The 72089-nt window shown below is 42.2% G+C and overlaps 3 protein-coding genes across 7 annotated transcripts; 1 reads left to right on the top strand and 2 right to left on the bottom strand.

Annotated features, from left to right (window-relative positions):
- Nucleotides 1–27058: 27058 nt before the first annotated feature.
- LOC110537512 (CCR4-NOT transcription complex subunit 8) lies at nt 27059–30714 on the bottom strand. The gene is made up of 7 exons (XM_021623610.2): nt 30569–30714; nt 29628–29831; nt 29318–29511; nt 28993–29154; nt 28696–28840; nt 28222–28332; nt 27059–27985 (listed from the first exon to the last, which is right to left on the bottom strand). The coding sequence occupies exons 2-7, from the start codon at nt 29742–29744 to the stop codon at nt 27857–27859; spliced, it is 858 nt and encodes a 285-aa protein (XP_021479285.1). The 5' UTR covers nt 29745–29831; nt 30569–30714; the 3' UTR covers nt 27059–27856.
- A 198-nt stretch (nt 30715–30912) lies between these two features.
- On the bottom strand, nt 30913–42179 carry LOC110537511 (protein FAM114A2). Of its 5 annotated transcripts, none has more exons than XM_021623606.2 (14): nt 42081–42179; nt 40399–40679; nt 40141–40240; nt 39892–39993; nt 38558–38661; nt 38321–38455; nt 38059–38217; nt 37665–37788; nt 37368–37453; nt 36979–37074; nt 36739–36878; nt 33362–33434; nt 31865–31918; nt 30913–31745 (listed from the first exon to the last, which is right to left on the bottom strand). In XM_021623606.2, exons 2-14 carry the CDS (start codon nt 40660–40662, stop codon nt 31644–31646), a joined length of 1539 nt encoding a protein of 512 aa, XP_021479281.2. In that variant the 5' UTR covers nt 40663–40679; nt 42081–42179; the 3' UTR covers nt 30913–31643. The 5 variants fall into 5 exon arrangements, with proteins under 5 accessions (XP_021479281.2, XP_021479284.2, XP_021479279.2 ...); XM_021623609.2 differs by lacking the exon at nt 42081–42179 and adding an exon at nt 41428–41580; XM_021623604.2 differs by lacking the exon at nt 42081–42179 and adding an exon at nt 41171–41319.
- Nucleotides 42180–47788: 5609 nt separating this feature from the next.
- On the top strand, nt 47789–52132 carry LOC110537510 (microfibrillar-associated protein 3-like). The gene is made up of 4 exons (XM_021623603.2): nt 47789–47924; nt 49293–49478; nt 50147–50478; nt 50601–52132. The coding sequence occupies exons 3-4, from the start codon at nt 50199–50201 to the stop codon at nt 51374–51376; spliced, it is 1056 nt and encodes a 351-aa protein (XP_021479278.1). The 5' UTR covers nt 47789–47924; nt 49293–49478; nt 50147–50198; the 3' UTR covers nt 51377–52132.
- The last annotated feature ends 19957 nt before the right edge of the window (nt 52133–72089 follow it).

Raw genomic sequence — 72089 nt, 5'->3', positions numbered from 1 at the left:
TGGTCTTTATTGTGTTGTTCCCAGGCCTCCTCAGGTATCCAGCACTTATCACAAAAAGGCTGTGTACACATTAGCCTGGGAACCCCCAGTCACCCCTCTGTCAATTGGTAAGCTCTTAAGTCTATCTAAGTGTGTGTACTGTATGCTGAGCACTCTCTGACCCAGCAACTTCTGCGAGTGGGCGTTGTGCCAAAGCCATGAGTCAGCAGAAAACATCTCTTGACGCTTTTGTAATATACTCCATAATTGAGTTGAGAAAACGCTTACCTCTCTCCCTGAGCCGTTCATTGGGAAATCAAGATGGTGGAAAGTTAATTTTACCAGCTTCCGGCAGATGACATTTTGATTACCATATCCGTCATTCAGCCTTTTGAAACAGTAAACATAATTGCTGCTGTGTGAAGGATCTGCTGATGGTTTCTAAACCAACAAAGACCATGTTAATTTGTTTAGATACTTTTTGCTGGCGTGGCTCCTCCTCCTGCTGGTGGCCTAGAGTGGCATGTGAACATTGAGACTGAGATGTGACCTCTTGAGGGTTATCGTTGACTGATTAGTGTTGTGTCAGACTTTACCATAATATACGCTGGATGAGTATGATGGTCTGTATGCCTTTGCAAGTGTGTGTGTGTGTGTGTGTGTGTGTGTGTGTGTGTGTGTGTGTGTGTGTGTGTGTGTGTGTGTGTGTGTGTGTGTGTGTGTGTGTGTGTGTGTGCATGAATAAGAGAGACAACAGGGTGCTAAAACAGTGTGTAACAGTCAGTGTGTAATCTCCTGGTGGAGCAGGAGACTGGCTGTCCTACAGCCTGTATAGCTGTGCTGGAGAGGGCCTCATCCTACAGCATAACCCCTGGAAACTGACAGGAGAGGTCACAGACATTGACAGGGTCATCAAGTACACCAACAGCATCATGGTGAGATGGAGAGGCTCTCTACATTTATGTATTTATCTATTACTTTTCAGCAGGACCCTCTACATAACTCCCTAAGTATTTTACCCAGTCACTGCATGTGGCGATGTGCAATTGAATATAATGGTGTTAATTTGAATACATTTTGAAGGTCATGTTCTATTTTCTGCAGCACAAGCTGCCACCCCACACAGATCTCAGCTGGAAACCAGATGGTAAAGTTGTGGCCATTGGCAATGAGGACGGGAGAGTCGTCTTCCCTTAAACTGTGTATAGGCCTGGAGAATTAACTGGAGGCAACTGTCATCTAAAATGATTGATGAGTGCCTGTCTAAAAGGAGACTAGCTGTACTGACGGTTTTACTGTAAAATGTATTACGAAGTTTAAATGCACTTTGGGAAAAAGTGATTTGAATGTGGTCATTTAATTTATGTATCCATTTTAACTAGGTCTCAAAGTGCTTAAAATTATATTGGGGCAGCTATAATTCCTGGTTTTGTCTCTCTCAGGTCCATAGAGGTGTACCAGGTCTGACTCTCAAGCTGCTGGGTATCATCCAGCAGCACCATAAGATCATCAACGTGCTGCGCTGACACCATGACCACAGCTCCCTGCCCAAGCTGTAGAATATCCTGGCTTCTGGATCCAGCAACGCCGTGGTCTAGGTCCACGACCGCCGTCATAGGTGAGGTGAGTTCCCCGGGTGTGTATGCTTTTGCCAAATCATATTTTGAGATCTGAGTGTTTAAATCTCCTGTTGATATGTTGTATGATCTGTGTTAAAGACAAGAGTGCACATCTCAAGGTATGATGCAGAGGGTAAATGGGGTGCAGAGGCAGCAGTGAGCCGGTAAGAGGGCTCTATTTGGAATGGTAGCAATGTAAAACTAATGGTTTTGAGATTTTAAAGAAGGATTTTTAAGCCTTGAGACGTTTGAGACATTGATTGTGTATGTGTGCCATTCAGAGGGTGAATGGACAAGACAAAAGATTTAAGTGCTTTAGAACAGGGTATGGTAGTAGGTGCCAGGCACACCAGTTTGTGTCAAGAACTACAACACTGCTGGGTTTTTCACGCTCAACAGTTTCCCCTGTGTATCAAAAATGGTCCACAACCCAAAGGACATCCACCCAACTTGACACAACTGTGGGAAGCATTGGAGTCAGCATGTGTAATGTTTTTTTCAACACCTTGTAGGGTTTAATACCCTGACAAATTGAGTCTGTTCTTAGGGCAAAAATGGGGGACACCTACTCATTCATAGGTTTTTCTTTATTTTTTATTATTCTACATTGTAGAATAATAGTGAAGACATCAAAATATGAAACAACACATATGCAATCATGTAGTAACCAAAAAACTGTTAAACAAATCAAAATATATTTTATTTGAGATTCTTCAAAGTAGCCACCCTTTGCCTTGATGACAGCTTTGCACAATCTTGACATTCTCTCAACCAGCTTCATGAGGTAGTCACATGGAATGCATTTCAATTAAAAGGTGTGCCTTGTTAAAAGTTAATTTGTGGAATTTATTTTCTTCCTAATGTGTTTGAGCCAATCAGCTGTGTCGTGACAAGGTAGGGTTGGTAAACAGGAGACTGCCCTATTTGGTAAAAGACCAAGTCCATATTATCTCAAGAACAGCTCAAATAAGCAAAGAGAAACGACAGTCCATCATTACATTAAGACATGAAGTTCAGTCAATGTGGTCAATGAGGGCAATTTCAACAAGTTTCTTCAGTTGCAGTCTGAAGAACTAACTATGCCACTTTGTTTACATACTCATCTCATATGTATATACTGCACTCAATACCATCTACTGTATCTTGCCTATGCCGCTCTGTACCATCACTCATTCATATATCTTTATGTACATATTCTTTATCCCCTTACACTTGTGTCTATAAGGTAGTAGTTTGGGAATTGTTAGCTAGATTACTTGTTGGTTATTACTGCATTGTCGGAACTAGAAGCACAAGCATTTCGCTACACTCGCATTAACATCTGCTAACCATGTGTATGTGACAAATACAATTTTATTTGATTTGATTTTGACTTTTTCCACATTTTGTTATGTTACTGCCATATTCTAATATAGATTCAATTGTTTCCCCCCCCCCATACATCTACACACAATACCCCATAATGACGAAGCAAAAACAGGTTTTTAGACATTTTTGCAAATGTCTAAAAATACAAACCTGAAATATCACATTTACATATGTATTCAGACCATTTACTCAGTACTTTGTTGAAGTGCCTTTGGCAACGATTACAGTCTTGAGTTTTTGGGGTACTGTCACATTGTATAAATGATTGGAGACAGGCACAGGAATACGTAATAGGGGGTTTTAATACTCTACCCAAAAACACAACATGCCATGAAAAGCACGAGGACGAAGCCCAAGACAAACACGTATACAAAACACAGGGATGTAAACCCAAACAAAAGAGCGAGGTTAAACCTCTAATAAATACCATAGTAATAATGCACAGGACGAGACCCGTAATAGCGAGTACACAATACAAGCAGCATGAAAGCCGAAACAACAAAGCACAGGTACTCACAAGACCAACGGACATGGGAACAATAACCGACCAAACAATGGTGAACAGAGGGCACATATACATAGAATTACTAATCAAGGGGAACGGGACCATGTGTCCGTAATGAAACAGTTCAGTGACACCTAGATGCCGGTGACGTAGACTCCGGAGCTGGTGTTTGGAATGAGCAACAGTACCGGAGGAATCCGTGACAGGTATGACGCTTAAAGCTTGGCACACCTGTATTTGGGGAGTTCCTTTCATTCTTCTCTGCAGATCCTCTCAAGCTCTGTCAGGTTCGATGGGGAGTGATGCTGCACAGCTATTTTCAGGTCTCTCCAGAGACGTTCGATCGGGTTTAAGTCCAGGCTCTGGCTGGGCCACTCAAGGACATTCAGAGACCTATCCCGAAGCCCCTCCTGCATCCTTTGGGCTGTGTGCTTAGAGTCGTTGTTCTGTTGGAAGGTGAACCTTCACCCCAGTCTGAAGTCCTGAGCGCTCTGGTACAGGTTTTCATCAAGGATCTCTCTGTACTTTGCTTCATTAATCTTTACCTAGATCCTGACTAGTCTTCCAGTCCGTACCGCTGAAAAATGTCCCCACAGCATGATGCTGCCAACCCCATGCTTCACCATAGGGATGGTGCCAGGTTTCCTCCAGACGTGACGCTTGGCATTCAGGCCAAAGGGTTCAATCTTGGTTTCATCAAACCAGAGGATCTGGTTTCTTATGGTCTGAGGCTCTTTAGGTGCCGTTTGTCAAACTCCGAGCGGGATTTGATCTGCCTTTTACTGAGGAGCGGCTTCCGTCTGGCCACTCTACCACAAAGGCCATATTGGTGGAGTGCTGCAGAAATGGTTGTCCTTCTGGAACTTTCTACCATCTCCACAGAGGAACTCTAGAGCTCTGTCAAAGTGATCATCAGGCTCTTGGTCAACTCCCTGACCAAGGCCCTTCTCCCCCTATTGCTAAAGTTTGTCCAGGCGGCCAGCTCTAGAAAGAGTCTTGGTGGTTCCAAACTTCTCCCATTTAAGAATGATGTAGGCCACTGTGTTCTTGGGGACCTTCAATGCCCCAGAAATGTTTTAGTACGCTTCCCCAGATCTGTGCCTCGACACAATCCTGTCTCTGGACTCTACGGACAAATCCTTTCAACCTCATGGCTTGGTTTCTGCTCTGGCATTCCTTGTCAACCGTGGGACCTTATATGGACAGGTGTGTGCCTTTCCAAATCATGTCCAATCAATTGAATTTACCACATTAAGTTGTAGAAACATCTCAAAAAACATCTCAAGGATGATCAATGGAAACAGGATGCACCTGAGCTCAATTTTGAGTTGCTAAGCAAAGGGTCTGAATACTTATGTAAATAAGGTATCTGTTTAAGTTTTAATACATCTGCACAAAAAAAACTGTTTTCGCTTTGTCCTTATGGGTATTGTGTGTAGATTGATGATGACATGTTTTTATTTGATCAATTTTAGAACAAGGCTGTAATAAGGCTGTATATACTGTAGAAGGCTGTAACATAACAAAATGTGGGAAAAGTCAAGAGGTCTGAATACTTTCTGAATGCACTGTATACACTGTGTATACCATTACTGTCCCGTTTGTATATGATATACAGTGAGGGAAAAAAAGTATTTGATCCCCTGCTGATTTTGTACATTTGCCCACTGACAAAGAAATTATCATTCTATCATTTTAATGGTAGGTTTATTTGAACAGTGAGAGACAGAATAACAACAACAAAATCCAGAAAACACATGTCAAAAATGTTATAAATTGATTTGCATTTTAATGAGGGAAATAAGTATTTGACCCCTCTGCAAAACATGACTTAGTACTTGGTGGCAAAACCCTTGTTGGCAATCACAGAGGTCAGATGTTTCTTGTAGTTGGCCACCAGATTTGCACACATCTCAGAAGGGATTTTGTCCCACTCCTCTTTGCAGATCTTCTCCAAGTCATTTAGGTTTCAAGGCTGACGTTTGACAACTTGAACCTTCAGCTCCCTCCACAGATTTTCTATGGGATTAAGGTCTGGAGACTGGCTAGGCCACTCCAGGAACTTAATGTGCTTCTTCTTGAGCCACTCCTTTGTTGCCATGACCGTGTGTTTTGGGTCATTGTCATGCTGGAATACCCATCCGCGACCCATTTTCAATGCCCTGGCTGAGGGAAGGAGGTTCTCACCCAAGATTTGACGTGCATGGCCCCGTCCATCGTCCCTTTGATGCGGTGAAGGTGTCCTGTCCCCTTAGCAGAAAAACACCCCAAAAGCATAATGTTTCCACCTCCATGTTTGATGGTGGGGATGGTGTTCTTGGGGTCATAGGCAACATTCCTCCTCCTCCAAACACGGCGAATTGAGTTGATGCCAAAGAGCTCTCATCTGACCACAACACTTTCACCCAGTTGTCCTCTGAACAATTCAGATGTTCATTGGCAAACTTCGGACGGGCATGTATATGTGCTTTCTTGAGCAGGGGGAGCTTGCGGGCGCTGCAGAATTTCAGTCCTTCACGGCGTAGTGTGTTACCAATTGTTTCTTGGTGACTATAGTTCCAGCTGCACTGAGGTCATTGACAAGATCCTCCCGTGTAGTTCTGGGCTGATTCCTCACCGTTCTCATGATCATTGCAACTCCACAGGGTGAGATCTTGCATGGAGCCCCAGGCAGAGGGAGATTGACAGTTATTTTGTGTTTCTTCCATTTGCGAATAATCGCACCAACTGTTGTCACCTTCTCACCAAGCTGCTTGGCGATGGTCTTGTAGCCCATTCCAGCCTTGTGTAGGTCTACAATCTTGTCCCTGACATCCTTCGAGAGCTCTTTGGTCTTGGCCATGGTGGAGAGTTTGGAATCTGATTGATTGATTGCTTCTGTGGATAGGTGTCCCATTAAGAGTGTGCTCCTAATCTCAGCTCGTTACCTGTATAAAAGACAACTGGGAGCCAGAAATCTTTCTAATTGAGAAGGGGTCAAATACTTATTTCCCTCATTAAAATGCAAATCAATTTATAAAATTTTTGACATGCGTTTTTCTGTTTTTTTTTGTTGTTATTCTGTCTCTCACTGTTCAAATAGATCTACCATTAAAATTATAGACTGATCATTTCTTTGTCAGTGGGCAAACGTACAAAATCAGCAGGGGATCAAATACTTTTCCCCCCTCACTGTATATGCCCCATCACGACAGGCCCCATCACGACAGGCGACTGGTCACGTCTGTCGTGATGGTACAGCACAAGTCAGTCCCAATGCATAAACATTACTGTATATACTGTAGATGGGAATAGGGTTTTGCTGCTACAAATTCCAATCAGCCGCTATTGAATTGCAATGTATTATATTATTATTCTATTAAAACTACTGTTCTATATGTGATCCTCAGTTGTGGGATGTGCAGAAGGAGGAGGGGATTTGTAACTACAGGGCTCACAGGGGCCGGCAGCAGTGTGTGCAGTGGTCTCCTGTGGATCCAGACCAGGTCTGGACGGGAGCAAATTACTTCACTGTGCAGGAGTGGGCCGTGTCCAAGCAGGAGTTCCCAAGCCCCCCAAAGGTAACAAACACAGAGCATCACTGTGGAGTTGACCACTAGTATCTCATCTGTGACAGGTAGCACTGTAGCCATGTCCAGTCCACCATTACATTCAGGCTGTCTCAATCCAGTCATCTTCAATTGCATCTTTAATTGCTGCTGTACAAGTTAAGAATTATCATGTCACACTTACTACTCATTTCCTTTCAGTTTCTTCATCCAGTAATTAAATGGACAGACCAGTGGTGGAGAAAGTACACAAATGGAGGGAAATCCTTATTAACTGTAAAGAAAGAAATGAAAAAAAGTGGAGAAACCAACAAGAACATTATTGTTCATAGAGCCCTGAATTTTTCCTGACCACTGACCTGACCAGGAAAACCACAGCACCCTATGTCAACTAACACACAGTTACAAGTCCTATTCCTTTACTTATCATGACAAGTATAAGTCTGCATGATCAGTCTCCATCCACTGCAACCCCCTTTAGTGTTTGCTGTCTTTTCTTCTTGAGGTGTCTCTAAAGAAGAGGAAGCCTCACTCCATGCTGCCCCTCAGTATGTCCATGGACCACCGGCCCAGGGAAGACCTCCAGCAGGACTGTCTCAACCTGGCCACAGTCAGAAACACATACACACATACTCATTCAAGGGTTTTTCTTTATTTTTACAATTTTCTACATTGCAGAACAATAGTGAAGACATCAAAACTATGAATGACGGTAGGAACAGAAAATCTCTAATTTGGACTCATCAGACCAAAGGACAGATTTCCACTGGTCTAATGTCCATTGTCCGGGTTTCTTGGCCCAAACAAGTCTCTTCTTATTATTGGTGTCCTTTAGTAGTGGTTTCAAATACAAATCAAATTGTATTGGTCAGATACACATGGTTAGCAGATGTTAATGCGAGTGTAGCGAAATGCTTGTGCTTCTAGTTCCGACTATGCAGTAATATAAGTAATCTAACAAATTCACAAACTACCTAAGACACACAAATACACGCAAATGTAAAGGGATGAATACAATATGTACATATAAATTCAGCAGGCTGAAGAAATTTGCCTTGTCATCTAAAACATTTACAAACTTTTACAGATGCACAATCGAGAGCAGCCTGTCGGGCTGTATCACCACCTGGTACGGCAATTGCACCGCCCTCAACCGCAAGGCTTTCCAGAGGATAGTGCGGTCTGCACAACGCATCACCGGGGGCAAAGCTGTCGTCAAGGCAAAGGGTGGCTACTTTGAAGAATCTCAAATATAAAATATATTTTGATTTGTTCAACACTTTTTTGGTTACTATATGATTCTATATGTGTTATTTCCTAGTTTTTATGTCTTCACTATTATTCTACAATGTAGAAAATAGTAAAAATACAGAAAAACCCTTGAATGAGTAGGTACTCTATAGGTGTGTGGAGGCAGGTCACTATGAGTCTGTGGTGTACCCAAGACTGTAGAAAGGTGACATCGCAGGTGCTCTGCAGGAGGCCCCTGGGAAAGGAGAGCTGAGTGATCACCTGCTCTCTGTTGCATGTATGGGTAAAGAGCACTAATTTAAAGTTTAAATGTTTTCCTATTTTTTCCAGTTTAGAATGCATATTCACAATATTGAGCTCTTCTGATTCAGCAACCAACTAGGCAATTAATATAATTTGTTGTTATCTTGCTCCTTGACAAAGTAATGTGTTTCTCTGTGGTACAGTGCTGTACAGTATGTATGCATGCTGGTGTAATAGTATTTGTGAAACCCTCAGCTTGCTACCAGGTGTGGCTGAGTATAGTGGATGCCTATGTGAAGCTGCTGTGTCTTCAGAAACAGTTCCTCAAGGCTGCCTCGCATCTCCTGTCCATCAACAAGGTCTACGAGGCCATAGACCTCCTCATGTCCCACCAGCTCTACAGGTCATTTAGCTCTACAGGTTATTTTACACATAAATTATTGTATAAAGAATATAAAAGTGAGTGTTGCATGAAGATCCAATTGAGTAATTCCCTTCTACTTAGTGGTAGGATTTTAGATTGTTATCTGTGACTGACCTATCAGTGGGAGTGATCATTGGAATCTCTAAGCTGTGAGTGACATGTTTGTGCTGTCTGTCTCTGTGCCGTAGCTAGGCTGCAGCCAGGTGACCCTGTGCTCAACACCACCTGGGAAACCGTGCTGGAGAAAGACAGCCACTTGACTACTGCTGCTAAATGGTAAATAACAGACTAACATTTACCCATCTTCATTAATAAAACTGCATGTCGGTGTAAAATTGCACTGTGTAACGCAGGTAGAGAAAAAGACGGTTCCTCTGAACAGCTGACTTGATGCTAATGGAACACGCTGTGTATTTATCAAATCAAATGTATCACCCTGTTATCTCGCCGTGGACTCCAGCTTCGACGCTGGCAAGGTAATCGCAAAGAAAAACGACCCAGTTTTACTGAAAGACGCCCGCCAGTCTGGCGAAGATCTCTGGTGAAAGTGACCTGTCCCATTCACTCTACCTTAGAGGTGCCAAAGACCTCTACCGTAGAAATGGCTACCCGTACTATTTGGATTGTGTGCCCCCCCAACCCCTCTTTTTACTCTGCTGCTACTCTCTGTTTATCATATATGCATAGTCATTTATGTACATACTACCTCAATTGGGCCGACCAACCAGTGCTCCCTCACATTGGCTAACAGGACTATCTGCATTCTGTCCCTCCACCCACCACCCGCCAACCCCTCTTTTACGCTACTGCTACTCTCTGTTCATCATATATGCATAGTCACTTTAACCATATCTACATGTACATACTACCTAAATCAGCCTGACTAACCTGTGTCTGTAAGTAGCCTCGCTACTTTTATAGCCTCGCTACTGTATATAGCCTGTCTTTTTACTGTTGTTTTATTTCTTTACTTACCTATTGTTCACCTAATACCTTTTTTGCATTATTGGTTAGAGCCTGTAAGTAAACATTTCACTGTTTCAAGTTCTACACCTGTTGTATTCGGTGCACGTGACAAATAAACTTTGATTTGATTTGCATAATTATTCTGTTGATGGGATGGAGAGTGATATTGACTGATACTGACCATATAGTCAGCAAATGTACTTTTGTAGACTTTTTGGGAAATATCTACTCTGTTGAAGACAGTGGTGCCTCTTGTGTCTCATCTGAACCAACTGTAATGGCTCTTGTCCTCTTCCAGCTTCTGACACAACTGTCCCTGTACGTGACCCTGGGCACAGTGCGCTGGTTGTTAGGTGACTGGGGGGTGGCACTAGAAGAGCTGTTGCAGGGCGTGGCCAGATGAAGTGAGACGGGCAGCCTGCTATTTCCTCTAGGTCAGTGGTCACCAACCTTTTTGGAGTCAAGATCACTTTCGCATTTCATAGACTGACCAGGTGAAAGCTATGATCCCTTATTGTCACTTGTTAAATCCACTTCAATCAGTGTAGATGAAGGGGAGGAAACAGGTAAAAGAAGAATTAAATAAATAAAGAATTTTTAAGCCTTGAGATAATTGAGACACGGATTGTCTATGTATGCCATTCAGATGGTGAATGAGCAAGACAATAGATTTAAAGTGCCTTTGAACTGGGTATGGTGCTGTAGTAGGTGCCAGGCACATCTGTTTGTGTCAAGAACAGTTTCCCGTCTGTATCAAGAATGGTCCACCACCCAAAGGACATCCAGCAAACTTGACACAACATTATCCCCAGTGTATTTACACTGTGCCTGCCTGCCGTCTGGTACCGTTGCCCCACCTCTGGTATACTGACCCCTCCCTGCCTTGACCTGTCTATTGCCTGCCCCTGTTGGATTATTAAACCATTGTTTATTCGGCGTTGTCTGCATCTGGGTCTTACCTTCATACCTGATAGTACGAACTAGCCATGACTGACCCAGCAGACCCTGGCCAGCTGTGCAACGCCATCTCCTCCCAAGGAGCCTCCATTGCACAAGGAATTGCTTCGTGGTCTTACGGAGGGGGTCCAAACATTGGCTTAGCACCATGACCGGGCGTTGGACATGCTGCTGGAGCAATTCCGCTGGTTGTCTGGGGGAAGCCTGCCACGGTGGTAACCCCACCACCTCTCAGTAACTCGGCGGTCAGCAGCGCCGCCCCACCGGCCACTCCACCTTCCCGTGAGCCCGGTTTCCCTCCCCGGAATGCTTTAATGGAGAGCCTAGCACCTGTCGCGCTTTCCTATCTCAGTGTGCCCTAATTTTCGAGCTTCAGCCCTCCTCCTTCCCCTCGAATCGCTCCAAGATAGCCTACCTCATCCCGCTGATGTCTGGGAGGGCTCTCACCTGGGATACCGCCGTATGGGAACAACAGCTGGCCATGTGCGTGAGTCTGGAGGGATTCGTGGGAGAGGTGAGGAAGGTTTTTGATGCCCTGTTCTCCAGGAGAGAAACTGCCTGGAAGCTAATCCAGCTCCGGCAGTGCGTGGAACCAGGAAGCACTGTTCAACATGTTCCTGCATGACATCTCGGAGGAGGTTAAGGACGGACTTGCTGCTCAGGAGTTACCCACGGATCTTGACTCCCTCATTGCTTTGAGCATCCGCCTCGATGGCCGATTGCGGGAACGACGGATGGAGAGGAAATTCAATTTTGCTCGCACGTCCAGGGATTCCACCTCACCTCCGAGTCATCCCGGAAGTCCCCAACGTTGCCAAGAGCACCCAAAGTTTTCCAACCTTCCTCGAGAGTCACTGAATATGGCCGAGGCACTGTTTCCCGAACCTACGCAACTAGTCAGAGCTAGTTTATCGCCAGCGGAACAGCAACACAGGATCAACACAAGGAGCAGTCTGTATTGCGATACTTTTGGTCATTTTGTGTCCTCTTGCCCGGTAAAAGACCAGGCTCACCGGTAGGAGCGACTACTTTGGTGGGTCTCATGGAGAACTTTTCTGCTTCCCTTACTCGCACCCCTTTCATGTCATTCTGTTGTGGGGAAGCCAGTCCAAATCTTTTCGGGTCCTCATGGAGTTCCATCGCTCCACCATTCCCTTTCTGGGCTACATCATCTCTGCTGGGAGTGTCCAGATGGATCCCGAGAAGGTGAGAGCGATGGTGGATTGGCCTCAGTCTATGTCCAGGGTGCAGCTGCAACGCTTCCTGGGGTTCGTCAACTTTTATCGCCGCTTTATCCGGGGTTAAAGCACCCTGGCCTCCTCCCTGTCTGCACTCACCTCTTACAAGGTTCCATTCATGTGGTCCTCTGCATGCTGACAGGGCGTTCCAGGATCTTAAACACTGCTTCACCACTGCTCCTATCCTGGTTCATCCTGACCCTTCTAGTCAGTGCGTGGTGGAGTCAGTTCGTGATGGATGTTCCGCCACTTCTAGCCAGTGCCTCCATTCCTCCAACGCCATCTTCACCGCGAGAAGCTCCTGATTCCAGTGAAGGAAGAAGGCACAGGGATGCAGCTTAAGGGGCAGAATGTTGGGACAGGACAGCCCCCACTCCGACACCCAAAGCCTCAGCATCAGATGTCGGAGTGGGGGCTGTCCTGTCCCAACATTTTGCCCTGGCCCTTAAGCTGCATCCCTGCGCCTTCTTCTCCCACCACCTCAATGACACAGAGAGGAACTACGATGTGGGGAATCAGGAGCTTCTCGTGGTGAAGATGGCTTTGGAGGAATGGAGGCACTGGCTAGAAGGGGCGGAACATCCATTCATTGTGTGGACCGACCACAAAAACTTTGAGTATCTCCACACAGCCAAACGCTTCAACTCCAGGCAAGCGAGATGGGCCCTGCTGTTTACCCGGTTAAACTTTTCCCTCTCCTACCGGCCGGGGTACAAGAATGTCAAGCCGGATGCCCTGTCTCGCCGCTATAACCCCACGGTTACTACCTCGGAGCCCGAGACAATCCTTCCCACCTCGTGCCTGGCGACGGCACTCAGCTTGGGTATAGGGAAACAGGTCCGGGAGGCGCAGCAGTCCCAGCTGAACCCTGGGAAGGGCTCAGATAACTGGATGTTTGTGCCTGACGCTGTCCGCTCCGCAGTCCTGGAGTGGGCCCATTCCTCCAGGCTTGCCTGTCACCCGGGCTCTCCTCGGACACTGGCCTTCGTGCGACAACGGTTTTGGTGGCCTGCTATGGTTCCGGATGTTGCCATGTTTATCGCTGCCTGCACGGTCTGAGCACAGAACAAGACTCCTCTGCAAACTCCGGCTGGTCTTCTCCAACCACTTCCTGTCCCTCACTATCCCTGGTCCCATGTATCCCTGGATTTTGTCACGTGTCTCCCCCGTCTGAGGGCAACACTGCCATCCTTACTGTGGTCGCCCGGTTTTCCAAAGCCACCCAATTCATTCCTCTCCCCAAACTACCGTCGGGCAAGGAGACGGCCCAGCTTATGGTGCAGCACATCTTCCGGATCCATGGATTCCCGGTGGACATGGTCTCCAACCGGGGTCCAAAGTTCTCGTCACGGCCTGTCCTCCGGATTCCACCCCCAGAGCCAACCAGGACTTCGAGATGACTCTTCGCTGTCTAGTCTCCGCCTGCCCCTGACCCTGCCTACCGACATGTACCTTTGCCCAACCTCTGGATTATTAACCTCTGCCCACCCTGACCCTGAGCCTGCCTGCCCTCCGGTACCATTGACCCACCTCTGGTTTACAGACCCCTGCCTGCCTTGACCTATCTATTGCCTGCCCCTGTTGGATTATTAAACCATTATTTATTTGACGTTGTCTGCATCTGGGTCTTAACTTCATACCTGATAGTCACCTTATACAAGTAATTGGGAGTATGGCTCGATGGTACACTGTCCATCTCTCAGCACAAATCAAAGCTACAGGCTAAGGCTAAATCTAGAATTGGTTTCCTCTATCATAATCGCTCCTCTTTTACCCCAGCAGACAAACTAACCCTGATTCAGATGACCATCCTACTGATGCTAGATTAGGGAGACGTAATTTATAGATTGTCAGGTAAGGGTGCTCTCGAGCAGCTCGATATTCTTTTCATTTGGCCATCAGATATGCACTCTATACTCCTCTGTAAACTGGTCCTCTCTGTTTACCCCTCGCAAGACCCACTGGTTAATGCTTATTTATAAAACACTCTTAGGCCTCACTCCCCCTTATCTAAGATACCTACTGCAGCCCTCATCCTCCACACACAACACCCATTCTGCCAGTCACATTCTGTTAAAGTTCCCCAAAAGCCCACACATCCCTGGGTAGCTCCTTTTTTCAGTTCGCTGCAACTAGCGACTGGAAGGAGCTGCAACAAACACTCAAACTGGACAGTTATCTCAATCTCTTCATTCAAAGACTCAATCATGGACACTCTCTTACTGACAGTTGTGGCTGCTTTGTGTAAGGTATTATTGTCTCTACCTTCTTGCCCTTTGTGCTGTTGTCTGTGCCCAATAATGTTTGTACCATGTTTTGTCCTGCTATCATGCTGTGCTGCTGCCATGTTGTGTTTTTACCACGTTGTTGTCATGTTGTGTTGCTACCATACTGTGTTATCTGTTGCCAATGTTGTTGTCTTTAGGTCTCTCTTTGTGTAGTGTTGTGATGTGTGTTTTGTCCTCTATTTTAAATATACAGTTGAAGTCGGGAGTTTACATATACCTTAGGCAAATACATTTAAACTCAGTTTAATTTAATCCTAGTAAAAATTCCCTGTCTTAGGTCAATTAGGATCACCACTTTATTTGAAGAATGTGAAATGTAAGAATAATAGTAGAGAGAATCATTTATAATAATCATTCAGCTTTTATTTCTTTCATCACATTCCCAGTGGGTCAGAAGTTTACATACACTTATTTTGGATTTGGTAGCATTGCCTTTAAATTGTTTAACTGGGGGCAAACATTGCGGGTAGCCTTCCACAAGTTCCCCACAATAAATTGGGTGAATTTTGGCCCATTCCCCCTGACAGAGTTGGTGTAACTGAGTCAGGTTTGTAGGCCTTCTTGCTCGCACACGCTTTTTCAGTTCTGCCCACAATTTTTCTATAGGATGGAGGTCAGGGCTTTGTGATGGCCACTCCAATACCTTGACTTTGTTGTCCTTAAGCCATTTCGCCACAACTTTGGAAGTATGCTTGAGGTCATTGTCCATTTGGAAGACCCATTTGCGACCAAGCTTTAACTTCCTGACTGATGTCTTGAGATGTTGCTTCAATATATCCACATAATTTTCCTGCCTCTTGATGCCATCTATTAGTCCCTCCTGCAGCAAAGTACCCCCACAACATGATGCCACCCCCGTGCTTCACGGTTGGGATGGTGTTCTTTGGCTTGCAAACCTCCCGCCTTTTCCTCCAAACATAACGATGGTCATTATGGCCAAACAGTTCTATTTTTGTTTCATCAGACCAGAGGACATTTATCCAAAAAGTATGATCTTTGTCCCTATGTGCAGATGCAAACCGTAGTCTGGCTTTTTTATGGTGGTTTTGGAGCAGTGGCTTCTTCCTTGCTGAGCGGCCTTTCAGGTTATGGACTCGTAGGACTCGTTTTACTGTAGATATAGATACTTTTGTACCTGTTTCCTCCAGCATCTTCACAGGGTCCTTTGCTGTTATTCTGGGTTTGATTTGCACTTTTCACACCAAAGTACATTCACCTTTGGGAGACAGAATGCGTCTCCATCCTGAGCGGTAACGGCTGCGTAGTCCCATGGTGTTTATACTTGCATGCTTTTGTTTTTACAGATGAACATGGTACCTTCAGGCGTTTGGAATTGCTCCCAAGGATGAACCAGACTTGTGGAGGTCTACAATTTTTTTACTAAGGTCTTGGCAGATTTCTTTTGATTTTCCCATGATGTCAAGCAAAGAGGCACTTGTAGTAGGATGTCCCTTGGGGGCATCCGTACCCATGTAGGACATGTAAGGGTTAGGTTAATAAACAGGCTGGAGCTAGAACCTCGTGGTTCACACTACATGGTGTCAGAAGTGGTTTTAAAATTCACATAAACGTGAAGGAGGTACCAAATAAATCATACATTCAGGCTGTTTCAAAGCAGGGAGGGCACAGTGTTGGAAATAAAACAGCGCATATCATTATTCTGCTAGCTAACGAGCAAGGACTAAGCTACTGCTAAGCAACATGTTGCAAGAGGAAGAAGCTGGCGGGATTTCAGGGTTTGCGACTCCAAGTTCAACGGGCTCTGGCGCAAACACGGACAGGCCAGTGGCTAGAGCTGACCGATTTCTCGTTAGTCCCCCAGATAATTTTGTTTGTATGGACATTCAAAACTGTCCGAAATGGATCAGGCGCTTTGAAAGGTACAGGGTAGCATCAGGCTTAAACGTGAAAAATGAGGCATTTCAAGTTAATACACTGATCAACTCTATGGGTGATGAAGCCGAGGATATATTAAATGCTTCAACGTTGACCGAGGAAGAGAAACTTTACTACAGTGCCGTTAAAGACTGTTTTGAAACGCATTTTGTAGGGAGACACAACATTATTTTTGAGAGAGCTAGGTTTAATATGCGCAAACAGGAGCAGGGTGAAACCACCGACAGTTTTATCACAACTGTTCACAAACTAGCAGAACATTGTCAGTTTGGCGTGCTCAGGGAAGAGCTGATCCGAGATCGGATTGTAGTCGGAATAAGGAATATATCACTTTCTGAAAAGTTACAGTTGGATTCCCAGCTTACCTTGTCCAAAGCTGTAAACCAGGTTAGGCAGAGTGAGACAGTAAAAAGACAGCAGACGATACTGCACGACAGCAGCTCCTTGCAGAACGAAGAGAGTGAGGAAATACATGCATTTTCATACAGAGCTAAAAAAACGGAGGGGAACACAAAACAGAGACAGACGTGGAGAAAACAATCACAGACAGCACCAGTAGCTAGTTCAAATGTTTGTCGCAAATGTGGGAAATCCCCTTTCCACAGATGGAAAGATTGCCCAGCAAAGGATGCTGAATGCAGGAAATGTCACAGGAGAGGACACTTTTCAGCTGTCTGTCGATTAAAGCAAATGCATGAGGTTTCAGAGGAGGTACAGCAGGACAGCATCTTGCTGGGAGAAGTAAAGGGAAACAATACTGGCTGGCATTGACATTAAACTCAATGGGGAGGTTGTGTCATTTAAACTAGACACTGGGGCAGCAGTGACAGCTATCCCAACTAGGCTGTATAGCTATAGCAGAGATGGCCCTTTGCTCTCTACAAACAAAAAACTGTACGGGCCCAGTAATAACATTTTACCAGTGGTAGGGCACTTGGTGATCAAACTGGAGAGTAAAGACAAAAGTACCATCCAGCCTGTTTATTAACCTAACCCTTGCATGTCCTACATAGGTACGGATGCCCCCAAGGGACATCCTACTACACACTGAGTTTGAAGGTAGAACTTGAAATACATCCACAGGTACACCTCCAATTGATTCAAATGATGTCAATTAGCCTATCAGAAGCTTCTAAAGCCATGACATCATTTTCTGGAATGTTCCAAGATGTTTAAAGGCACAGTCAACTTAGTGTATGTAAACTCTGACCCACTGAAATTGTGATATAGTGAATTATAAGTGAAATAATCTGTCTGTAAACAATTGTTGGAAAAATTACTTGTGTCATGCACAAATGTATTTTAATGGTAGAAGAGTAGCATGGCAGCTTCAGAGATCTCCTTAGATCAGTGGTCGCCAACCGGTCGATCTTCAAGACGTTTCTAGTCGATCACCAAATTTTTCTGTAAAAAAGCCAACGAACGATAAAGGCTTGCACTCCTTTTAAAATTGTGTTGAGCTGTTGCCGGCAGGTGCACTTGATTCAAAAGTCCTGCGCACCGGGTAAGCAAAATGTTCCCATGACACAAACTCCGCCTTCTCGGCGGACCAGAAAATCTGTGACTAATTCGAGTGCACCTATTGCGCTGCCCAATCAGGATATCTCAAATCACCGTCGCTACAGAGCTTCCATGACCCTGGCCACAGCCAAGTTTAATAGGCTACTAGCCTACGTAAGATATAATAACTTGTTAAACCATGACAACAGAAAGATTGTCAATGAATACAGCAAAGAGCTGCTGTTTTTATGAGTGAGTTCATGTTTAAGTTTTTATTCAACGATATTACAAAACGTGCTTCTCCGTACTTCCGCTCGGGCTGCAGCCGCAATGAATGAGCAGCCAAGTATCAATAGTACTACGTTTTATTATTATTAGCAGCCTTTCGTGTCGATTTGAATTTGACCGGAGGAAAGGAAGGAGAGAGCAGGGGCCGTGAGAGGCGGTTGGGGAAAATCGTTATGTTTCACTATATTGGATCACTCCAATATATTGGTATCACTCCGTGAGATTTACTCCCGTATACACCTGTGTCACAGCTGGGGTCCGCCCCTATATATAGACCCCATGGCCACGACAAGTTCTCTTTCATTTTCTCGGTGGACGTCCGTATGGTTTGAGGTACAAACTTTCTGAAGTTCGCTTGGTAAGTCACTGGTAAGTGTAATATCTTGTGTGGAAGTATACTCACTTCGACTTCACCCTGCAGAGTGTGAGTATTGTGTAAAACTACTTTGAGACTTTAACTTTAGGGTTCCTCAAAATTAATGGGCGTTACTCCATATGGTTCTGTTTTTACTGCTTGGATATTAAACCGGTAGATAATATTGCAGTTGGTGCAAAACAAATAAATCAAATCCATTACCTGGTTGCTGTTTTTTGTCTGCCTGTTTTTCCCACAAGCATCTGCCCCTGTGTTTGCAGAGGTACTGGGTAATTTATCCCTCCCCGGGTTCCTATTCCTCCAAGCGGGTCACGACATAGCTCTCCCAGGGTGTCGGAACCATGCTCTGTGGCCATGTTGGCTTGGCTGAGTTTATGACTTCCTTTTGTGACAGGTGTGATGGTGGCATCCCCCTAGGGATCCGTATGCGCTGTCTGGGTTTTAGCAACGCAGAGATGGCGGTGGAGCGCCCTACTGGATGCCTGTTTTGTGTGGTGTTCATAGAACGCCTACACCTGGCGCGATTGGAGGCCATGCGCAAGTGGGTGTCGCGGCCGTTGATGTAAGAATCGGACCAAGGCGCAGCGTGCGTAGAGTTGCACATGTTTAATAAATTAAACTCACCAAAACAATACAGAACAAACGAAACGTGAAGTCAATGCAGTGCTCACAGGCACTACACAAAAACAAGATCCCACAAAAACCCAGTGGGAAAAGGCTGCCTAAATATGATCCCCCAATCAGAGACAACAATAAACAGCTGCCTCTGATTGGGAACCATACCAGGCCAACATAGACATATAATAACCTAGATAACCCACCCTAGTCACACCCGACCTAACCAACATAGAGAATAAAAGGCTCTCTATGGTCAGGGCGTGACAGTGGGTCAGCCAGGCTCTGGCTCAGGCTGGGGACGAGCTCCCTCCCTCAGGAGTTGTGCGGTAGCGAGCTGTTAGTCCCTCTACTTGGCCCAGTACTCCTCCCAGGAAGCATGGCCAGAGCCACCGCAGGCAGAGCTGGGACCACCGTGTACAGAGGGTGCATGCCCTGTATCAAGAGGTTGATAGCTTCGATGGCGACAACAGTTGTTCCCTGTTGGCCAGTGATATGCGGTTCCTGGGTGATGCTGGCACTGTTCACCACCGTGAGCAGGGCTGACAGGCCATCAGAAGCCGCCAGCGGGGCTTCATCATCCCCAGCGGCTCAAGAGGCTATGAGGAGCTTACTCACTTGGGTAGCCACTGCACTGGACATCAACTGGGGGACAGTGATGACTCTCCATCTGTCCCCATCTCTGCTGAGTTCTGCTGAACCTTGCAGGTGAGCTGGGCCTCTGCCAGGGCGGAACCCCCCCCCCCCCCCCCAGAGTATTTGATGAGGACTTGAAAGCCACATTTGGGTCCCTCTGCTCTCTCGGCCTTACTATGATGCTGGAGGCCTACCTGCAGACTGTTTTCCTGGCTGCAGGAGGGCACATAGGAACTCCCCCAGGGAAGTGATGGAGGATTCTCGCCTGCTTTCCCTGCTCCAGGCCATGGTGCATGTGGTTACCTTCTGGGTGCCATCTCTGGCTGGCCCAATCCTGTCTGCCACCTGCTCTCCAGAGCACATTTGCCATTCACCCCATCACCCCAAGGCTGACGTTTGGCAGAGGGGTTGATGGCATTCTAGAGCAGACCAATAATGTTCGTAGGGACCGGGAGACCCTGAGACGGTTCATGCCGCCTCCTCAGGCCCCGGGTCCAAGGCAGATGGACCGTCGCCACCCACCTGCACCCGAACAACGGTGGGCTCCCTCTCCTGCCCCATCACCTCGTGCTAAGGGACGACAACGGGGAGGGGCACAGCGTGCAGTGAAGCAACAGCCTGTTTTTCCCACAAGGGTCTTCCCCGGTATTTGCAGAGGTACTGGGTAATTTATCCCTCACCAGGTTCCTATTAATCCAAGGGGGTCACGACATAAGCTCTCCCTTAAGAATTCATGGTTGTTCCAATCGGCCTCCCCTTGGCACACCACACTTTCACAAAGTGCATGGATGCTGTCCTGACACCTCTCATGTCCCGAGGATTGTTGATCCTCAATTACCTGGACGATTGGCTGATTTGTGCCCCAACCAGGACCCAGGTCCTGTCAGACAGAGACATGCTCCTGACCCATATCAGCGGGCTGGTCATTACTGTAAATGACAAGAAGAGTCATCTGATGCCCACCCAGAGGATGGCCTTCATTGGCATTGAATTGGACTCAGTCCTCATGAGAGCATGCCTGCCCACCAGAAGGGTTCAGGTGATCCAGCTTGCCTCGACCACTTTCGGCAGGGGCGGGTGGTATCCGCCCTGACCTGCCAAAAACTGTAGGGCTTGCTGAAGGCGGCCTCGTTGCTGATTCCCCTGGAAATGCTCCATCTCATGCCTCATCAATGGTGGATCAACTCCCACCGTCTGCACCCGAAACGCCAGCTGCGGTGACCGCACAGGGCCTCAGGGCATTGTTGAGGTGGCGCTGTCGCTCCTTTCTCTCAGGTGGGGTGGACATTTGAGGATGTGCCGCCAGGAGCTGATCAGCACAGACGCCTCCCAGATCGGCTGGGGGATGTGACCAAGGGCAGGTCGGCCAGCGGCTGTTGACTACACCCTTGGAGCGGCAGGCACATCAATACACTAGAGCTCTGAGCTGTACTGCTGGCCTTGAGGTCTTACCTTCCACATCCAAAAGGAAGACATGGAATGGTGAGAATGGACAACACCACAGTGGTGGCTTACATCAACCATCAAGGTGGACTGAGGTCCCACCACCTCAATCTTATAGCACGGGAGCTCCTTTTCTGGGCTCAGGGCTGTCTAGCGTCTCTACACGCAGCGCACATACAGTGGGGCAAAAAAGTACACTGCTCAAAAAAATAAAGGGAACACTTAAACAACACAATGTAACTCCAAATCAATCACACTTCTGTGAAATCAAACTATCCACTTACAGTGCCTTGCGAAAGTATTCAGCCCCCTTGAACTTTGCGACCTTTTGCCACATTTCAGGCTTCAAACATAAAGATATAAAACTGTATTTTTTTTGTGAAGAATCAACAACAAGTGGGACACAATCATGAAGTGGAACGACATTTATTGGATATTTCAAACTTTTTTAACAAATCAAAAACTGAAAAATTGGGCGTGCAAAATTATTCAGCCCCCTTAGTATGCAAAAGATATTTCACAGTGGTTTAGATGGTACAATGATTCACTGCACTACACTGGCTTGTTTTGTCACAAACTGAAAATAGGCAAACTAATAGAATTTTTGCAACCAGGAAATGGCGGAGCGATTTCTGCATAGTTGTTCATGGGATTTATCTGTTAATTGAACAATTAGAATATTCCACCCTGAAACCATAAAAGTGTATGGAATTGATTAGAATGTATAAAATTATAATCAATAAATGTGTAGTTCTAGTCAGAATTATGGTCTTTATGGTATTTTAAACACAGACTGTCTATTCAAAATTCGGCGCCGACCTGACTAGAGATTTGGGAGAGAACAGGGAGTACGTCTCAAGGTCAAGGTCTCCCTGATCTCTGTCGGCTGGGTAGTGAGACAGTATGTGCATAGGATATCTTCTGTTTGTGTGTATGTATGTGCGTAGGATATCTACTGTTTGTGTGGAAGTATGTGCACAGCTACAAAATGGATGTCTTTGTATTCTTGACTTTAGAATGTTCTCTGAATAAACTGTACTAACCTTTTGCATAAGCTGAGTCTTTGACTAATTATTATTATACCCATGGTCTTACAAACCTCAGGGATTGGTCAGTGCTATTGATTGTCAGTTATTATCATTGGGATAGAAAATTCACGTGACAATAGTGCATCTTTAAAAACTGTTCACTGAATACGTATTTTTTGTTAATATTCTTGCTCTCCCATTTCAGAAATATCCATACCCAAATGTTCTGGAGTACTGCTTAGTTCTTCTGTATTTCCAATTCTGCTACAGTTCCTGATTTCCTCCAGCAAGAAGCAGTGGCTTTCTTCCGCAGATATGGTGTACAGCCTCTCTCCGCAAAGCCTCGCAGCAATTCCAATCTTAATGGTTTAGATGTAGATGTTTATTTTATTCAGTCTGACTTTGTTAATGTAAAAATGCTTTCGGAAAGTATTCAGACCCCTTGACTTTTTCCACATTTTGTTAGGTTACAGACTGGTAGAATTACAACACTATGTTAATCACATTATTGGTTATGGTAAAATGCAAAAGATTTGACATTCCAAATCTGGACCCTGTTATAAGGCCCTTTTTTTGCCTTTACCTCCCTTCTCACCTCATTTGCTCACATTGTATATAGACTTGTTTATACTTTATTATTGACTGTATGTTTGTTTTACTCCATGTGTAACTCTGTGTTGTTGTATCTGTCGAACTGCTTTGCTTTATCTTGGCCAGGTCGCAATTGTAAATGAGAACTTGTTCTCAACTTGCCTACCTGGTTAAATAAAGGTAAAATAAATAAAATAAAATAAAATAAAAATAAAATATTCCTGCAGGTTATACACATTAAGTGTGTTTGGGAATAGCATTGTGTGAATGTGATATGAGAGTTGTGTGAATGTGGAAATAAGTCTTAATCTGTGGTTTGGATAATAAGGTATTGAATAGTGTGTATAATAATCTGATTTAGATTTGGATAATAAGTTTTGATATATAACGTTATCTTGGGATTCAGTCCACTACTGCCTATCATAGTAAATATAATTTTGTATTATTAAGTGTGGGATGTTATTTTAGACAGTAGCGGCACGTCTGTGGTTTCTGGGAGGTTAGAGGACCATTGAGAACACGAGTGGAGCATCATTCCCATGACCCACCGGGCAGTGTCCCGGAAACCAACGTTTTTTGGGTTCTGCTGGGAGTTGGGTGATGGAGTCGTTGGAAATGCAAATGAAGTTAATTAATGAGTACCTAAGATTTTAATGCTATATATGGATTCTGTGAATATTTGACAAATTGCATGTGTGTACAAAAGTAGACATATGAGGGGTGAAAAAAAAATAATGTTTTCTAAGGTTTAAGCATTATGACTGTCTACAAAGTCTGGGCAATAGTCTCAGAAACTGATTGGCGTATGTCCACTTTTGGTTAACTTACCCTAACCGATGGATTTTCTCAGTCGAGTTAATAATTTTTTGTGTTGCCCAATGGTTTGCTGGTGGAAACTACTGAAAATAGGGTCGTAATTTCATTCATTAAATTGAATATTAATACGAATTGACTATATGCTTGTCAACAACATTGTTGTCAACAACAAATTGTTTCCACCATGCTGATCCATTGGAGTGTGCTAGATAACTAAAGCTTATTTTTTATTAAACTCCATTGTTGCATGCACTGCATTATGGATTAAATATTTGCTTTTCACTGTCTATGAAGATATAGCCTTGAATTATATAAACTGTATGTATCTTTTGTTTTTCTTCATGGGTTCTTGCAGGTGACTGTGTATCATGACCTCACCAAACAAATCGGTAGAACGCTCAGAATATGTTGGAGGTGAAGTTGGGAGACAGTGCTCAGTTTCTTCAGAGGAAGCTGAGCCCGTGCTATAGCAGCCGGTCACATGCAGGGACCCATGCAATTCATTATTGCTTTAATGTTTCTTGTTCTATGAAGAATTTATGCACTAGGTTAAGGTTATAAGCTCAGTGACCCATATGATGGTAATATACTAGTGCAAGGGAGACAAAAAATATCCTATATGTTTGCGTCAGTTCTTTGATGTTTTATTTTTATTAATGTCTTTTTTAAAGTTGTAATCTTTAAAGTTGAGACTGAGTCTCAAAATGGGGGAATGTGGTAGAATTACATGTTAGTCACAATACTTTCATATTAGAATGTATTCCTGTATTAGTACATTCACACTGTTTTTCTGAGAGGCAACAGAATAGGGTTCTTAGAACGCTCATGTGTCTGTGTAAACTGAGAAAAGCCTCTGAGGCTTAATGCTGACAGTTGATTTACGATGGCTTGGTGATAAGACAATATTCCATAGAATGAGTTGGTGTTTGTGTACTATGAGGTACCAGGGAGGAGATGGCTCGGGTATGGATAATGAGAGGACCCTCATCTTGGGGGCCAAGCCCTGGTTTCCTTACAATGAGAACAGTCAACACAGCAGATACTGTGAATTATTCATTTATTTCATACAAATCCTAATCGTTTGACCCATTCCACACATCTGTTTGTCATGAACATCCAGGATCTGAGTCTTTCAACTCAGGTTCTCAAGTCTCTCCTTTGATTAGAATAATTACCACGAAAAGCCTTATTCTAAAATTTATTTAAAAATAATTGTCCTATCTACACACAATACCCCATAATGACAAAGCAAAAATAGGTTTACACTTTCACTAATTTATTCAAAATAAAAACATTGATTGTCAAATCTACATAAGTATTCAGACCCGTTACTCTGTACTTTATGGAAGCACCTTTGGCAGCGATTACAGCCTTGAGTCTTCTTGGGTATGATGCTACAGTATAAGCTTGGCACGCCTGCATTTCAAATCAAATCAAATGTATTTGTCACATACACATGGTTAGCAGATGTTAATGCGAGTGTAGCGAAATGCTTGTGCTTCTAGTTCCGACAATGCAGTAATAACCAACGAGTAATCTAACCTAACAATCCCAAAACGACTACCTTATACACCCAAGTGTAAAGGGATAAAGAATATGTACATAAAGATATATGAATGAGTGATGGTACAGAACGGCATAGGCAAGATGCAGTAGATATCAGTAGATATACATATGAGATGAGTAATGTAGGGTATGTAAACAAAAGTGGCATAGTTTAAAGTGGCTAGTGATACATGTATTACATAAAGATGCAGTAGATGATATAGAGTACAGTATATACATATGAGATGAGTAATGTAGGGTATGTAAACATATTAAGTAGCATTGTTTAAAGTGGCTAGTGATATATTTTACATACATTTCCATCAATTCCCATTATTAAAGTGGCTGGAGTCAGTGTGTTGGCAGCAGCCACTCAATGTTAGTGGTGGCCGTTTAACAGTCTGATGGCCTTGAGATAGAAGCTGTCTCTCTGTCCCTGCTTTAAAGCACCTGTACTGACCTCGCCTTTTGGATGATTTGGGGAGTGTCTCCCATTCTTGTCTGCAGATCCTCTCAAACTCTGTCAGGTTGGATGGGGATGGTTGCTGCTCAGCTATTTTTAGGTCTCTCCAAAGATGTTCGATCGGGTTCAAGTCCAGGCTCAAGGAGTTCAGACTTATCCCGAAGCCACTCCTGCATTGTCTTGGCTGTGTGCTTAGGGTCATTGTCCTGTTGGAAGGTGAACCTTAGCCTCAGTCTGTGGTCCTGAGCAGGTTTTCGCTGTACTTTGCTCTGTTCATCTTTGCCTCGATCCTGACTAGTGACCAAGGCCCTTCTCCCAATTGCTCAGTTTGGCTGGGTGGCCAGCTCTAGGAAGTTTTGGTGGTTCCAAACTTCTTCTATTTAAGATTGATGGAGGCCACTGTGGTCTTGGGACCATCTATGGTGCAGAAATGTTTTGGTAACCTTCCCCAGATCTGTGGTTGGACAGTTCCATCAAGCTCATGGTTTGGTTTTTGCTCTGACATGCACTGTCAACTATGGGACCTTATATAGACAGGTGTGTGCCTTTCCAAATCATGTCCAATCAATTGAATTTACCACAGGTGAAATCCAATCAAGTTGTAGAAACATCAAGGATGATCAATGGAAACAGGGTGCAACGGAGCTCAATTGCGAGTCTCACAGCAAAGGGTCTGAATACTTATTTTTTTCTAAATTGGCTAACATTTCTCAAATTCTGTTTTCACTTTGACATTATTGGTTAGTGTGTGTTGATTGCTGAGGATTTAAAAAAAATAATATTTTAGAGTAAGGGTTGTAGCTTAACGAAATGTTGAAAAAGTGAAGGGGTCTGAATACTTTCCGAAGGCACTGTATATCAGTAAACCTTTTCACTAAAATACATCTGACTTACATGAGATTTGGGTATATGAACACCAGCCTAAAAATATGAAATAAATTGATGTACTGATTCATCAGGTGTAGCATTTTAGTCTGGAATGAAACAATTGAAGTAATGCGGTTTGATACTTATTGCGCTTATGTGCAATGGACTAGAACCCTATATTTACAAAACAATGGCACCCAATTCTGTGTACATTACCTCACAACGAGTATCCCTCATGTTAAGGAGGAATACGTGGAAAAGCCTTAATTATGCAGAGGATCCAACTACCTCAGGGTGGAAATGAACCTGTCCAAGAATACTTAGAACCTTTACCCTTTTTAAATCAGATGCAGGTCTTGCTCTGTCAGTTAACAGCTCAAGCTTGGTCTGGGAAGGATACATGTATGCTAGCCTAGGCACAATAATGAAGAGGATACAATATGGATGAAAAGTCAAGTAGCTGTGTTACGTGACAGAATGCAGCCCAACTACGTAACCCAATTCAACCTTAAAACAGCGACACAATTGGTTCAGTAAGGCATGCCTAAATATAGGAAATACATTTTTGGGCATGCCTTAAAACAAGACATGACAAAATACTAAAAATGTCACATTGAAAATAGAAAATGTTTTAATATACAACTGTTTCAAACAATGTATGTTGTAAAAACAATAGCAACCAAAAACATCTGTTTAAACTGAGCGGTGAACAAATTAAAAGCAAATGTTACAGAACTGCAGGGTGCCCCTGTAAACAAGTTCATACTCAGACCAACCTGGTACCCACCTAAAAATCTCCTTCCTGAAAGGAAAAATGCTAAAACAGGTTGGCTGCAGTGAAAATGTACATTATAGTTTACATACCTGTCCAGCATAATTCTTTTTTTGTTTTTTTTTAAAGTGTACAATCCCTACAAGCATGTATCCAACACGGAAATGATTTGGGAACGATACCTACTGATGCTTGAGTTACAGTTGGGTCTAAATAAAGTTTGTTATGAAAAGCAGGAGTGCAGGGAATTGCTGTCAAGCACTTAAATGCTACACTTATCATTTGCAGTACAATACACGAGCTGGTCCCATGCTTTTAAAAGAATGGTAGTTACTGCAATGCTGTAACACACAGATAAAAGGTTTTCGAATACTGGACCTGTGAGATGGGTGCTAGAAAGGCTCAATGGTGGTACAATAGGGAATTTGAATGGTGGCAATACGCAGTAAAATCAACTATGACAGAACAAAATGGTTTCAAGGGGAGAGTGTGGTAACCAATGCCCTTTTTGCAGCTGGTGAAGTTCAATACAGAAATTAATCTCATGTTTTCTTCTGGGAGTGAGAGGAGAAGAGAAACATCTACCGGATGGGATAAAACAAGTGAGTCTTCCACTTGATGGCCTCATGGTCAGTCAGTGCTTGTTGTTAGTTTCCTCTTGGGAAGAGCTTGAGATGCCGTTCTGATTTTGAGTGGACCCAGAGCCCAATCCATACAATCGCCCACAATACTTTGCATCATCAATGTTGTCTTCAAAGAAAAGCTGCAAAAGACAAATTACTTCAGACGTTTCAAGTAACAGAAACATTGTCAGACTCAGTTTCTCCCAAGATGCACGTCCCCATCATCAAGGCTAGTTTCTATATCTTGAACTGGGACTGTCAACCTTAAAGGTTATTTTCCTTCCTGACCACTGATTTGAAAGGACATGACAGGTGTAAGCACAATGTTGAAAATGTCATGGAAGATAGGAGACATGAGGAATAGAATAGTAGGTACCTCTTTCATCCTAAAGAACGCCATCCCTGTGAGCAGTGAATCGGAACCGGCCTGGTGCTGTCTCCCAATCCTTTTCAGTTCCAGCTGGTCAGCCACCTCCTGGAGTCCTCCCTGAACAAACACACAGGCAACAGTCAGCCAACTGCAGCCATATGCTCTACCTCAGCCTTTGGGGAAGTCAAAGGACATTTCATGTCAGTCACATTTCTTGTCAGTCACATTTCTTTACCAATAGACCAACATTGCTTGTGTAGCTGGGGCAGTTCAATGAGCCACGCTTGTGTGATGAGTAACCTTGTCCGAGACCTGAAGACTTGCATTAGCTAATCAAGCTAAGCATGCCAACAAAGTTGAGGCATGCATGAGACTCAGATTTAAACTGTCAGACATGCTTTACAGCCAACAGTGCTTTCATTGGCTTTGCTAATACCATAACATAAATGAATAAGCAGGTTACAAGGAATGTGTCTTTACCTTTAAGTTCTTACAGCTTTTCATCAGATATTTCACATCATAGATTGCAGGGAAGAAGAGATTGAGGATCTGGAAGAACTCATGTTCCTCCTCAGGTAGGCGAGTGTCCGTTAAGAGCTTCACCAGGTAGCCAAAATCATACCCGCTGCAAATGAGAACAGCAGGTATATCATTATAACATTTCTCAAATGACAATTGAGGCACTGTTGTGAGTTAATGACTTGGGCCCAGAGCTGAACCTGGTCACCAGGAAAAACTAGGGCCTAGGCCCACTGACATTTCTCCACACATCCCTACCTGTGAAAGGAGAGCCACTTGACATTTTCACACAGCACTAAACCAGATGTCATCAGGAGCTCAGCAAAGTAAAGTGTGTCAATCCCCTCTTCCTCGTGCTTTTTGAATTGGAGGCCGGAGTTCTGGAGTAGGTCTATTGAGTCCTGGGAGTACATATCCTCTCTGTTTACAAAAGAACATCAGTCTTTTTTCCAGAAAGGAACAAAACAAACTATTACTCAAGTATTCTAATGAGGCAACAAATCCTACCCAAATAAGCATGCTAGTTTTAATTCCATCACTGGCTATGCTGTATTGTAAAAAGGATGTAAGGAATAACACCCACGTTAAATTAAATTTGAAATTGAACTGCCATGTTGTTGTTCCAGGAGGATAGTCTCCGTCCTCGTTCATAAACGACAGTCCCAATTGGATGATTTTCAGAAGGTCCACGTTGCACCTCAAGAGCTGGTACTGGTAATCTACTGTGCTGCGAAACTCGCCAATTGGTCGAACTACTACTCCGGGGAATTCTGTGTCCTGGTGGAACAAGGAGGACATCATTAAATGACTGAAATAAAAAATGGTTTAATGCAATATCAATATTCCCAGACCTACTAAGCATAAATATATGCATATTTGACACGATAGATTACCATGGCAATGGAGTTGTAGCTTTGAATTATCTGTCGGATTTTCCTCATTTCCTCCTCCACATTGCTTGCCCAGACCTCACAGATAATCTGACTGGTATCTGCAAGTGCGGCTGGCATTTTTGCAGGTTGAGGAAAGGACTGAAAACACCGATAATTCTGCAGCACCTTCAGGGAGCAGTGTGGCGAAGAAGAAAAAAAAACTATCTGGGAACAAGAGGTTTAAATTCATATAGGCCATTAAGCTAATCAACCATTACATTTTAAATGCAAAATGATAGCTAGTTAAAAACTGTGTGCAGTAGCTGGATTCAACATCAAACACATGTAGCTAACTACATGGCTGGGCGCTTAAATCAAAACCTGACTGGCCTGGATATCATCACTGCGGTATGAGGGATGCTAACTAACGTTAGCTGGTAGTTCAATAGCAAGCGAGCTTGGCTGGATAAACGACTCCACTTTGTTTTCTGCAAATTATGAACGGTTCTTGTACAAACACTTAGTTAACTAGCTAGCAACAATGGAATGACGAACAAGCTATGTAGCTAACACAATGATAATAGCTAACTCAGTTACCGGGGGAAACATAGTATGTTCACGGTAGATAACATTAACCTCCAGTGTGGCTAGCGAACATAAATGTTAACTACCTCGTCAATCTCCCCCCTCTCCCAATTTGGTGATATTCAAATTACGAACTTGTCACATCACTGCAATCTTCCATAACATTCATCAGTCGCTGGCCGAATCAGTTTAGACTAGCTAGCGAAATGGCTAACTAAGTTTGCTAGCGTTGGTTCGTTTGGTTAGTATGAAGAGCTAACGTTAGCTGGAAAACGGCATGATAGCTAGCCAACTCACTTAGGTAATTTGCTGGACTCGCATATTATGGTATTGGCTAGCTACTATGAACCGTATAAACCACAATCAACAATGTTTACCTGATCCGTCGTATGATCTTGTACTTCTGCTGGGGCTACTGCTAGTACTTGATAGCTAACGTTACTGGTTAACGTTGGCTTACTTGCTGCTGTCGGAAGTCAGATAAACATTTACGCAGGCGCAGTGAAGAAAAAAAAAAGCGCACCTTCACTCTCTCTTGAAGCTCTGACCCAAATAGTCTGATTGTAGTTGCTGAAGAGCACGGAGCATATACAGCCGCATAATATTATAGCAAGCTACATAACTTTAGTTTTGAACTTTATAGTTGCCAATGTGGTTTGTTGTCATGACCCCCCATGTACAGTAAGTTTTCAGCACAATAAAGACCCAATTATCCAGGAGATCATTGGCTTGCAAAGATTTTTACAAACGAAATGCTTTACAAAGTATCACATTTACGCAAATCTTCATTTGGGCTTTGGTATTCCACAATAATCAATACAAAGCTGTAATAGGATTTTGTTTAAGAAATTACTTTGATTTGGAAAGCATAAAATACCTGACGGTTATGTAGCTCCAACTGTCTAAGGAAAACCTGATATAGTTCCAAGACACAAGTTACCACTTTTCACATTAAAACAATTAAAATAGTTGTTAATTCATTCAATTACTAATATTCTGTTCATACATTACATTTGCAGATAAATAGGGAGGTATGGCAAAGCGATATCACACTCATCCGTAATACCTGTATACTTGGTTAAGAACTTGAGGTTATCCTGAACCTCAAGGTTATCCTGATCCTGAATCCTGGTGTTATGAATAATGAATTGAATCATAGTAATTGTTAAATAGAGACATGGAGACGTGAGAAATGCAGACATCAGTGTCATTCAAACACATCAGCTCGACTCCTCAAATAGTGTGCATTGGTCTATCTACTGTGCTACACAACAGCAAAAGCATTACAATTCCCCACAACGAGTAAACACTATCAAACGGTGCATTTGTTATGAGGCATGACAATTTAGTTTAGGCTTCAAACTAAATATGAATGACAGCTGAGGAAGTAAATGACACGTCAATGCTTTTGTTTGTCAGTCCCTTGCTAGCACAGCAGAGAGAGTGATACGGTCACTGTTGGGTAGAGTCAGCACTCCTTTGAATGTGGGACACCTCCAATACAGGCATGAGGAGCTGGAAGGCATCCTGGATGTACGATGCACTGTTGGAAGCCTAAAGAAGAGGAGATACATACATACTGTAGATACTTAATGCACCACATTTGTAAATCACACACAATATTCAGGTTTCAGACAGAATTGTGATATGCAGTGATGCACAATCATACAAACCTCCAAAAATACTCCTGTTATGAGTGGATTGAGGACATCTCCCTTTTTATTTGACTGCAAAACAAAATGTTTTGCTCTCGTTAGTCTCTGGACTCAGTGAAGCAGGAATCTTATACACATGTTCATACTGATTTACACTACTATATGGGTCTAATTAACTAAAGTCATCTCCATTAGAATTAATAATGTCAGCATTACAGCATGGAAAGATTGCATCAACTTGTTACCGACCACTCTGCAACAATTTATTTAATGGATTGAAGCTCTTTAAAGCAGTGGTTTTTAAACTTTTTCAGCAGGGACCCAATTTCTTATGCCATAATTTCAGGGACCACACCCCTACCCAAATCTGATTACAACCTTAAAATCGGTATATTTTACTTGATTTTTTACATCAACACGTAACCTTCAATTAATAAAATTCTCATCTCTTAACTTATCTTTCTCAAAAAAGTACAACAATCTGTACTCTTACTTTACATTATTTTATACTAATACAATTGCTCCGAGAAAGAGTTTTTGTTTTACAAGTTGTCAAATAGGTAATGGTCAAAATGGACACTCGTTTTCAATACCGCACCTTGCGAGGATAACAGCACTGAGCCTTTTTCTAAAATGTTTTATGATTTGGAGAACACATTGGGAGGGATTTTAGACCATTTCTCCATACATAATTCTTCCAGATCCTTGATACCCTTAGTCTGTGCTTATGCTCTGCCCTCTTCAATTTAACCAACAAGTTTTCAATGAGTTTCAAATCCAGAGAATGAGATGGCCATTGCAAAATGTAGATTTTTGTGGCCAATTAACCATTTCTTTGTGGATTTTGATGTGTGCTTGGGGTTATTGTCTTGGATAAAATGTCCTGGTACTGGGTCAAGTTCATGATGCCATTGACCTTAAGGGCCCCAAGACCAGTGGAAGAAAAATAGCCCCATAAAATCAAGATCCACCACCATATTTTTTGTTTAAGATCACTCTATTGGCCAATTGCTCACAAGGTTCAGCTGAAATTTCCACTTTTTACCCAACCCCTCCGAAAGACACATACACCCCTCCCCAAATTCGAGGACAACCTTAAAAACAGTTATATATATTTTTTAATCAACCAGCAACCTTTAAATAATTACATTTATCTCATTAATCAACTTCTTTCCCAAACACATTTGTATATTGTCCGATACAAATCTTTTCTCTTAATTTATTTTTGTTTTGGGGACCACACTCCAATTCCCCCGCGACGCAATAGGGGTCATGACCACGACTTTGAATACCACTGCTTTAAAGTAAGGATGATTACTTTGTGAAACACAAAATACCATTTATTAGTTGTCATAGTGATGAAGTACACAAGTTCCATGATGAAAAGTTGTTGTGCAAGACCTTGAATATAAACATCTGAAGCAGAGTTCTGTGAATGCAGCTTCGAAGAGTGTAAGCTAAGTGATAGGCTAAATATACTTTGTGATATAGGTTCGTAAAGAATTACCGTCTTACCCCTATTGTAGTTAAACAGGAGGTGAACTTCTTGGAAAGTAATGATATCTCTTTACACAAAACAATTGTTATTCTGTAAGGGGAGAACAAAATGTTGAGTTAGAGAACAATCACATACTATGATATTTATATTTTGAAAATCTTTATTTAACTAGGCAAGTCAGTTAAGAACAAATTCTTATTTACAATAACAGCCTACCAAAAGGCCTCCTGTGGGGACGGGGGCTTGGGATAAAGCAACATATACATACACATGTATGTATGTATGTATGTATGTATGTATGTATGTATGTATGTATGTATGTATGTATGCATGTATGTATGCATGTATGTATGCATGCATGTATATGTATGTATGTATGTATGTGTATATATATATATATACACACACACATACATACATATATTGTTTACATACACCTTAACCAAATACATTTGAACTCAGTTTTTCCACAATTCCTGACATTAAATCCTAGTAAAAATTCCCTGTCTTAGGTTAGTTAGGATCACCACTTTATTTTAAGAATGTGAAATGTCAGAATAAGAGAATTATTTATTTCAGCTTTTATTTCTTTCAACACACTCCCAGTGGGCCAGAAGTTTACACTCAATTAGTATTTGGTAGCATTGCCTTTAAATGGTTTAACTTGGGTCAAACGTTTCAGGTAGCCTTCCACAAGCTTCCCACAATAAGTTGGGTGAATTTTGTCCCATTCCTCCTGACAGAGCTGGTGTAACTGAGTCAGGTTTCTAGGCCTCCTTGCTCACACACACTTTCAGTTCTGCCCACAAATTTTCCATAGGATTGGAGGTCAGGGCTTTGTGATGGCCACTCCAATACCTTAACTTTGTTGTCCTTAAGCCATTTTGCCACAACTTTGGAAGTATGCTTGGGGCATTGTCCATTTGGAAGACCCATTTGCGACCAAGCTTTAACTTCCTGACTGATGTCTTTAGATGTTGCTTCAATATGTCCACATCATTTTCCTTCCTCGTGACGCCATCTATTTTGTGAAGTGCACCAGTCCCTCCTGCAGCAAAGCACCCCCACAACATGCTGCCAACCCCGTGCTTCACGGTTGGGATGGTTTTCTTCGGCTTGCAAGCTTCCCCCTTTCTCCTCCAAACATAACGATGGTCATTATGACCAAACAGTTCTATTTTTGATTCATCAGACCAGAGGACATTTCTCCAAAAAGTATGATCTTTGTCCCCGTGTGCAGTTGCAAACCGTAGTCTGGCTTTTTTATGGCGGTTTTGGAGCAGTGGCTTCTTCCTTGCTGAGCGACCTTTCAAGTTATGTCGAGATAGGGCTTGTTTTACTGTGGATATAGATACTTTTGTACCCATTTCCTCCAGCATCTTCACAAGGTCATTTTGCTGTTGTTCTGGGATTGATTTGCACTTTTCGCACCAAAGTACGTTCCTCTCTAGAAGACAGAACGCGTCTCCTTCCTGAGCGGTATAACGGCAGGGTGCGTGGTACCATGGTGTTTATACTTGCATACTTTTGTTTGTATAGATGAACATGGTACCTGCAAGCGTTTGGAAATTGCTCCCAAGGATGAACCAGATTGTGGAGGTCTACAATTATTTTCTGAGGTCTTGGCTGATTTCTTTTGAGGAACTGAGTTTGAAGGTAGGCCTTGAAATACAGTCACACCTCCAATTGACCCAAATGAAGTCAATTAGCCTATCAGAAGCTTCTAAAGCCATTACATAATTTTCTGGAATTTTCCAAGCTGTTTAAAAGGCACAGTCAACTTAGTGCATGTAAACTTCTGACCCACTGGAATTGTGATACAGTGAATTATAAGTGAAATAATCTGTCTGTAAACAATTGTTGGAAAAATGACTTGTGTCATGCAAAGTAGATGTCCTAACAGACTTGCCAAAACTATAGTTTGTTAAAAAAAAATGTGTGGAGTGGTTGAAAAACGAGTTGTTTTAATGACTCCAACCTTAGTGTATGTAAACTTCCGACTTCAACTGTGTGTGTGTGTGTATATTATATAACACATATATAACATTTTTTTTCTCATTTTGTCTGTAATAGTTGAAGTGTACCTATGATGAAAATTACAGGCCTCATCTTTTTAAGTGGGAGAACTTGCACAATTGGTGGCTGACATTTTTTGCCCCACTGTATTATATTATTAATTTCTGTCAAGTTGGTTGTTGAACATTGCTAGACAGCAAGTCTTGCCATAGATTTAAACAGATTTAAGTCAAAACTAGGCAACTGGAACATTCAATGTCATCTTGATAAGCAACTAAAGTGTATTGTTGGCCATTGTCCTGTTGAAGGGTGAATTTGTCTTCCAGTGTCTATTGGAAAGCAGACTGAACAAGGTTTTCCATTAGGATTTTGCCTGTGTTGAGTTCTATTCTTTCATTCAAAAATAAATAAACTCCCTAGTCCTTGCCAATGACAAGCATACCCATAACATGATGCAGCCACCACCATGTTTGAATATATTTAGAGTGGTTCTCAGTGATGCGTTGGATTTGCCCCAAACATAAGGCGGTGTATTCAGGACAAAGTTACTTTCTTTGCCACGTTTGTTTCCCAGTATTACTTTAGTGCCTCATTGCAAACGGGATGCTTTTATTGTAATATTTTTATTCTGTACAGGCTTCCTTCTTTTCACTCTGTCATTTAGGTTAGTATTGTGGAGTAACTTTCTCCCATCATAGCCATTATTTCCTTAACTGTTTTAAAGTTACCATTGGCCTCATGGTGAAATCCCTGAGTGGTTTCCTTCCTCTCCGGCAACTGAGTTAGGAAGGATGACTTTATCTGTGTAGTGACTGGGTGTATTGATACACCATCCAAAATGTAATTAATACTCAAAGGGATATTCAATGTCTGCTTTTTATTTTTACCCATCTACCAATAGGTGCCCTTCTTTGCGAGGCAATGGAAACCGCTCTGTCTTTGTGGTTGAATCTGTTTGAAATTCACTGCTCAACTGAGTGACCTGACAGATAATTGTATGTGTGGGGTAAAGAGATAAGGTAGTCATTTAAAAATCATGTTAAACACTATTATTGTACACCGAGTGAGTCCATGCAACTTATTATGTGACTGGTTAAGCACATTTTAACTCCTGAACTTATTTAGGCTTTCCATAAAAAAAAGTGTTGAATCCTTATTGACACAAGACATTTCAGATGATAATGTTTAATTAATTTGTAAACATTTCTAAAAACATAATTTCACATTATGGGATACTGTGTGTAGGCCAGTGACAACATCTCAATTTAATCCATTTTAAATTCAGTCTGAAAAAGTCTAGGCGTGTGAATACTTTGAAGGCTGTATCTATGACTCATAATATAACACTGTAGATGGCTGATGGTGTGTAGGAACTTACTGCGAGAGGATTTTGGCCTGCTCCAGAGTGGTGAGCTCCTGGCTGGTACAGAATAGAATCGTCTCGGCCACTTTGTGGAACTGCTCTATGGATCTGGCTGTGAGCTCAGCCAGGTTTCTGATGGCCAACGAGTGGACATCCTGAGAGGAATCAACAACTCTCACATCAGTAGTTAAAACAGAAAGGAGTAAAGCTCCATTTCAATAGTCAGTCAGATCTTGATCTTTTTTTTTTTCATACCTCAACAGTATAGGTTTTTGCCACTTCCTCTTCATTCCCTTCTTCCTTTATGAGTTTGGTCATTTGGGCAATCTGGTCACATGCATTCTTACTCACCTGATAAGGGGTATGCAGAGAGAAAATAGGTTAGAGATCAGTGATCTATCAACTGGAGAAGAGGTGCTGCCTGAAATGCAATGAATGGAGAATCCAGAAACATATAGAATCTAAAAATTGCTGCAGGCACAAATACGCAAAGACGAGTAGTGAACTCAGTCCATTTAAAACTCAGTTCTACCAAAACTCTTCAGAAGATAGCAACAAACACTGCTACAATATTGGACCAATAGCATGAGACGGAAAAATATCTGGCTTTAAATGAAATCAAGAGAGAAATGTATTGTGCCAACCTTGCGAAGTTTGTCAGATGTTGTGGATATGTGTAGTCCATCCAGGGCCCCTGTTAATTCCCTCAGAAACTCAGCGCCATCTTCATCTGAAAATAAATATGAATAAACAAAATGGATTGATTTTGTTCATTGTATTATCACAGAAACAAGATAACACATTGGATGTTTTTAAGTTGGCTTATCACCCACAGAAGAAAAGCATACACCAAAAGTATTTTGTTTACTAGTAGTACTAAAAGAATGTAAATGTAACATTGTGATAGTAGACTGTGTGGCAGTTCTGTGACGATAGGCTACCTTTCTTTTCGTTCACCTCCTCCTCCTCAAACTCCACCAGAGAGAAGGGTTCCTTTATGAGCTCCAGGTCCTCTTTAAGTTGGTCCAGCTCCTCTCCAGACAGAGTGGTCAGAACAGACTTTACCTACACCACACAACAGACAACTGATTCAGTCATAGATAACATCTACTAAAAGGAGCCAGGAGGATTTTAAAGTGGCATGGATCCATTTTTATATCTCAAGAGGTTGCAATGGTTGTAGGTGCTCTCTTTACAAGTGTGCAAAGTATTGCTAGTAAAAGGTTGTACTGATTTCAATGGTAGGCTGTGCACAGTGTACAATCAATCATATTTTGAGAGGCTGTTTACTTGTTTCTTTGTACAAAGTAAAATGTGGAACTTGCTCATTATCACCTTTGACTCACTCTCCCTGGAGAGAATCTCCAGAGCTTCCAGGTGGGATAGGCCCTGGAATTCATCGAACAGCATTCCGTAATGGGCCTTATTTTCTGTGTCGGAGGACATCTCCTTGGCTGTTTCCTGCTCCTCTCTCTCCTTGGCCTCCCGTAAGACCTTCAGCCAAAACAAAAACCTTGAATTCAATTTTTCCAACACCAATAAGGTATAAGCCCAACACTGGGGGTGGCTTCTCTGACATCCATTCAACAATATTCACCCGAGAAAGAGTGTTAGTCCTGTTCATCAGACCCTTTGTTTTCTTGTACCCTGGATCTCCCTCTGCTATGACATTCATGGTCTTCTTGCCTATGAACTCCAAGGCATCTAAACCCCCTGTTAGGACCGTTTTCCCCTGAAATATAGATATACATTTAGTCAGTAACCAAGTCACTTTTGCCCATAAACAACATATGATGGTAATCTCCAAAAAAAGCAAAGAAGCATTGTTTCTTACGGTGCTTTGAACAACACTGCTGAGGGATGAGAACATTCCAATGGCGCTTCCCATAGCCAATGCGCCATCTCCTTCCCCTTTATCAGTCTCATTACTGGGTTCACCTAGAAGTAAAATACAGTAGGTCCAAAATAATTGACACCCTTAATAAAGATGAGCAAAAAGTCTGTATAAAGTAAATAATTCAAATACTCAGCTATACTCTTTGCAATTTTTTTGTTGCTTAAATTATATTATTTGATACTAATACAATTGCTCAGAGGAAGAGATTATGTTTAAGAAGTAATGCTTTTTTTCTTCTCAATAAGTTATGGGTCAAAATTATTGACACTCCTGTTTTCAATACCTCATCATTCGAGGGTAACGGCACTGAGCCTTTTTCTAAAATGAGTTGGAGAACACATTGGAAGGGATCTTAGATCATTCCTACATACAGAATCCTTCCAGATCCCTGATATCTTTCGTCTGTGCTTATGGACTACATTCTTCAGTTCAAACCACAGGTTATCAATGGGTTTCAAGTCCAGGGACAGAGACGGACAGTACAAATGTTGATTTTCTGGCCAAATAATAGTTTCTTTTTGGATTCTGATGTGTGCTTGGGGTTATTGACTTGGCTAAAATGTCCTGGTTGCCTCTGCAATGAGGCTGAAACTTGGGTCGCAAGTGGATCTTCCAGCAAGACAATAACCCTAAGCATACCAAAATCCACAAAGACATTGTTAATTGGCCACAAAAATCTACATTTTGCAATGGCCATCTCAGTCTCCAGACTTGAAACCCTGTGGATTGAATTGAAGAGGGCAGAGCATAAGCGCAGTCAAAGGATATCAAGGGTCTAAAAGGATTCGATATGGAGGAATGGTCAAAGATCCCTCCCAATGCGTTCTCCAATTCATGAAACATTTTTAAAAAAAGGCTCAGTGCCGTTATCCTCGCAAGGTGAGCTGTTGAAGGGTATTGAAAACAGGGATGTTAATTTTGACCTCTAACTTTGTTAACCTCTAACCAGTGAACTTTGTTAGAGGTCAAAATCTCTTTGAGAAATTGTATTAGTATACAAATATATATTTACAAAAAAATGTAGCATACATAATAGCTATAAAATATTTTAGAGTAATATTTGCTTATCTTAAATCAAGGGTGTCAATAATTTCAGACCGCACTGTAGATCTCAGACATCAACCTAACGTGCATAGCTAGAACAGTGAAGCACTTTACATCTCCACAACAAACGCATCCTAAATATACTAAGGCTTATCACGGCTGATGTTAAATCTAGAGTGATGACTCATGTGTTGATCATGTTGATGACCAGTGTATGCCATCATTACCCTCTTGTTTGTCCTCCTCTCCAATCTGTGCAGACAGCTCTGTGGGGCTGGGGATTCCCAGAGAAGTCTCTGCCTTCTCAATAACCTGGGTGATTCCTTGACCTTAAAATGAAACAAACATAATAAAATGTATTTTTAGATATTTTAAAGTTTACATATGCTCACTGAAAGGGCAAACATATTGTTTAACACCATAATGAGAACACAAAATGGCCACAAGCAGAAAACACCATTTTTGGTTCTCCTCACCTACAGTGGCCACAGTGGCCGAGGCCGTTGACATGATGGACTTTCCCCAGCTCCCCCAGTAGCCCCATCCTCCCTGGACTACTGTTGACTCACTGGATGTCTGGAGGAGAGAGAGAGATGGAGGGAGAAAACATTTGTACCTGGCTATCGTTTGTACCCTATACAGCTATAAACATTTTTAAAAAACATATCCAGGCCCCAAGGTTAGAAGCTAAGCTTGTTGAATCTTTCATTCTGCTGTATCCATGCATGTCTTACCTTGGCTGGCTCTCCATCTACTTTAGGTTTCTCCTCCTGAGTCTTGTGGACTTCAACTGGAGGTTTTGGATCTGGTCTCTTCCTGGTTTTCCTTCCGTTCCTGGTTGGGGGGACATCTGTGGAGTCATGTGTGGTGCTCTCTCCAGGTAGTGTCTGTGGAGCACTGTCTGGTGGCGTAACAGTGGAGGTCTGCAGTGGTGGGGCCTCTGTCTCTGCGACCTCTGAACACCCAGCAGGGTCACCAGGGGCTTCGCTGTCTGACATCTTAACTTAACACATACCTGTTGTTATTGGATGAAAAGACAATAAGAATTTGTGTAATGTTTCATTGAAACCATAGTTTTTAAAATAATTTATATCCAATCAATAAGTCAAAACAAGTGGGATGTACAGTAGAAGTTCACTTTGCCCCAGGCGTTACTCAAATTGAGTCCAGTCACAATCTGGGGCAAGAGAAGTCCAGTGACAGGCTATTCTTGCAGATTAAATCTAGCTACATAGATAAACTAAATTACAGAGAATAGAGACTGATACTCAGACTTTTATAGTTATTGTTTAGCTAAGATAACAGTTGTCTGAGCCAAACGTAACTGTGTCCAAAAAACATCAGTGACAGCACATCAACGGCTAGACATTGTTGTACTTTCCCTTAACTAGCTGTTAGCTTTCTATGCTAAAGTCATTGCTCCCAAGTCTTCTAGGTGATAGACAATTGTCTAAGAAAGAAGCCACATGGTCTTGATCAAGAATGCCATCTATTTACGTTACTAACACATTTTATCCCAGATTTCGTGTGATCGTCTTGATTTTCTTCGTTATCTTGCAAGGTCTAGCTACAAAACCCCCTATTAGCCACGTCACACGATAATTTGTTATGGTGAGGGATCTCTTCTTCTACTGCATAAACACGTACTTATAGTGTTCAAAACAGTACACAACGCCAACTGCTGACCTGGAGGGAACATTACACAAGCATTAGCTCCCAGTTGCTTTTCAAAACCATTGTTGGGGAGTAGTTCTACTACTCACACATACTGTTCATCTCGCCGACGTCGGCCTGACAGGGATATATCGTTAGTAGATCGTGTTCCATATAGAACGTAAGCGGGAAGGCGCAGTTTTTCCAACTAATTTTCTGGGGAAGTTGCTAGAGGCAGTTCTTTTCGTTTTATTTTTTATTTTTATTAACAACAAATCAATACATAAAGCACATGAAGTTTGCTAGAGACAGGTCGATTTGTTGCTAAATGACGTTGTGACGTCATTGCGTGAAGGCGTCATTACGTAATAACGTAAAACTGCATCGTTACGTAGAATACACAATAACGTTACTCAAATTGACTGGCCATCTCTGCGAAAAATATGATTTGACAATGGTTAGTTTAGATTTGTTCATTTATTATCATATATTTTTATTTGTAAAAGTAATATTAACCCTACACATTTTATATAATCAGATATTTTTATTTTTAAACACAACACATTGAATTATTAAACAATTACACATTATTGAACAATTACATTTTATTTATTTTATTTTTAACTAGTAAACCTACACATTCTGAACAATTATAGTTTTAAGCAGTGTATTGGTAGTTAACATGCTACCTAACTGATCAACAATTATAGGTACAAGCTAATAACAAGGTATATATGCTATCTTATTGAACAAGCAACTTAACTCAAATAATGATGTGTGCACTAGGCATCTCTTTCCATCTCTCTCCAGATTGTTGTGCTGCTTGGCTGGTTAGCTGTTCAATGGTTTCCTCCAGATATTGCCACTGTTCTCGCACACACTGCAGTGCACACTGCCACCATCAGCTGTGTGTCTCCACCAGTTCCAGAGTATACATACGTACTGGAAATATGATGAATCATAGATTGGCAAGGAAATCCTCTTCATCTTCACTGTCCAACTGCTTTGTCACGGAGCTGGAACCAGCAGTAGAGGATGGAGTGGCCTTAAAGCTGTATGCTGCTGTGGTGCCAAACAGCCGCAGAACTTCACTTGGTAGTTTATGCTGGTAACAGGTATCACCAGCCAGCTGAGAGTGTGCAGTGACATTCTATTTCTTAACTTTGACTTGACCACACTGATTTGGCTGAACAGCCGTTCAACCTCCGCATTTGAGTGTACAAGGAGAGGGCAGCGAGTGCAGCTTTGCACAGTTCTTCAAATTAATTTGACCCGGAAGAGTCCGTGTAGTTATTGACTTCACTCCAAAACTCGACTGTATTTTCAGTTGAGTCCCACCTAAACAGATGGATGTTTCTCCATTGGGAAACAATTTTATCAATTGTTTGAGGTTGGTATACCAGTAGCTCAGCTACTTTAATAATTTCACTGGTGCCTTTATTGTTCTTTAGCGTTTCCTTAACACTGAACAAGGCCATGTTTCGCAAGGCTTCAAGGTTGTCTGGGAGCCTTGCTTGCAGCTCCTTGCTTAAAGCAACAATAGTTGATACACCATCTCCGAATGACCTTTTTGTCCTCTGGCGCAAGACTGAGTTGGTACACCGTGCTCTCGAAAAGGTACACAAGGTATGGTGATGGACTGAGATGTCCATCAATGGCATCTTTCAGGACATCAATTTTTGCCATAGGGTTGACTACTCTGCTGCAAATTGATATTAAGAGGTGTACCAGATTGTCCAAAAGCTTGACAGGATCTGTTTGCTCTCCCTCAAATGACTTCACTGCAACTTGTACGTCAGACTTGGAAGTGTGTTGCTGCGACAGAATCTGAAAAGGCAGCTTTGCAAGCCATACCTAAATGGTCGCATGCTAGCAGCGAACAATGCTCTGCAATGGCCATTGCCACAGTAGCTTCTGAGCTTTTGCAGTTATCAACTTTCTTAACCAACTGTGGTAATGTAGACTGCGTTGTTGGGTAGTACGGTTTTTATTTATTTATATGCTTTGCTGTAGCACAATGTTTGGCCTTGGGTGTAGGCAGTTATCATGAATTGTTCGGGGCACATACAGAACAGAACGTAGGGTAGGGAACAAACGGTCTTTTGTTAGATAACAGGAGCCAGGTGTGTGATAACTAATGTGTGATAATATATTCTACATAACTACAACGACTGACCGCTGAAGCACCTAGGGGGCTGGGACCAGCTCGGGCGCCAACAATCAACGATAGGCAGAGTGGGTTTAAACCACGCCCAGTCCCTACTCTGACAGGCCGGCTCGGAAGCAGGAACTACTTCTGTCAGAGTATATTATAATAACTTTGTCAGGAACAAGTCAGTTCTCTGTTTGCCCTGCGAGGTGTGACAGAGAGCCCGTATATACGAAATCCGCATTTACCACTTATTGCTTAGCTAATAAAAAGGACATAGTATACAATCGTTGACTCAGTGTCATACTTATCCTGATACCAGATTCGATTGACTTAACAGATGTCATACATTTTTGCAAGCATATCTGATTTGCAGTACACACAGTATGCACGACAATCATCCCCAATTACTGGCTTCAGCCACCCTTTAAATTCAGGTACAGACTCACACTCTTTTCTGTACTTCTGGCTTTACAATTTTGATTGAGACATGTTGATTGATGTTGTAAGTTCTGTTCAAGATCAAACATTTGTTTGTCTCCTCGAACACATACTACTGCTGCTGCAGTCAGCCAACAATGACTTGCAATTTGCTGAAATTGCTGCTGGCCTGCTGCTGCCTGTGCACGAGCTGAGCGCCTGCTGCTGACTTCACTCACAATGCACTTTTGCAGCCAGACACCTGTGTTGTGACTGAGTGTGTGGCAGAGAAAATCGGTTTGTGTCATATAGAGGGAAAATGCATTTTTGCGTTTGAGTCACTTTTCAAAATTTGCTAAAAGTTTGTCATATATCCATATATTCATACACATAGCTCATATATTATACAGCGCCAAATTAATCCGCCTGACTCAAGTCATTGCACGTATCCCTGCCCAAACAGGAACGAACACATGTACCCAACAATAAACTGCCCCTCTCAGTTCTCTTGTCTCACGACCCCAGGACACACATAGACATTCCATCGTACGATCACACACACCCAGCCATAAAACTTGCCCCTCTCAGTTCTCCCTACCTCACGATCCCCTGACACACAAATACCTTCTTGCATAAACACACACACTTCATCCCCCGTCTACTGGTCGGGTGCCCAGAGCAGAAGACTCTGCTGTGCACCAATGGGGCTCCTGCTCTGGCTAGAGCAGGTCCGCCTCCAACCCTTCGGGACCATTCAGAAGGCGACACGACAAGACTCTAACCTACATTATTTAATGTATAAAAACTGTTGTAACCTTTGTCTAAGCCCCTTTTTCAGCTAACTCCTTTTGAGCTATATGAATCAAGTCCGTGCACGTTAAACTGCTAGGACAAGATATCTTTGACCTTAATAAACTGCCTTTTTGCTATACTTGATTCCACTCTGTCCAGCGTCCATGATTTGGTCTCACTAAGTTAATCATCAACAAGTTCCAAATACATGTTTAAAAGAAGCTAAATTTGTTGCTAGGTGCTGTTTCAAAAAAAGTCTCTAGTACTCTCACTACTCCTCCCCCTCAACCCATCTTCCTCTACTTTCTTCACTGCCTCAACTTTTGACAACTTCTGCACTATTCTAACCCTGGAAACTTCAACCTGCCTCTCTCTCACGGGGCATTTCTGATCCCCAGCTCCATTGGCACCCCTACAATTAACACATTCCACTACTTTCCCCAATACTACACATTCCTTTTTCTTTTGCCCTTCTGCACATTTCTCACACCTTGGACCCTTCCTCCTACAGACTGCTGCCACACGCCCATAAGCTTGACACCTGTAACCTCGTAATGTATTCGGCACATAAGCTCGTACAGGATAACTTATATATTATTTTTATTTTATTATTTTTTTTATTTGAATTTTGACCCCCCTTTTTCTCCCCAATTATTAGTAGTTACTATCTTGTCTCATCGCTACATCTCCCGTACGGGCTCGGAGAGACGAAGGTCGAAAGTCATGCGTCCTCCGAAACACAACCCAACCAAGCCGCACTGCTTCTTAACACAGCGCTCATCCAACCCGGAAGCCAATGTGTCGGAGGAAACACCGTGCACCTGGCGACCTAGGTTAGCCCGCCACAGGAGTCACTGGTGCGCGATAAGACAATGACATCCCTACCGGCCAAACCCTCCCTAACCCGGACGACGCTAGGCCAATTGTGCGTCGCCCCATGGACCTCCCAGTCGCGGCCGGCTGCGACAGAGCCTGGGCGTGAACCCAGAATCTCTGGTGGCACAGCTAGCGCTGCGATGCAGTGCGCCACCTGGGAGGCCCAATTTATATATTCTAACTTCACTTTGTCTGGCAGACTCAACATCAAAACTCCCCACTCTCGCCACCCTGTCTGTGTCGCATCAAACGACGAGCATCACATACACCACAAATCTTTCACCTCAGCTGGTCAACTTTTATATTTACTGCTACCCCAGTAATCACTCCTTTCATTGGTGCCCTTTTCTTGAGTGCGAAACAATTCACTTTTCTTGCCCCCATTCGTTTTACTTCCCCTAGCACATTCTGCCTCTGACCAACAGAAACACAAACAATTATCACTAGACCACTTCTGGTTACCCTCACCGATTCCACATTACCCCACTCTTTTTACACCCACGTGAAACCACAAATGGATCAGACAAAAGGCAAGAGTCCACTTTTTCCATAAACATCACTCCTACTGTCACAAACTCATATTCTTTCTGATTCTCACAGTGCATACCTCAGTCTCCGAAAACTTCACCATATCTGCCACCTCAGATACTTCACCCTCATTCACTTAAATTTCTCCTCCTGTCTTCAGCTCCCTCTCCTTACACTTTCACATGTTAGTTTAAGTGTTTCTTTAGTTTATTATTAAAGATTTCACCATGAATGCCTTACAAACGTCTACATGTAAATGATTTTGTGAAAAAAAAAATGTAATTGCCAAAATAATCATTTGTCGATTTAGCTAAAACAGTCATATCACCTCAAACAAAAATGATTAGGCTTGTTAATTTGCAGCCATCCACCATTACTGTGTATATATGTCTCTTTCTCAAATCAATGAAAATTATTTGTTGGAGGTAGCCCTATTCAGTAATAAGAGGTAGCCTAGGTCTCTAGTGGCACATTCAAAACAACTCGGAACTCTGCAATCTCTGACTTCCGACTTCAGTCTTCCTCTGTGTTTGATTCGTCCTCGTTTTTTCGCCAGAGTTCCCAGTTTACCACAAGTTTGCCGGTTTAACAGACACATTCACTGTCACCATGCAATCCTTATGCTATACATTTCCATGGAGATGTCTTATCAGGGCTTGAATTGGGGGGGTATGTGAGGATATAGGCCTAACCCTTGATATAGAGATTGGCAAAAAGCATATGCCACCCTTGTTTGCTTAGCCTTACAAAAAATAACGGTATACTCTAGGCTATAACAATTATTAACTCCACGATTATATCCGTATAGTCTACTAGCCTATCGAAACGCTTGCTCAGCCTCAACATCACAGGGAAATGTGTTTGCTTTATTAAATGCTCCGCAATTTAGAATATTTGTGGAAGGCTAAGCCTACCACAAAATACCAAAAAGATAGAATCGGTATTGGTCTATCCATAAACCGAACACCTTTTTATTCAGGATAATCGCATTGAGACAGGCTATTCATTTCAGTGCAGTTGCGTTCTTACGCATAACCGCCTAAACAGACGCAGACGCCTAAACAGAACCGAAAACACCCCAGCCTGTTTTGATCACAGATCATGAAGCCTGAACATTTCAGCTGTTTGTCATTGATTTAACCCACAATCGCCTACAGATTTGATACACATGAAGATCTATATTTATTCTGGATTTGACAAACAATAGCCTGACTATGTAGCGGCTCTTGCCGAAAGGAGTGGACCAACGTGCAGCGTGGATAGTGTTCATGATTATTTATTTTTTTTAAACACTCAAACAAAAATAACCAAAGTGAAAACGAAAGCGCACAGTTCTGTCATTTTTATAGTGTAAGAAAATCTATACGGGAGATGGTGTCATATAATGGGAACAGAAGGGAGGAGGTTATGTTGTGTAGGATTGAGGTTAGGGTTTACCAAATTTAATTTATCTTTGAAATTGATAGGGAAACATGGTACTGGAATGTGTAATGGTTGAACATGTATTATTATTTTGTGAAATGTTTGACGTAGAAAGGGACAGGTTGTTTGACAGAGTCAGAGAGGTTGGACGGAATGGGAGTGGGTGGTATTTTGGGTGGGGGTGATGGGAGTTCTGAGGTTTGTAGGTAATTATTAATTTAGGGTTAGTTAAGAGAATACACTGTAGACAGGTCATGACTGGCCTCACACTCCAGTACAGTAGGTGGCGGTGTATGCACCTGTCGGTTGGTTGTGATTCGCCAATAAAACTTAAAGAAGAAGAAGATTATTGCTGGAGAGAGATACAGTGCTGATTGTATGGAGATTGTGACAGCCGGTTAAATGGCATCCCTTGAGAAGGTAAGAATAAGATGTATGCAGTATTATCATAAGGAGATGTATACTTGGAATACGGAGGAGGAATGGAGGGGAAAAGAGAGGCAGAGGAGGTCAAAGAGAGCGAGAGAGAGAGCGGGTGAGCTTGAGCCGGTTAAAAATGGTGGGGAAAAAGGAGATGGTTTGTTAAAGAAGAATGGTAGAAAGTGTAAGCAGAGTGAGCTAAAGACAGGAGGGGAAATTTAAGTGAATGAGGGCAAAGTATCTGAGATGGTAGGTGTGGTGAAGTTCTTTGAGCCCGAGCCTTGCACCGTGGGTCAGGAAAAAGATGAGTCTGTGGCAGTAGTAGTAGTGAAGTTTTTGGAAAAAAGTGGACCCTTGCCTTTTGGCTGATCTATTTGTGGTTTTGGGGTGGGTGAAAACATAGTTGGGTGCTGTGGAGTTGGTGAGGGTAACCAGAAGTGGTCTTGTGATAATTGTTTGTGTTTCTGCTGGTCAGAGGGAGCAGGCGCTCCATGTTAAATGAATGGGGACAAGAGTTGTGAATTGTTTTACTCTCAAGAAAAGGGTGCCATTGAAAGGAGTGATTACTGGGTAGCAGTAAAAGTTGACCAACTGAAGGGGAAGATTCCCAGTGTTTGTGATGCTCGTCGTTTGGTGCGGCACAGGCAGGGTGGCGTGAGTGGTGAAACAGTCATTGTTTGTTCTTTTGAGTTTTAATGAGTCTTTGCCCGACAAAGTGATGTTAGTATATATAAGTTATCCTGTACGAGCTTTTTTGCCGAATACATATTCGGGGAAAGTAGTGGTAGGTGTTAATTGTGAGGGTGCCCACGGGGCTGGGGATCAGAAATGTCCGGTGCAAGAGAGGCAGGTTGAGGTTTCCAGAAGTTGTCATATGCTGAGGCAGTGAAGAAAGTAGAGGAAGATGGGTCAAGGGGGAAGGATCCTGAGATCCTTCCCTTTTATCTAAGAGGAGTGGTGTGAGTAGTAGATCTGTACCAGTAAACAGGGATAGGCCAACAAGTGATATGTTTCATTCAGATTGGATTTTTAGCATTTATAGCAATGTTTATTAACTGTACTGCATGGATGGAATGTAAGTCATGGAAAATTGTTGAGGTGGCAGCTGCAGAGAGGTATTTGGGTGTGCGAGACTTGACATCAGAGTTACAGGGTGTGTTAAAAATATAAAAAATAAGTGGTGGTGTCCCAGGTTCAGGTTGTTTGCCTGAGGTAGGACTAAATATATTTAAATAGTGGATTATAATTAGCGGGTGGCGTTACTTTTTATTATTACAGGGTTTTATTTTTTTGTGAGTGTAGTGTAAGATGGTAGGGTATTTGTTTATTTATTTTGTTCAAGCAAAGTATAAGGGAATTGTACTCCAGTCTAATAGATGGCAGTAATGCAACATTGAATGGCTTCCAACTGCCGTTTAACCTCATCGAAGAAGAAAAGAGCGCAACGACGGATAGACGAGAACATCTTTGGCGCAAGGTTGGTTTCTTCAGATTTTGACCACGCCCACTGCTGAATGCGGAAGTCACCAGTTGCTGCTGTTTGTGTGCATGAAGGTAGATAAAGAACAAATCTATGGCTATTGTTCGTTTTATTTTTGTTGGCTGCTGTAGTTATGAATTGTATTATTTTATCTAAGATGTTTTGTGGCATCTAGTGTTCTGTTATTATTCTCCATCAGGGCATTTTTGCTTGCTAACTGAACAACAGGTGTAGCTGACATTTGCTAGCTAGTTAGCTACCTGCTGACGTACCTTACTACAGGTATCATAGTTGTTGATTACTTTATGCATATTTGCTCGTTTTATTTTCTTCCACTGTTTTTAAACATTTATGATCCATAATTGGCTATGATGTAGATCAACTACACTAAGTATACCAAACAAAGGCACTTAAATATTTTGTCTTGCCCATTCACCCTCTGAATGGCACACAGACACAATCCATTTCTTAATTGTCTCAAGGCTTAAAAATACTTATTTAATCTGTCTCCTCCCTACCATTTACACTGATTGAATTGGATTTAACAAGTGACATCGATAAGTGATCATAGCTTTCAGTCTATCATGGAAAGAGCAGGTGTTCCTAATGTTTTGTATACTCAGTGTATGTATATATTTTTGGTTGGCTGTGATTGAAATGTTGACTGGCTGCAATAGCTTTTACCTCGACACCTGTTCACCCCCCCCCCCCCCCCCCCCCCTCCCACACTCCTGTTCTACAGGTTTTAGAGAACTTTCCCTTGATGTGAACTGAAGATTGTACTGCTCCCCAACATGTCACATACACAAGCACACAGCTACACACTGATTACAAAGTGTGTGTGCATGATCATCACACAACTCTTTGCCTCTGGACATGCAGAAGAAATGACAAAAGATGGAAAACAGAACCGTTCTCTGGTATCCATCCACTACCTTGCCAGTTTACCTACTCTCCGGGATATCATAGTGAAAGAGGGAGCCAGCACTCTGATTGAGTGCAATGTCACTGGAAAGCCAGATTACATTCAGTGGTACAATTCCAAAGGGCACGTTCTGGATGCGGAAGAGGGAGGTAATACATACAGCCAACTCTATCAACTTTTAGTTACCTGAAACCTTTACAACATCTGATTAATTGTTTTACATTGTATTATTAAAAGCAGGTTTAACTAACTTTTGATTTCTTTCCGGAAGGTGGGAAATGGCTGATTCAGGACAAGGGCGTTTTAAATATCACAACGGTCAGTTTTGAAGACCGAGGCCGATACACCTGCATAGCCTCCAGCTCGGCAGGGACCTCCAACTACACCATCACCTTACGGGTGGCCTACGTCCACAGCGGCCTGGGCCTGTACTACGTCATTGTGTGTCTCATCGCCTTCACCATCACCATGATCCTCAATGTCACGCGCCTCTGCATGGTCAGCAGTCACCTGAAGAAAACGGAGAAGGCCATCAACGAGTTCTTCCGCACCGAGGGAGCTGAGAAGCTCCAGAAGGCCTACGAGATAGCCAAGCGCATCCCCATCATCACCTCAGCCAAGACCATGGAGTGGGCCAAGGTCACCCAGCTCAAGACCATGGAGTTTGCCCGCCACATGGAGGAGCTGGCCCGCAGTGTGCCACTTCCCCAGACCATCCTCAGTTGCAGGGCCTTTGTGGAGGAGGTTATGGAGACGGTGCACACCTCGGTGGGGGCGACAAGCATCCAGAAAGCTATAGAGCCAGCCAACCCAGAGGGGAGAGGTAAAACCTGTGAGGTCCAGATGTCAGCAGAGCAGCAGGGTCCAGCAGCACATGGCAGAGAGGATGATGTTGATGGTACCATTGAAAACAGCCTGGACATTGAGGTGTCTGTACACCCTATGTCCAAGTGTGAGGATGAGAAGTGGGCTGAAGGGGATGAGGTGTCTGTACCCATGCTGGGGCCATGCTCCAGTGGGAGTGTGGCTTATGAAAGTTGCATTTAGTTGTGCGAGTCAGGTCTTTACAACTAATATTTTCCAGTTAGTTGTGAGGTCAAAAGCAAAGGGCTGCTCAGATGGTGGGAGTTGAGAGGTATTCTGTGTTTAGGATGCTACTGCCTCTATTTCATAGAGAAAATACATTGGATGAAACCTAAAGATGTTTCAGAGATGAGATAAGCCCTGATAGCAGTGGTATTGGTATATGGTATTTACTTCACTACTTGCCTCAGTTTAAATGAAGGATTGATTTGGTTGTTTGCTTGTGTGTTTGTAACTTAACACATTAGAAAAAATAAGAAACCTGCACACTGCTCTTGCTAGTATCACTGCTCTTTATTAAGCTTGATGTATCAGCCTTCAAAAAGCTCTGACGAAGGCCTTGAGGCCGAGATGTAAAGCTTAATAAAGAGCAGTGATACTAGTAGTGTGCAGGTTTGCAGGTTTCACTAGTATCACTAGTGATACTAGTGATACTAATAGTGTGCAGGATTCTTCCGTGCACCTGCAACAGAGGTGGCTCAGATGTGCCTTTTTGAATTTTGTATCTAAACAAATAACATGTTGTTATTTTTAAAATCACTTGGAATATGGGTTGCACAAGGCAATCTAGCAAATTAAGTACAATTTTACTCGGGGTAATGGGTGTAATCAGTGGTATAAAGTACTTAAGTAAAAAATACTTAAGTACTACTTAATTAGTTTTTGGGGGTATCTGTACTTTACTATTTATACTTTTAAAAACGTTTACTTTACTACATTCCTAAAGAAAATGATGTACTTTTTACTCCATATGTTTTCCCTGACACCCAAAAGTACTCGTTATGTTTTGAATGCTTAGCAGGACAGGAAAATTGTCTAATTAGACACTTATCAAGAGAGCATACCCGGTCATCCCTACTGTCTCTGATCTGGCGGATTCACAAAGCACATGCTTCGTTTGTAAATTATGTATGAGTGTTGGTGCGTGCCCCTAGCTCTCCGTAAATTAAAAAAACAAGGAAATGTTGCCGTCTGGTTAATTTAATATAAGGAATTTGAAATGATTCATACTTTTACTTTTTATACTCAAGTATATTTTAGCAATAACATTTCCTTTTGATACTTAAGTATATTTAAAAGCAAATACTTTTAGACTTTTATTCAAGTAGGATTTGACTGGGTGACTTTCACTTTTACGAGTCTCTCTAAGGTATAATTTACTCAAGTATGACCATTGGGTACTTTTTCCACCACTTGGTGTAATTCTGCTATCTTTCCAGTTGGTGGGGGTGTTGCACAACTTTTACAGAGCCAACTGTTTGGTCTCTGAGGTAGAACAATAAAAATACTACTTTGTCAGTTTAAAGGTTATATTGGATAACTATAAGGCCAGTTGATACTAAGGTTGAATAAACATCTCATTATCCCTCATTAGTCACACCTAATGGCATGTGCTCTACATACATGACCAATACTTGTCTACCTGTAAAACAGGTTTGTATTATAGAAATGACTATACATTGTTAACCTGAATATATTCTAATTTAATTTTAAATGGCAGTCAGACTGTAACTTACTTGGCTTCAGGGAAGTAAACAGTGATCACTATGGGGACAAACTAGTACAGGGACAGACAGTGTGATGCTCTTCCTACCTCTTCTTTTTTCAGTGTGTGTTTGAGGGCCGATTCATTGAATTTGACCAAATATGAGTAATATGCTAATGACTTAATTCCTACATCAGCCTCAAGTATAGAACAAAGTATGAGTTGGCTGAATGAGTAGTGCTTCTCTGGCACTCTTATCTTACTGAAGGACTTTGAACAATTGCACTTCAACAGTGGAAGATTAGCTCAATTTCTCACTGCTGTTGGTCCAAAGGTGTGTGCTTGTGTGTTTTGGGGTGTGTGTTTGCGTGTTTACCTACAGTGATTCATTGGCCCAGTCCAAAACAATTGATTATTATCAGGGTGAAAACATTGGGTGCCAACTCATTATAACCTGCTTTTTAATGTTTGGAATTGTAGACCTTGAAGTCTAACTTGCAGAGCTCACAAATGAAGTGTTTAAAAATAGTAATAAATACAGATTTAGGTACAGATTTTTTACTTCCTTTGCAAATCACAGAAACTTCTGAGTAAAGATTGGCTGCCAGCATCATTGTAATGAACCCCAGCAGTGCTTTACCCATGTGTTATTTATTCAGGCATCGAACAATGCAATAATATATAATCTAGTGATTATTCTGGGTACGGGTGGCAGGAATGGAATGGAAATCCTCTGACTTCAGCAGATGGAATGGATAATCTCATATGTTGATATTAACTGCTTAAGTTGAGAAAGAGATGTTTTGAGAAAGAGACGTGAGTAGAAAAAGCCCTGAAGCTATTTCTTTCCTCCCAATGAACTCTGACATCTGAGCCTTGAACAGCTTCAACAAAATCTTTAAAACTGTTTGGTCTGGACCATTCCAGCTGTCAATCCATTTGAAACAGTCGGTTTTGTGTGGGGTGACTGACCTCACAGCCATTTCTAAAACATTATGCACTTCGCCTACACTAGTTTCTGTCTGCAAATTGCTACCAATTCTCTGGATTACATGAGAGATGAACATCAGACAGCATGAAAGGGAAAAAGAGATATGAGCCTGAAACTGAAATTAACCCAAAATATTTTAATTAAATCCTGCCATGATTGAAAAAAAAAAACTTTTTTCCCCCTGCGATGGCTTTTATCTAACTCTTATCTGGAATATACTGTATTTGCGAAAATAGGTCACGATAAAGAGCAGCGTATTAGCACACGACTGAACCAACCTAATAGAAGCATTATAGTCATATGTACCAGCCAAGAGATAAGATGCATGTTATCACACCAGGCCTTGTAAGTCAGAGTAAGACTAATAGAATGGAAGCCAATCCAGTAATCCAGTAGTTTTCCTCTGTATGGAACCAGAGGGTTGAGTTCCTCACACAATATCTGAAAAACAAAGCAAAATTAGATTTAGTCATTTTAAGAGTCCTGCCGTTGTTCTGTGTGTAAGACAGAGGCAATTAGCAATGATACAATGGTGTAGTGTTCATTAAAGGCTTTCTGTTCACAATGTTGGCTACATTGTACCTTTTTGTTTTACATTGTACTTGAACATTTTTACATTTGAATTTGGGTATTTGCCCTTTGTGCAACTGTTGATCGATAAGGGGCCTTATAAATAATATACTTAATGTACATAACCGATTGATTGATTGATTATATCAGCTGTCACACCCCAGCTGTCTGGTTGGTTGACTGTACACCCCACCCACCCAGCTGTCTGGTTGGTCAATTAACTAAGCGGTTGGGTTGCATTCGTGCTTCCTTATAGATAATATTAGCCAGGTACATCATTGGGAATGTTTTAGACATCTTTATTTAGGTTACTTTAATCAAAACACCGAGACCGTCTAGACATGCAAATTACCTGAAAGGTTTCTCAGCTCATCCTAAAATGAGCGAAAAAGGCAAAGTCGTTGTAACAAGGGATGACTTCCTCCTCCACAAAACACTCGAATCTCTTCCAATCGGCTGCTCACTTTTTCTTGTCGATACACACATTAAAATCGGTAGCCACTCCGTGACATCAGTACCAAGGTCTAAAAAGTCACTGATTATTGCAGAAGCTGCAGCTAAAATCAACATTTGACATGGTCTATCCTTCGTTTTACCAGAAAGTGTTGCTAAAAATAACAAACTGGAATGTTTGTGTTAATAAAATGATCAACAAACTGTGAACAAGAATAGTTCGCTACGACTGTTTGCAAACGGAAGCCTTGTTGAACGCACCTCTCGTATGGTCACTGTGTTAATTTACAATTTTTAGTGGTGCAAGTGACATTTACTGTATTCAACATAGGGCGTCCTTTCTCGATGTCAATAGTAACTGTATACAAGAAAACAACAGGGCATAGTAATGAAGCAACCATATTCATCAAACTATCAAAGACATGCTTACAATCTTGTTGATTGTAGTATAATTTCAGTTTCATCACATTCTGACGATTTACAGGAGTTATAAGGCAAGTGCCTTATGGAAGTGTGTTTCAGTAACTATTCTCTGCTATTTATCATAACCCAATTTAATTCACTGATATTCTTGAGCTGTTATCTATTGTTCCTGTTGTTCCGTCTTCCAATAGCTTTAAAAGTGAATTTCACACCACAATAGATAAGATAACAAGATTCTACTGGTGTTTTGGTTTTGCTCATAGTAATAACTGGGTTCTCCTTAGTTGCAATAAGACAATATGCTAGATGAGTTGGTCTGACTGCACTGCTCCACTTTTTAGCTCTGAACTTCAGAGATGAATTGGGCTGTCTTTGCTGATTTATAGAGTGACAGGCTCCCTATGAAATATGCAGTAATGAAACTCATGAAAGATTTATTGAACAGTTGCTTCCTCCATCTTGTTGTCGGAGACAGGTAGAAGATGTTAAGTCTATTATGTGAAAGAGTGACACATTTCTTAGCCAGTTATAACATTAGCACTACAGTTCAGTGTTCACTAGTTCCACTTCAATATATTATATTTCTGCATGCCCCATTTACAGCACAAATTCAACAACAATAGCACTTAAGGAGTCCATTGTTAATCAGAATCGTTTTTAGGTTAGCCAAAGTGTCTGTTTCCCAAAGTTGCGTGGTAATTGCATTCTTTTGTTCCATGCCATGCCAAATGACTTGCAAAATATTCACCCTGTTTGGCCAAGAGCCCAATATATCTAGTAACTAAACTGCAAGTTTCTTTCATTCTCTGTCTCTGTGAGATTTCCAAGAGTTGTTTTTTTTTGGTGCTGTTGAACTGGGTCTTGGAGTGGTCCCTCTGTTGCATCACGCGCAGTATGTGTGTGGAATGTCGAAGTTATTTCCATCCTCTAACGGTATTTGGAAGCACAGGCCCCTGTTATCCCATCTGCAGTGGCAGTCAATAGCCCATGTCATGCCAAGGAGAATGAGAGGGCTCAGTATAGAGATTCAGTAAGCAAACTGAAAGCATCTGCTAGGCAACGGAGCATCAAAGGCTTTTCCCATTCCTCTCTACAGCAGCATAATACACAGGGAGAGTACAAAACAAATAAGGCAACAACAACTCATTCCTTTATGCACCGAACCTTAAGTATTTGTGACTGCACAGAGCGGGAGAGACGGAGAGGAAAACAGAGCAAGGCCAAAAGACAACAGTCTGGGAAAATGCAGATCTCTCTCTCTCTCTCTGTGTGTGTGCGCACATGTACTATGTGCACATGTGAGTGCTTGTGTGTGTGAAAATGCAATCACTTATGTGTGCATACATGCACATACGAGTGTGTTTTATGTGAAATAGAGAAAAACACTGTTGCACCTGATCGGTGACTTGAAATGCACTCAGCAGCACCACAGCTGAAGTATCTGTAGGCAGCACTCCACAACAAGGCAGCACTGTGAGCCTTCACAGAACTCACACAGAGAAGATGGAGATGAGTGGAACATGAAGACAGGGTTTGAAAATTAAAGAGGCCAGAGAGCAAAAAGAAAGTGTGCTTCCTCAAAATCCTTTTTGCACATAATTTGAGTTCCTCATTCCTCAAGAGTCCATGTCTAAGTGTACTTGTGTGGCAGTGTGCTGTGTCCCTAGAGTGGTACACACTTACACTACCGTTCAAAAGTTTGGGGTCACTTAGAAATGTCCTTGTTTTTGAAAGAAAAGCACATTTTTTTGTCCATTAAAATAACATAAAATTGATCAGAAATAGAGTGTAGACATTGTTAATGTTGTAAATTACTATTGTAGCTGGAAATGGCTGATTTTTTTAAATGGAAGATCTACATAGGCGTACAGAGGCCCATTATCAGCAACCATCACTCCTGTGTTTCAATGGCACATTGTGTTAGCTAATCCAAGTTTATCATTTTAAAAGGCTAATTGATCATTAGAAAACCATTTTGCAATTATGTTAGCACAGCTGAAAACTGTTGTGCAGATTAAAGAAGCAATAAAACTGTCCTTTAGACCAGTTGAGTATCTGGAGCATCAGCATTTGTGGGTTCGATTACAGCCTCGAATTGGCCAGAAACAAAGACTTTCTTCTGAAACTCGTCAGTCTATTCTTGTTCTGAGAAATCAAATTTTATTTGTCACATACACATGGTTAGCAGATGTTAACGCGAGTGTAGCGAAATGCTTGTGCTTCTAGTTCTGACCATGCAGTAATATCTAACAAGTCATCTAACAATTTCACAACAACTACCTGATACACACAAGTGTAAAGGAATTCATAAGAATCTGTACATAAAAATACATGGATGAGCGATGGCCGAACGGCGTAGGTAAGATGCAGTAGATGGTAGAGAGTACAGGATATACAGTCGTGGCCAAAAGTTTTGAGAATGACAAATATTAATTTTCACAAAGTCTGCTGCCTCAGTGTCTTTAGATAGCATTTCATAAGTGTCAGAGGCTTTTATTGACAATTACATGAAGTTGATGCAAAGAGTCAGTATTTGCAGTGTTGATCCTTCTTTTTCAAGACCTCTGCAATCCGCCCTGGCATGCTGTCCATTAACTTCTGGGCAGCCCATTCTTGCATAATCAATGCTTGGAGTTTGTCAGAATTTGTGTGGTTTTGTTTGTCCACCTGTCTCTTGAGGATTGACCACAAGTTCTCAATGGGATTAAGGTCTGGGGAGTTTCCTGGCCATGGACCCAAATATCAATGTTTTGTTCCCCGAGCCTCTTAGCTATCACTTTTGCCTTATGGCAAGGTGCTCCATCATGCTGGAAAAGGCATTGTTCGTCACCAAACTGTTCCTGGATGGTTGGGAGAAGTTGCTCTCGGAGGATGTGTTGGTACCATTCTTTATTCATGGCTGTGTTCTTAGGCAAAATTGTGAGTGAGTGAGCCCACTCCCTTGGCTGAGAAGCAACCCCACACATGAATGGTCTCAGGATGCTTTACTGTTGGCATGACACAGGACTGGTGGTAGCGCTCACCTTGTCTTCTCCGGACAAGCTTTTTTCCGGATGCCCCAAACAATCGGAAAGGGGATTCATCAGAGAAAATGACTCTACCCCAGTCCTCAGCAGTCCAATCCCTGTACCTTTTGCAGAATATCAGTCTGTCCCTGATGTTTTTCCTGGAGAGAAGTGGCTTCTTTGCTGCCCTTCTTGACACCAGGTCATCCTCCAAAAGTCTTCGCCTCATCTGTGCGTGCAGATGCACTCACACCTGCCTGCTGCCATTCCTGAGCAAGCTCTGTACTGGTGGTGCCTCGATCCTGCAGCTGAATCAACTTTAGGAGACGGTCCTGGCGCTTGCTGGATTTTCTTGTGTGCCCTGAAGCCTTCTTCACAACAATTGAACCGCTCTCCTTGAAGTTCTTGGTGATCCGATAAATGGTTGATTTAGGTGCAATCTTACTGGCAGCAATATCCTTGCCTGTAAGCCCTTTTTGTGCAAAGCAATGATGACAGGACATGTTTCCTTGCAGGTAACCATGGCTGACGGAGGAAGAACAATGATTCCAAGCACCACCCTCCTTTTGAAGCTTCCAGTCTGTTATTCGAACTCAATCAGCATGACAGAATGATCTCCAGCCTTGTCCTCGTCAACACTCACACCTGTGTTAACGAGAGAATCACTGACATGATGTCAGCTGGTCCCTTTGTGGCAGGGCTGAAATGCAGTGAATTGTTTTTTGGGGATTCAGTTCATTTGAATGGCAAAGAGGGACTGCAATTAATTGCAATTAATCTGGTCACACTTCATAACATTCTGGAGTATATGCAAATGGCCATCATACCAACTGACGCAGCAGATTTTGTGAAAATGTATATTATGTCATTCTCAAAACTTTTGGCCACGACTATACATATGAGATGAGTAATGTAGGGTATGTAACATTTTATAAAGTGGCATTGTTTAAAGTGGCTAGTGATACATTTATTACATCCCCTTTTTTATTATTAAAGTGGCTAGCGATGAGTCAGTATGTTGGCAGCAGCCAATAAATGTTAGTGATGGCTGTTTAACAGTCTGATGGCCTTGAGATAGAAGCTGTTTTTCAGTCTCTCTGTCCCCGCTTTGATGCAACTGTACTGACCTCGCCTTCTGGATGATAGCGGGGTGAACAGGCAGTGGCTCGGGTGGTTGTTGTCCTTGATGATCTTTTTGGCCTTCCTGTGACATCGGGTGGTGTTGGTGTCTTGGAGTGCAGGTAGTTTGTCCCCGGTGATGCATTGTGCAGACCTCACTACCCTCTGGAGAGCCTTAAGGTTTTGGGCGGAGCAGTTGCTGTACCAGGCGGTGGGTGATACAGCCCGACAGGATGCTCTCGATTGTGCATCTGTAAAAATGTGTGAATGTTTTTGGTGACAAGCCGAATATCTTCAGCCTCCTGAGGTTGAAGAGGCGCTGCTGCACCTTCTTCACCACGCTGTCTGTGTGGGTGGACCATTTTAGTTTGTCCGTGATGTGTACACCGAGGAACTTAAAACTTTCCACCTTCTCCACTATCCTCCTGTCGATGTGAATAGGGGGCTGTTCCCTCTGCTGTTTCCTGAAGTCCACGATCATCTCCTTTGTTTTGTTGATATTGAGTATGAGGTCAGGAAGTCCAGGACCCAGCTGCACAGGGTGGGGTTGAGACCCAGGGTCTCGAGCTTAATGGCGAGTTTGGAGGGTACTATGGTGTTAAATGCTGAGCTGTAGTTGATGAACAGCATTCTTACATAGTTATTCCTCTTGTCCAGATGGGTTATGGCAGTGTGATTGCGATTGCGTCGTTTGTGGACCTATTGGGGCGGTAAGCAAATTGGAGTGGGTCTAGGGTGTCAGGTAGGGTGGAGGTGATATGGTCCTTGACTAGTCTCTCAAAGCACTTCATGATGATGGAAGTGAGTGCTACGGGGCGATAGTCAATTAGCTCAGTTACCTTAGCTTTCTTGGGAACAGGAACAATGGTGGCCCTCTTGAAGCATGTGGGAACAGCAGACCGGTGCTGGTTTTCTTTTTGAAGTTTGTGATTGACTGTAGACCCTGCCACATACCTCTCATGTCTGAGCCGACTCTACTTTGTCTCTATACTGACGCTTAGCTTGTTTGATTGCCTTTCAGTTATGCGCGAATGCTGCCATCAATCCACGGTTTCTGGTTGGGGAAGGCTTTATGAGCCCCCACTTCACAGTAGAAGCTTCAAACAAGGTTCTAAAGACTGTTGACATCTAGTGGAAGCCTAGATGTCAAGGAAGTGCAACATGACCAATATCCCACTATATCTTCAATAGGGCATGAGTTGAAAAACTACAAACCTCAGATTTCCCACTTCCTGGTTGGATTTTGTCTCAGGTTTTTGCCTGCCACATGAGTTCTATTATACTCACAGACATCATTCAAACTGTTTTGGAAACTTCAGAGTGTTTTCTACCAAATATACTAATAATATGCATATATTAGCAACTGGGCCTGAGTAGCAGGCACTTTACTCTGGGCACCGTATTCATCCAAGCTACACAATACTGCCCCCCAGTCCCAAAGAAGTTAGATGCTGTGGGTACAACATCACTGATGCACTTGCTAATAAACTCGCTCACTGAATCAGCGTATTCATCAATGTTATTGTCCGACGCTATGCGGAAACAAATCCCAGTCCACGTGATCGACGCAATCTTGAAGCGTGGAATCCGATTGGTCAGACCAGCGTTGAACATACCTGAGCACGGGCGTTTCCTGTTTTAATTTCTGTCTATAGGCTGGGAGCAACAAAATGGAGTCGTGGTCAGATTTTCCGAAAGGAGGGCGGGGGAGGGCTTTGTATAAGTCGCGGAAGTTAGAATAACAATGATCCAGGGTTTTGCCAGCCCGGGTCGCGCATTCGATATGCTGATAAAATTTGGGAGCCTTGTTTTCAGATTAGCCTTGTTAAAATCCCCAGCTACAATAAATGCAGCCTCAGGATATGTGGTTTCCAGTTTACATAGAGTCCAATGAGGTTCTTTCAGGGCCGTGGAGGTGTCTGCTTGGGGGGGGATATACACAACTGTGATTTTGATCGAGGAGAGTTCTCTTGGTAGATAATGTGGTCGGCATTTAATTATAAGCAATTCTAGGTCAGGTGAACAAAAGGACTTAAGTTCCTGTATGTTGTTATGATCACACCACGTCTCGTTAATCATAAGGCATACACCCCCGCCCTTCTTCTTACTAGAGAGATGTTTGTTTCTGTTGGCGCGATGCGTGAAGAAACCAGGTGGCTGTACCGACTCTGATAACGTATCCCAAGTGAGCCATGTTTCCGTGAAACAAAGAACGTTACAATCTCTGATGTCTCTCTGGAAGGCAACCCTTGCTCGGATTTCGCCTACCTTGTTGTCAAGAGACTGGACATTGGTGAGTAGTATGCTCGGGAGTGGTGCGCGTTGTGCCCGTCTACGGAGCCTGACCAGAAGACCGCTCCGTCTGCCCCTTCTGCGGCGCCGTTGTTTTGGGTCGCCGGCTGGAATCCAATCCATTGTCCTGGGTGTTGGACCAAACAGAGGATCCGCTTCGGGAAAGTCGTATTCCTGGTCGTAATGTTGGTGAGTTGACGTTGCTTTTATATCTAATAGTTCCTCCCGGCTGTATGTAATACAACTTAAGATTTCCTGGGGTAACAATGTAAGAAATAACACAAAAAAAAATACTGCATAGTTTCCTAGGAACGCGAAGCAATGCGGCCATCTCTGTCGGTGCCGGAAGGCTATTCCATGTGAGAAAGATGCCTCATAAGTCCTCAACTGGCAGCTTCATTAAATAGTACCTGCAAAACACCAGTCTCAAAGTCAACAGAGAAGAGGCGACTCCGGGAGTACTACTCCACGCCTCTTTCTATTCTGGTTACAGCCAGAAACAGTTCTGTGAAGGGAGTAGTACACAGCGTTGTACGAGATCTTCAGTTTCTTGGCAATTTCTCGCATGGAATAGCCTTCATTTCTCAGAACAAGAATAGACTGATGAGTTTCAGAAGAAAGATCCTTGTTTCTAGCCCTTTTGAGCCTGTAATCAAACCCACATGCTGATGCTCTAGATACTCAACTAGTCTAAAGAAGGACCGTTTTATTGCTTCTTAATTCAGGACAACAGTTTTCAGCTGTGCTAACATAATTCCAAAAGGGTTTTCTAATGATTAATTAGCCTTTTAGCTAACACAACGTGCCATTGGAACACAGGAGTGATGGTTGCTGATAATGGGCCTCTGTCCGCCAATGTAGATATTCCATTAAAATAATCTGTTGTTTCCAGCTACAATACATTAACAATGTCTACACTGTATTTCTGATCAATTTTATGTTATTTTAATGGACAAAAAAAAAAGGTTTTCTTTCAAAAACAAGGACATTTCTAAGTGACCCCAAACTTTTGAATAGTAGTGTATGTATGAAGCTGACTGTTAATGTGATGACTTATTGCATGTCTCTTGGTGTCAAGTGTGTATGGTGGGATCCACTTTCTCTGTTGCTTCATGTCAAAACAATAAAAAAGACAAGGATAATTACATTTTTGTGGAAAATCTCCAAAACTACACTCAACATATAGAAACACCAGTCCATCTGTAGCAGATTACTGAGAGGGTTGGCTGATGTCCTTTTACAAAAAGCATTCTCTTGCCTCAGAGCACCAATTACCCCCAAATAAGGGTGAGTGGAGAATCAATCGTGGAAATCAAATGGGTCTTGGCAAGGATGAGTCCACCATTTCATCTGCCATAACGCTTTGTTTTATCGTTTAGTCCTGGAATTGGATTCAGCTGCAGACAAACACGAGAGTTCAGCAGTACATTCATTGAGAACGCCTCTGTGCAATGGGTTTTCAGAAAGCACATCCTCAGGCTTTTATCCAAGAAAAATCTCCACAAGGGAATATCGGCTTGTGTAAACAAAGGCCCCCTTCCATCACTACCAACCCTTGCCTCGCCTATAACAACTGTCTAACCCTCATCTGCAAGGAACTCTGATATCTGCTCACTGCAGGTTAAGACAGTAACAACACAGTATTGTTAGCTGCAAACCAATTTGATTTGAGAACAGCTAGGTCAACTCATGATTTGAGATTTGATCAATGGAAAACGTTGGATGAAAACGGATCTTCAAGTGCTTCAAGCAATAGAGTATTATTCAACATTTCAGCTTCCATAAGGTTTGAATTGGTAGTTTACCTACCAAAACATAAGTGTGATTTTGCACTTGCTCAGTTAGCATCAAGCCAAATACCACCACCTGTTGCTTTTGGGAGAGGAAATAACACTTTAAACTTGTTATCTTTCAATTGTAATATATATTTTTGCCATTGCCACACACTGTGACTCTTCTATTCCTTCCCTATGTCTGGATCAGCTCTACATTACATCACCCATACGCTAGCGCCCTGCCTCATGTGAGAACCCCTCAACCATCCCACCATGTTTGTGGACAATCACTGACCTGTGAGTTAATGACATGGAGTTAATACCAAGTCATTCTCATGCTGCAACTTCATTCATCCCATGCGGTCCCTATCAGCATGGATGTCCTGGCCATCCATCCGAGCCTCAGGGGAAAAGTGTAATAGTATCAGTGAGTCGGTCACATCCTATTTCCTGTCTCTCTCACGGATCCTTCAGTAGTGTTACTGTGCTTTTGGGTGCAATGTTGAACATGACATTGAAACAGGATGATGAAGGTATTTACATTGCCTTTAGAACGTATTCATACTTATTCCATTTATTCCACATTTTGTTTTGTTACAGCCTGAATTCAAAATGGATTAAATATATGTTTTTTCTCACCCATCTACACTCAATACCCCATAATGACAAAGTGAAAACATGCTTTTAGAAATTTTAGCAAACTTTTTGGGTAAGTCTCTAAGAGCTTTCCACACCTGGATTGTCCTATTGTGGAGAAACACAATGTTGTTGATCCATCCTCAGTTTTCTCCTACCACAGCATTTAAACTGTGACCGTTTTAAAGTCACCATTGGCCTCACGGTGAGATCTTTGAGTGGTGTCTTTCCTCTCAGGCAACATAGTTAGGAAGGACACCTGTATCTTTGTCGTGACTGGGGGCATTGATACACAATCCAAAGTGTAATTAATAACTTCACCATGCTCAAAGGGATATTCAATGTCTGCTTTTTTAAAAATGTATACCCATTTACCAATAGGTGCCCTTCTTTGCGGGGCATTGGAAAACCTCCCTGGTCTTTGTGGTTGAATCTGTGTTTGACATTCACTGCTCGACTGAGGGACCTTACAGATAATTGTATCTGTGGGGTACAGAGATGAGGTAGTCGTTAGAAAATCACTTATGTAACTTGTTAAGCACATTTTTACTCTTGAACTTATTTAGGCTTGCCATAACAAAGAGGTTGAATACTTATTGTCTCAAGACATTTCATATATTTTTTATTAATTTGTACAAATATTAAAAAAACACAATTCTACTTTTACATTATGAGGTATTGTGTGTAGGCCAGTGACCAAAACATCTAAATTTAATATGTTTTAAATTCAGGCTGTAACACAGCAACATGTGGAAAAAGTCAAGGGGTGGGAATACTTTCTGAAGACACTGTGATATCATTCACCAGCCATGAGGGAGGATCTTCAGCTTCGTTGCTTATCGTCTACTGATGTATGAATCATACATTTCACACAAACATTTGTGTTTGACTTCGTTTGATGTGTTTTGTGAGGAATATGTAAGTGTATCAAAACACATTCATCTGATTATAGCTATGGCAGTGCCACTGCTACCATCATGTTAGACTGTTTACATCTTTAGAGACTGACATTTATACAAAGTCGATTAGATTTCAAAGTTGACCTGCGTAGTGCACCGTTTTGATGTAAAATCCTGTCATGATGTTTGTGCCAGATGTCATTGCTTTCTGATCTGCCCTTCTCTCTGAAGGTCACTGTTTTCATCCACCATCACCACTACCACCAGCACTCTCCTCATGAATACTCTCTCCTCATGACTTTAGTCATTTTCTATGGTTTAGAAATGCCAGGTGATTTCAAGCTGTCCTTAGTGGTACATGAAGTAGAAGTGATAAAGGGAGCAGGAAGGGTTGGCACTCTCTAGTCTATACCCATAAGGGATCCCTGGGATAGGAAGCAGTGGGTATCGGATGAGGTGGAAATTCAGCCACCACCCTCTCCATGGGTTTGTAACTGATTGTCTCTCACTTGTGTCAGGGTCCTCAGGGAAGAAACATGATTTCAAGTAATTGAATTTGCTGGCTGAGATTATGAACCTACTATCCCGTGTGTAGTTTATGTAATGCCACTCATGCCATTCTCTGGTCTGATTAGAAATGTTTGTGATGCAAATACGAGAAAGGGGCCTCCTCTCCTGCCAATTAAATAGAGTAATGCAGCTGCATTCACTGGTTACATTGTTAAAGCTGCTTTTATGGATGCTGTCCGTCATTGTGTTTTTACAAGTATTGAACAATGTAAATGTGATTATGCATCGAAATCAAGTGCATAACTTTCATACCTGACATTCTGTATAATGCCCACATCAAACAATATAAACTCTGCAATGGATCATCCCACAATTCGGATTATGGATTATTTGTTTGTTGCAATGGTAAAAATCCTTACTGATGGGCCTCCCGGGTGGCGCAGTGGTTAAGGGCCACCAGAGACTCTGGGTTCGCGCCCAGGCTCTGTCGTAACCGGCCGTGACAGGGAGATCCGTGGGGCGACGCACAATTGGCATAGCGTCGTCCGGGTTAGGGAGGGTTTGGCCGGTAGGGATATCCTTGTCTCATCACGCACCAGCGACTCCTGTGGCGGGCCGGGCGCAGTGCACGCTAACCAAGATTGCCAGGTGCACGGTGTTTCCTCCGACACATTGGTGCGGCTGGCTTCTGGGTTGGATGCGCGCTGTGTTAAGAAGCAGTGCGGCTTGGTTGGGTTGTGTATCGGAGGACGCATGACTTTCAACCTTTGTCTATCCCGAGCCCGTACGGGAGTTGTAGCGATGAGACAAGATAGTAGCTACTAACAATTGGATACCACGAAATTGGGGAGAAAAAGGGGGTAAAATTCAACAACAAAAAAATCCTAGTAAGGATTCGAGAATTCGGAACGGCAGTATTGGGTAATTTGTTTCGAACAAACAAAGATTTTATTTGATTTCTTAGAATGGCTTGGGAATACTTATCCCTCAGCTTTAGATAATCAAGTCAACAGAGTGAAAAGTAAGAAGGAAAATATCAAATAGTGTAATTACATAAATACTCAAGATATCCATGCCTGTGGGAACATGTGGGAATGTATAGGGCCCAAAGTATGATCATATTATTTGATTATTATTTTGTCTCATGCTTCCACATTGGGTTTACTCTAGTGTGAAATTGTTGGGATGTAAGGCTGATGTGTCTGATACGGTCTGATGCAACTACAATTCAGGATAAATCCTTATGGACAACTGCATGGCTAGAGCTCCCCTTATCCAGCACTCACACTCAGCTGTATACACAAACCACTTCTCATACTTAGTATTCCTATATGCCCTGCTTCCATTAAATTCATTGTGTCAACACCATCCAACTTGTCGGAGTAATTTTCTTCACCTAAATTAGCTCTTCCATTAAATACATTTTTTATTTGGGTATTACAAGCCCAGTTAAGGCCTGAAGCCTTACCCCCTAAGCTCCTCTGATTTATGGAAATCAATCCTCCAGATATACTTAAGTTATATGCAAATGAATCCTAATCTCCCGGGAATTGGATGCAGACATTCATTTGTTATTACCCAGAGTGCTCCAAACTGCCAAAGGTGAAAATGGAATTTGACAGTTTGTCTCTAACCATTGACACCAGCTTGATATAGATGGTAGGACCTAATGACCACCAGATCATAGCCAGGTGACAAGAATCATGGAGTCCCTATCAGTTGATAACTGCATTTACAACGAATGCCTTGTCTGAAGATTTGGCAATTTTCTCAGTTGCAGCTACTTCAATAATTAAATATATGTGCTTGTGGAGAGGAGAATCTGTTGTTGAAACGTACATTTCCTAAGAGGGCAAGGACATAATGTGAGAATAATTCGTATTGGGTTGTATCGAATTCGTTGTATTGCAAAAAATATTTCTTTGACAAAAACTACAGGTATTCTGTGTGCAATGATCACAAGAAAAGGCATGCACAATTGATAGGGTGGATATGTCAAATCTGTGATATGCTTTCAATGGTCTGTGACATTCAGATGATTTCCTGTGCAAATACAGTGGGGCAAAAAAGTATTTAGTCAGCCACCAATTGTGCATGTTCTCCCACTTAAAAATATGAGAGAGGCCTGTCATTTTCATCATAGGTACACGTCAACAGACAAATTGAGAAAAAAAATCCAGAAAATCACATTGTATAATTTTTAATTAATTTATTTGCAAATTATGGTGGAAAATAAGTATTTGGTCAATAACAAAAGTTTATCTCAATACTTTATGTACCCTTTGTTGGCAATGACAGAGGTCAAATGTTTTCTGTAAGTCTTCACAAGGTTTTCACACACTGTTGCTGGTATTTTGGCCCATTCCTCCATGCAGATCTCCTCTAGAGCAGTGATGTTTTGGGGCTGTTGCTGGGCAACACAGACTTTCAACTCCCTCCAAAGATGTTCTATGAGGTTGAGATCTGGAGACTGGCTAGGCCACTCCAGGACCTTGAAATGCTTCTTACGAAGCCACTCCTTCGTTGCCCGGGCGGTGTGTTTGGGATCATTGTCATGCTGAAAGACCCAGCCACGTTTCATCTTCAATGCCCTTGCTGATGGAAGGAGGTTTTCACTCAAAATCTCACGATACATGGCCCCATTCATTCTTTCCTTTACACAGATCAGTCGTCCTGGTCCCTTTGCAGAAAAACAGCCCCAAAGCATGATGTTTCCACCCCCATGCTTCACAGTAGGTATGGTGTTTTTTGGATGCAACTCAGCATTCTTTGTCCTCCAAACACGACGAGTTGAGTTTTTTCCAAAAAGTGATATTTTGGTTTCATCTGACCATATGACATTCTCCCAATCTTCTTCTGGATCATCCAAATGCTCTATAGCAAACTTCAGACGGGCCTGGACATGTACTGGCTTAAGCAGGGGGACACATCGGGCACTGCAGGATTTGAGTCCCTGGCGGCGTAGTGTGTTACTGATGGTAGGCTTTGTTACTTTGGTCCGAGCTCTCTGCAGGTCATTCACTCGGTCCCCCCGTGTGGTTCTGGGATTTTTGCTCACCGTTCTTGTGATCATTTTGACCCCACGGGGTGAGATCTTGCGTGGAGCCCCAGATCGAGGGAGATTATCAGTGGTCTTATATGTCTTCCATTTCCTAATAATTGCTCCCACAGTTGATTTCTTCAAACCAAGCTGCTTACCTATTGCAGATTCAGTCTTCCCAGCCTGGTGCAGGTCTACAATTGTGTTTCTGGTGTTTTGACAGCTCTTTGGTCTTGGCCATAGTGGAGTTTGGAGTGTGATGTTTGAGGTTGTGGACAGGTGTTTTTTATACTGATAACAAGTTCAAACAGGTGCCATTAATACAGGTAACGAGTGGAGGACAGAGGAGCCTCTTAAAAAAGAAGTTACAGGTCTGTGAGAGCCAGACATCTTGCTTGTTTGTAGGTGACCAAATACTTATTTTCCACCATAATTTGCAATTAAATTCATAAAAAATTTAATTTTGATTTTCAGGATTTTTTTCTTCTCATTTTGTCTGTCATAGTTGAAGTGTACCTATGATGAAAATTACAGGCATCTCTCATATCATAATACTTTTTTGCCCCACTGTAGATGTTTTACTTTACAAATCTGTGAGCAGTACAGGCACACAGGTTCTTTTCCAGCCCTGAAATATTAAAGCTGTTTTAGAATGATGCGGTGGTGTTAATTCTTTGACAACTATCCTGTCACTATTCCCTATGAATCAAGCATGAGCAGAATAAAGTCTGCCACAAACAATGTTTTTCAAAACGATGTCACTGTTCGCTGATGATGAAAAGACTGCATGTCTGTGTGATGGTTTGCCATTGATAGAATCAAAGTGTGTCGGGTCTACTTTGATCTATCCGCCTGGCTCTTTCCCCCATAGCCAGAGATTCAGATTCACTTGTTATGGAACACTACTAAACAGAATTCAGAGTGAGCAAAAATGTAGATGTGTATTATGATTTTACAAATAGCTATTTTCACAGTGAGGCCCATCCCATAATATGCATTGCTCTATAAAATGCCCCTTGATTCCTCTACAGGTACACTGTTACAATGAAGTGCTTTGTAACACTAAAACTAGTGGAGACAAAACATAAACGTAGAAACACGTGGTTGTGAGAGTATTGGGACAAATTTAACGTGTACTGAAACATTCATCCTGAAGTGTTCTGAAACATGACATGGTGTGTTGTCACAACCTATTCAATAGTTAATCAACACCTTGCCAGAGACTGGGAGTATTAATCAGGAAAAGGTTGAACACGCTATTATAGTGTTTTGAGTCATGTGTAGTGCAGAATTGGATCCCTTCTCTTGTGGTGTTGTTCCCTCTTTAAAGCATCTAAACACTATGATGATGTTTCTAATTCTGTCTAGTGCAGAATTAGATAATCTGGGGTTTCCAAATACTGTAAATGGAAGTCCCTCCTCTTATTCTATATTCCCTGCTCTTACATGGTGTGTTTATAAACTACCCTCTGGTAATTCCAAAAGGTCAAATGTATAGTATTATCCTCAAACAAAGGACATGAGAAAATATCGTTTTGTGAAAATACAAATTAATAAGTTTGTCCAGGATAATAATTAATGAGTACAAAATTACAAAGACATGATTTTGAAGCTTCAAATGCTTTAAATTTTCTTTGCAAATTATCAAATGACAACAAAACATTAACAGTTCGATCACATTTTTATATTGATAAAGACAGTTCCAAAAACCTTTAAGGTATTTATCATATTAATATTGTTTAAAATCAATGAAAATAAAGCATTATATTTCATATTCATGGAAAACAAATACTGCCAATAACTGCTAATGTTATACAAAACTTAATTCAGGCTCAATGCGATCCACCAGTTTTCCATTGTCTTAATGCAGGGGTTCCCAAACTTTTTTGTCCGCAACCCCAACCATGTGAAGAAAACTGCCAATGTTTACTTTTTTATATGGGGCTATGGCAGGAAATTGCACATTTGTCTGACAGAGTGTCTTAGCTCACCAGCACTGATGATATGGGTGTGCTTGATACATGTTGATGCAGGTCGTGTTGGAGATTCACATGGTCAGGGGGCGTAGTCAACAGTGCACACCTCATCGCTGCTGTCAGATCCAGCACTGCTGAATCCAGCTTCACACAGATATGAGCTGGTGAAGGGTACCATGAGTTTTAATGCTCTGAGGAAGACGTTAGGGTATTTATTCCCTTTTAGTCAGTTAACCACATTACAATGATTTTGAGATACAAAGCCAATATCTATATTTTAACCCCTAGTTTGGGAACTGCTGTTAATGTATCTTTCTGTTCAGATGATGCTACATGGCATGGAAATGTGTTTAGATTGATTTGAATCACAATACAGTTGAGTTAGAAAATATGATTGACAGTTTAGTTGACATTTAGTCTGTGAATCTTGTGTTGATTGTCTTTGGTTACAATTGGCCAGCAGGTGGATAACATAATATGTATTTTTTTCTGCAGGGAGACAGAGAAATAGCAAATAAAACAAGATAATACACAAATGCTTAATTATGTTATCAAACTCTATAATATGAATACATTGCGATATTAATATACAATTATTAAACATATCAATAGCGAAATGCATGTGTGATTAAGCTATGCAAATATAGCAACAAGATAACAATATGAATGTCAAAAGTAGGATGCAATAACTTCTGGTGGGGTAGACCAAAGCAAGAGCAGACTAAATTGTCAGTGGTTATTTAGTGTAGCATATAACATGTGGGGCATACATCAAACAATATATAAAGCTCATAAAGGTAGTAGGCAAACAAGCCAGCAGTATTCAATAAAAAGCAGGCTTTAGTTTGCTTTTAAAAACAAATACACAAAAAGTGCGAACAATGATGTGTCCAGGGCCCTGGCTACATATGAGGACACTGGGGTCCAGGTCTCAATTTACTGTTGAGAGTTAGATTAGTAGAATACACAAGGTGCAATTTCAAAACTAGTTGATTTATTCATTTAACTAGGCAAGTCAGATTCTTATTTACAATGACGGCCTACCCCGGCCAAACCCTAACCCGGACGACGCTGGGCCAATTGTACAACGCCCTATGGGACTCTCAATCACGGCCGGTTGTAAGACAGCCTGAAATCGAACGAGGGTCTGTTGTGACGCCTCTAGCACTGAGATGCAGTGCCTTAGACCGCTGAGCCACTCGGGAGCCAAGTGTTGTGCATCAGCAGTTTTCCTCTTGTTATATGTCACTCACTGACAGTCACTCAATTAGCCCATGTCAGTTATGATTTTTTAGATGGTTAATTAGTCTATTTAGTCTAGCCAGCTATATAAACTTGTAGTAATCATGGCTGAATTACCGATCGGGCCCTGACCTCAAGGGGGCCCACATTGATTTTGTTAGTCACTCTCACTCAGATATCCAGAAAGCTCTCACAGTCTCACACCAAACGTCAAATTTAGAAGGTTAAGGTTTTGGATAGGGTTATAACATTACGTCTAG

The sequence above is a fragment of the Oncorhynchus mykiss genome, chromosome 12 (assembly GCF_013265735.2).
Source record: "Oncorhynchus mykiss isolate Arlee chromosome 12, USDA_OmykA_1.1, whole genome shotgun sequence".
NCBI classification, from domain to species: Eukaryota; Metazoa; Chordata; class Actinopteri; order Salmoniformes; family Salmonidae; genus Oncorhynchus; species Oncorhynchus mykiss.
Note: the sequence above shows the minus strand (reverse complement) of the source record. Positions and strands in the feature narration are given on the sequence as shown.

Excerpts from the sequence above, each read along its gene's own strand:
- LOC110537512 (XM_021623610.2), bottom strand. The coding sequence starts at position 29,744 with ATGCCAGCCGCACTTGCAGATACCAGTCAGATTATCTGTGAGGTCTGG. Across the intron at positions 29,512-29,627 it reads GCTACAACTCCATTGCCATG|GACACAGAATTCCCCGGAGT; the intron begins GTAATCTATCGT and ends TTGTTCCACCAG. Across the intron at positions 27,986-28,221 it reads CGTTCTTTAGGATGAAAGAG|CTTTTCTTTGAAGACAACAT; the intron begins GTACCTACTATT and ends TGTCTTTTGCAG.
- LOC110537511 (XM_021623606.2), bottom strand. The coding sequence starts at position 40,662 with ATGTCAGACAGCGAAGCCCCTGGTGACCCTGCTGGGTGTTCAGAGGTC. Across the intron at positions 38,218-38,320 it reads GGACTAACACTCTTTCTCGG|GTCTTACGGGAGGCCAAGGA; the intron begins GTGAATATTGTT and ends TTTTGGCTGAAG. Across the intron at positions 33,435-36,738 it reads CAGGCCAAAATCCTCTCGCA|AATAACAATTGTTTTGTGTA; the intron begins GTAAGTTCCTAC and ends CTCCCCTTACAG.
- LOC110537510 (XM_021623603.2), top strand. The coding sequence starts at position 50,199 with ATGTCACATACACAAGCACACAGCTACACACTGATTACAAAGTGTGTG. Across the intron at positions 50,479-50,600 it reads TCTGGATGCGGAAGAGGGAG|GTGGGAAATGGCTGATTCAG; the intron begins GTAATACATACA and ends TCTTTCCGGAAG.